Source organism: Octopus sinensis, linkage group LG10 (assembly GCF_006345805.1).
Source record: "Octopus sinensis linkage group LG10, ASM634580v1, whole genome shotgun sequence".
NCBI lineage: Eukaryota > Metazoa > Mollusca > Cephalopoda > Octopoda > Octopodidae > Octopus > Octopus sinensis.
This window is the reverse complement of record NC_043006.1, coordinates 31040087-31110086: the sequence shown is the minus strand read 5'-3', so window position 1 is coordinate 31110086 and position 70000 is coordinate 31040087. Positions and strand designations below refer to the sequence as shown.

Below are 70000 nucleotides of genomic sequence, written 5' to 3'. Positions count from 1 at the left end.
AGAGGCAAATTTGAGTTCTTTGAAATTATTATTTTATTTCTTTTGGATTACCCAACTCAGTGCCTCGTCACTTCTTTCTATATTATTTAAACTAAAGCTAAGGCGGCGAGCTGGCAGAATCGTTCGGACGCCGGGCGAAATGCTTTGCGGTATTTCGTCTGCCATTACGTTCTGAGTTCAAATTCCACCGAGGTCGACTTTGCCTTTCATCCTTTCGGGGTCGATTAAATAAGTACCAGTTACACACTGGATCGATATAATCGACTTAATCCGTTTGTCTGTCCTTGCTTGTCCCCTCTGTGTTTAGCCCCTTGTGGGTAGTAAAGAAATAGGTATTTCGTCTGCCGCTACGTTCTGAGTTCAAATTCCGCCGAGGTCGACTTTGCCTTTCATCCATTCGGTGTCGATAAATTAAGTACCAGTTACGCACTGGGGTCGATATAATCGACTTAATCCGTTTGTCTGTCCTTGCTTGTCCCCTCTGTGTTTAGCCCCTTGTGGACAGTAAAGAAAAAGAAATAGGTATTTCGTCTGCCGTTACGTTCTGAGTTCAAATTCCGCCAAGGTCGACTTTGCCTTTCATCCTTTCGGGGTCGATTAAATAGTACCAGTTACGCACTGGGATCAACGTAATCAACTTAATCCCCCTCCCCCAAGCTGCCCTTGTGGAAAAAATTTGAAATCCCTATCATGGCTGTGTGGTTAAGAAGCCCGCTTTGGGACCACGTAGTTTCGGGTTCAGTCCCACTGCGCGGCACCTTGGGCAAATGTCTTTTACTATAGCCCCGGGCTGACCAATGGCGTTTTGAATGAAATTGGTAGATGGAAACTGTCTGAAAACCTGTCCGTGTGTGTGTGCTTGTGTGGTGGGTTGCATGTGTGTGGGTGCATGTGTAGGTGCGTATGTGTTTGTTCGGACACACTTTTACCTTTGTGTTTGTTCATCCACCACTTGACAACTAGTGTTGGTTTGCTTACGTCCTCGTAACTAATCGGTTCGGCAAAAGAGACTGACCCAGTAAGTACCCAGCTTAAAAGCAGCGGGAAAGTTCGTTTGTTCGACTAAACCTTTCAATGCTGTGCCCCAGCGTGGCCGCAGTTCGATGACTGAAGCAAATCAAAAATATAGATAACCCTTAGAAAGACAGAGAAAGAAACTCTTGTGGTCGCAGAATTTCCGTTCAGTTTATCTTGAATCCTTTTGGAAAATAAAGAATAAAACATTTGAATCGATAAAGAAAAATATGTCTGGCCAGGTTAGTTTTATCCCACAAATATATCGCGCGTCCGCGACGCCCCGAGTCGTCGAAGGTTCGGTGCAGCGGTAGCGCACTCGTGCGTCGTCCGTCACGGCCACCGACTCTTCTGCCGAACTTAGGTGGGCGCCGGCAACGTCAACTCAGCTATGACCATCCCGTCCAGTACGAGAGGAACCGCGGGATCAGAGCAACGGTTTGCGCGCTCGCTCGATAGAGCGGTGGTGCCAGGCTGCCTCTGAGCAATAACGGTTGAACGCCTCTAAGCCGGAACCATAGCCGGATCCGAGATTTTTTCACAAAAGCGTCTTAACCTCGAGATACATGCATTAGTTCGGCGCGCGCCATCCGTCCGTCGCGCCCGTGCGGCAAACGGCGACGTCACCGGCAGAATTTCCACTCTGGCTTCGGCACCGTCCCGCTTAAATATGTTTGAAGATGTCGAGACGAAAAGGATCGCTTGCATACGACTCGACTTGACGTTGGGAGTGACGTATATATTGTGGAAGTAGCTTAACGTCATCAACAATGTTTTCGAAATACCATCGTCCCAAAGAGAGGACAATAAGCGACTTCCGTTGTGTGCATTCATATACACAGACACACACAAGGGAGAGAGAGAAAAGGAGAGAGGGAGAGAATGAGTGAGAGAAAACTTAAAACATATTGAAATATTTGTTTATATCGGAATGAGACGATCGGACGTAGCTGGTTGGCTGCTGACGATTTGGCACGGTTAGACTGGACAGTCTGAATTGGCGATACGCACGCGCGTGCGCTCAGAAATATAGACAAAGAGATAGAGAGAATACGAAAGAGATGGGGAGAGAGACAGACATTACATCTATAAACAACATAACTTGATGCTCAAACATATAATTAGAGAGAGAGGGGGAGAAGGAAAGAGCTAGAGAATCATTGTAATGAGAGAAACGTTAAAACGACTAATGTCAAACAAGTCAGCGTCGAATCAATATGACACCAGATAAGCAACGCCTAAATGGTTGTGTCAAAACGCTTCATACCCATGTGTATAATAACAGTAGAACTCTGCTAATTTATTACGATTCTAAGACAAATATGTAAAGTGAACACTACATTTCTTTGTCCTTTCCTCTTCGATTTACTAACATGTGATGTCAACAACTATTATATGTTATATTATATACTAGCAGTATCGCCCGGCGTTGCTCAGGTTTGTAAGGGAAATAACTATAAAGCATTTTTAGAGAGTTATAGCCAAAAAAATAGCAAAAAATGGAAAAAAAAATGATGGTAAATTTTTTTGAGAGTTAAAAAAGGTGGAGTTGCGTCCCCTAGACGGTCTGTGGTTTGGGTTTCTGATTCTCGACCCCATGTCGAATTTATCGTTTTTTTCAGAACTGGGGGAACTTTTCAAAATTTTCGCTTGCGTTAGTTTGGAATTATGACATTGGGGTATGTGTGTGTCAAGTTTCATCAGAATCGGTTGAAAGCCGTGGTCAGAGTGAGGGTACGAGAAAACAGACACACAGAAAACGCACAGACAAACTGCCGTTTATATAGAGAGAGATATATGAGTAACTGTCTTAAATCTAACGGCGGCTGACGAGGTGAATAGTCAGTGAAACATCTACATGCCCCACCAAGTAAATCTCTCTATATATAAACGGCAGTTTGTCTGTCTGTGTGTCTGTGAGTCTATCAGGTTGTACCCTCACCCTGACCACGGCTTTCAACCGATTCTGATGAAACTTGACACACACATAGCCCAATGTCATAATTCAAAACTAACGCAGCGAAAATTTTGAAAAGTTCCCCCAGTTCTGAAAAAAATCGATAAATTCGACATGGGGTCGAGAATCTAAGCTTTTTATATTCAACACATTTTCTGTCGGGAGACAGCTAGGAACATCGTATACATAGAAGTATTCAAGTGAAGAGAAGACATTGCAACCTACACATGCGCCTTCGTTACCTGGAGGGAAAGAACTAGATTGGGATTAGTCGTTGCCTACTAGGGGCTCTTACATACCCGGGCAACGCCAGGCTATGCTGCTAGTTGTGACATATATTCCATATTTTCTTTACGGATTGTGGTTCATATCCATTTGATGTCACGCTTGTTTAATTCACTTAGACCTTGCTACCTGTAAGTTGTTGTGCACTTTCGGTAATCAAATATTTCGCTTGAATTAACTATGACTCTACTATTTGTATTCATGTTTGTCTATCTGCTGTGTATTTCAACTTTTTATATTCCCCTACAGAGTATTCTCAAAGCATTCCTCAATATTTTCTTCAGTTAAGCAAAATGACTGATCCGTTCCTTTTTTTTCTTTCCTAATCGATTGATACTCAGCCATTTATAACATCAATAGCTGCTATGTATTGTATAGTTAAGCTGCAGTTGTCTTTTGTTCAACGGCAGCTGGTAAAGTGAATAATCATCGAAACATCGAAATGCCTGCGAAGAAACCTGTAGCAAATATTCCATATTTTTTTATGTGGTGAATAGAAGTGTCATTCTTCACGTTTGTGACATAAAATCAATGCACCGACTTCCGATTGAGTCGTTGAACACTTTCGCTGATTATCATGCTTACACGAACTAAATTCATCTGCGTTTATCTACTAAAGTATATATGTGTGTATATGTGTATGTACATATGACTTAATGCGTCATACGTACATCCATACATACATACATGCATACATACATACATACATACATACATACATACATACATACATACATACATACATATAGACATACATTTCTCAAGATTGGTATTTAGGCAGTGTGTTACATATCCCAGGGCCCCAATAATTACAGGTATAAACCTGAACTTGTAACCTGGATAGAGTAACTGCAGATTTCTCAACAGTTCAGCGCAAGTATTTTCTTTTCCACTGATCTTCAGCTTTATGTTAACATCCGCCGAGCAACTAATTTCCACAACTATCCCAAATCATTATGTCAGGTCTGTTGTTCTTACATTTTATTGACGTCTTCACTGGGATATTCCACCAGTATTCCTTTTTATTATGAGTGGCTATGGCTTCTACCATATCGTGGGTTCTTACTTCTTTGTCCATACATAAAGCAAAGCATACAAATCTGCACATATGCATACATACATACATGCATACATTCATACATACATACATACATACATACATACATACATACATACATACATACATACATACATACAAAAATACCCTGTTGTTGATGTTGAAATTCCGATAAAGGAGCCTTGGATCTAGGTTAGAAACCGGCTCTTTCTCTATTGGCAAGAAATCTTGAAATAAAACTGAATAATGACATACATACATATGTATGTATCTATGTATATGTTTGCATATATGTATGTATATATGTATACATGTTTGTGTATGCATGCATGTATATATATGTATATATATATATATATATATATACATATATATATATATACATATATATATATACATACATATATATATATATATATATATACATGTATGTGTGTGTATAGATATATATGTATGTATATATGTATGCATATATGAATATATGTATGTAAAAATGTGTGTGTGCATGTACATGTGTGTGTGTATGCGCGTGTGTATAAGTGCGCGTGTGTGTGAGTGTGTGTATGTGTGTGTGTGTGTTGTGTGTGTGTGTGTGTGTGTGTGTGTGTGTGTGTGTGTGTGTGTGTGTGTGTATCTTACAGTATGCTGTAAGTAGTACTATTTACAAGATGGCTCTTGTCTTCAGTTCATTGTCCGTCCCATCATTAACAAACTGACTTTCCATGGGACTCGCTCTTTCTTTCTTTCTCTTTTTCGTTCTCTCTTTCTGTCTTTCTTCTATGCTGTCCGATAAGAAGCGGGAATGTTAGCATATGTTAATGTATCATCATAGATATTATACTCGTAGATGTAGGGGTGGTGGTAGAGAGGTGACAATGAGTGGAGAAAAGGAGGTGTAAATAGGGGTGAGTGCAGGGTAGGTGAATGTGGGTGAGGCGGTAGTTGATGACTTGATAAACTGTTGTTGTTTTTCTTGTTGTTGTTTAGCCCCAGGTAAATCTTTATCGCGGAGACTTATGCTCAGAGACAGTCCAGCTATCATTATTACCGCTAATTTCACAGGCCTGAGATCCAATACATTCCGGGCACAGGAACCCTAAACCCCATTCCACAATATGACTTTCTTGTGGAACATTTATGGTTTGATTTAAGTGAGATTGAGCAAATGTTTCTAGCAGATCGGACGATCGCAGAGTGACCCCTTTGTTGGCTCGTTACAAAAACCCACCTATTGCATTATAAATATTTTTTTAGAGATATCTACAACTATATTACAGAATGTGTCCTTGTTTTTTTTCTTTAATCATAATGGTGTGATTGGAGGGAGATTTGGCTGCTATTTCTTGAAAGTGTGACAATCACATAAAGACTCTCTCATATCTGATAAGTGTTAAGAAGAATGGATACGTGAAAGTGGCTCCTTAAAGAGCGTGTTTACCTGTTGTTGGGGTGGAAAAAACACTAAAAAGAAAACATTCTTTATGATTGCGTTGTCATTTGGGAGTGCTTGTCAGATAGTGTGATAGTGTGATAGTGTGTGTGTGTGCGTGTGTGTGGTGTGTGTGTGTGTGTGTGTGTGAGTTATTTGTGTTGAAAGATAATGAAACGATTACATAGGCGCACTGATACACATATATACACATCGATTAAAAGGAGATAACCACACACACACACACACACACACACATACGATTCTACTTAAATGTATTTCTGTTTGTGTGTGTGCGCGCGCGCGTGTGTATGTGAAGAGGGGGTGGGTGGGTTGTATAGTGAAGTGTTCACAGCAGGAGAGGTGAAGATGTGTATTGCATTCAGCTACGTCTGTAACACTATGATCCGAGTTCGAATTCTAGTTAAGTCGATTTTCCCCTTCCAACTTTCTGGAATCAATGAATTCATGTCTTGATATCGCTTAATCTGACTATTTCTCTAGCTTCACACAACAGACACACGCCGTATATACGTATATATATATATATATTATGTGTGTGTGTGCGTGTGTATGTATATATATATATATATATATATATATATATATTATATATATATATATATATATGTGTGTGTGTGTGGTGTGTATATATATATGTGTGTGTGTATGTATATATATAGTGTGTGCATATATATATATATATATAACATTATTGGTGAGTTGAAGAAATGGAGCTGAACGCAGATTGAACAAATCGTTTTATTTCATTCTACAACGTGTTTCGAAAGGCACAAATTACCAAAATCCGATTGAATAATGGGACCATATTGTGTCTTTCTCTTCAGGAAGAAAAAAGGAAATCCGTTGGAAACACAAAACAGAACGAGGCGGAGCAAAAAACAATCGAACTGTGCTCCTAATAGCCCATGGCGAAACTGTTTCGCCATGGGCTCTTAGGAGCACAGTTCGATTTGTTTTTTGCTCGCCTCTGTTCTGTTTTTGTGTTTCCACGGATTTCCCTTTTTCTTCCTGAAGAGAAAGACACAATATGGTCCCATTATTCAATCGGATTTTGGTAATTTGTGCCTTTCGAAACACGTGTAGAATGAATAAAACGATTTCTGTTCAATCTGCGTTCAGCTCCATTTCTTCAACTCACCAATATGTTTTAATTTCAATTATCCGCACCAACGCACGGTTGCAACGCCAGATGGTTGTACCTCCCCCGTGCTGTTTACTGCTGTGATTTTGCTACTAAGTATCGGTTAAACTTTTGATTAATCTACTACAAGATTATTCATCTTCTATTTCACATTATATATATATATATATATATCTATATATATATATATATATATATATATATATATATATATATATATATATATACACAAAACATACATATATACATATATATATATGTATGTATCTAAATGGCAATTAAGATTCAGTTGAATTAGGTACTTCAATTGAGGCACCTTGTTAGGTGGGAATAACATGCATATTCAACGATATTAGGTGAATATCAAACTTGGTGCATAAGTACTGGCTATATGATATTCTTTCAGATAATATGACCCACATGAGTGGAGAAATCCGCTCTTGAGCTATTCAGACAGGCCGCTGGTATTTATAGAGTGTTAAACACTTTCTATATGCAAATTAGGGACTCCTTCACAGAGCAACTGCTGCATTTGTTGAGTATATAAACAGTTTGGCTGCTCATTTCTCTGGACACTGTCAGAATGATGTGGACGCCTCTGATGAGGACCCAACAAGGTTCGAAAATCGATTAAGGTTGTTTGTCATTCTTTTCAGCCTGTGGAGAAATGGCTAAAAGTTGCCCTGTTTATAATTATACCATACTGTCTGTAATATTTACAAAGCACAGATTACAGGACAGGTGAACGAGTAACAAAGAAGTATAGGTGTTAATCCATTACAGCCGTTTCCAACGACACCTTTAATTGCAAAAAAACGTCTTCGTCAGATGAATTCATGAACTTCTCTACACAGAAGACAATTTTATTGATTTAACATAGTTACGAATTCAGGGAGCAAAAATATTTACATTGATTCTGCTACTATTCAGTTGACAGAATGAATTTATCAAAATAGTGTATACTGTCAGAACAAAGGAAATTTAGGGGTTATTAGAATTTATAGTAGGGGAAAGAAGTAATTGACTCAAGTAGCCCAGTTATCTATACGTCTAACAATAGAGGAAGGATCGGCTCCAATCGGCTAGAACCTCGCAGTACGAATACACCATTGTACGAGTAATTTGCTGTACGAGACGTGACTCGTGTGAATTTTTGTCTTGAAATACGAGCGGAAATCCGCAGTACGAGCGAGTTTCATACAAGCGACCGCTAGTCGGCGCTGAGCTCGCACACGCTTTCCCAACAAGTGCTGTCTTCGCTCGCTCAGTCCACGTGTTTATCTCGTTGTGGTAGCATCCCTGTTATGTTTTTCCCAGAGCATCCCTGTTGTGTTTTTCCCAGTGTTTTATTCAGATTTGTACGTTTTTCGCTATTATTGTATAGTAATTAGTTGTTAGCCATGGGTCCTAAGAATGTTGGTGCAAAGGATAGTGTTGAGAAGAAGAAAAAGCTGATTAGGATAAAATTGAAGAAAGAAATCATTGATAAACATGAGAGAGGTGTGCGTGTAGTGGACATAGCAGGTCAATACGACCGAAGCACGTCGATGATGTGCACCGTCCTGAAGCAAAAGGAAGAGATCAAGGCTGTTACAACAGCAAAGGGTGTCTCCAGGTTGTCTAAACAACGCACATCTGTCCACAAAAGGATGGAAAAACTGCTTCTGAGAATCAATGAGAAGTAATTCGCAGGGGATACGATTACGAAGACCATCATCTGCGAGAAAGCACGAGCGCTGAATGAAGATCTCTTGAAGCAGAACCCTGGAACATCGATGGAGCAGACATCAGCAGACGCATTTCAGGCCAGTTGCGGCTGGTTTGATAATTTCAAGAAGAGGACTGGTGTTCATAGTGCCGTCAAGTATGGAGAAGCAGCGACTTCTGACACGAAGGCAGCTGAAGATTTTGTGCGTGAATTCCGTCAGCTTATCGCAGCCGAGAGGCACATCGCACAACAGGTATTCAACTGTGATGAACCTGGCTTTTTTTGAAAAACAAAATGCCCAGATAAACCTACATAACTACAGAGGAAAAGAAAATTCCAGGCCACAAGCTTATGAAAGACAGGCTAACTCTTAGTGCCAATGCGAGTGGAAACTTGAAAATTAAGCTGCTTCTTGTCTACCATTCCGAAAACCCACGAGCGTTCAAGTCGCACAAAATCCTGAAGGAGAAGCTGCAGATCATATGGAGGGTCAGCAGGTAATTCTTCTCCGAGTAGGTCAACTTTGTCTTCTGACCAGCAATGAAAAATTATCTCATGAAGAACAATTTCCTCTCAAGGCTTTCCTCATCTTCAACTATGCTCCCTGCTTAACCTCGAAGATGATAGCCAGGACGAATTTAAATTTATAAAACTTCTGAGCCTTTCACGCAGCACTACTCCTATCTTGCAGCCCATGGATCAACTGATGATTTCTAATTTTAAGAAATTGTACACCAAACACCTGTTTCGTCGGTGCTTTGAAGTCACCGAAAATACAAATCTAACCCTTCATGAGTTTTGAAAGGAGTATTACAACATTGTAAACTGCCTGAAAATCCTCAATATGGCATTTACGAAGTGTACAATAATACTATGAATTGAGAAATAGGGTGATGGTCATGGAACAGATACAAACAAGAGGGTGAGAAGGAAAGTATTGTAGATTACATAGACTCCAGTATGTGAGTTAAACATATTCTATCCACCCCGCTCTTCTCGGAAGGATTAAATGTAAGGTCGACACCGGCAGGATTTGAACTCAGAACATAAAGAAACGTAACAAAACATTACAAGATACTCAATCCAGTGTTCCGAAAACATGACTGATATTACAAAATCATTTCAAGTGTATTGATGACCAAACTTCAATAATATACACAAGAGATGGCGGACAGATGGGAGACAGATGGCGGTCAGGTTAAGTAATCGAATATGGTAGCAATAATAAAAGAGAGCGATATAGTTCCCCCCCTATCTACAAATGCCCCCTATACTTACAAATGTCCCTTCTTCCTCACTAAGCGTTATTCCACGTCTCCGAAGTAAGAACGATACGACAGAAACCTATAGACTTTTGTCGGTCCTGATTATTTATATATATATATATATATATATATATATATATATATATATATATATCTATATATATATGTATGTATGTATGTTTGTATGTATGTATTATGTATGTATGAATGAATGAATGAATGTATGTATGTATGTATGTATGTATGTATGTATGTATGTATGTATGTATGTATGTATGTATGTATGAGTGTAGACCGAACGAAACAAAAGTCAGATACGTAAGAAGTGAAAGCGGGGCCCATCAAGTAAAAATAAATAAATGGGGTTTAAAAAAAGACGAAAAAAAAAAGAAATTTTAAAAGAATCAATAAATGTCACTTTTTCGTCGATGTAATCAATCATCTCTAATCTGGTGAAACGGTATCGGTTTCAATCGAATTGTTGATGATGATGTTTATGCTGCTGATGTTGATTCTGTTTAACTCCAGATCAGCCGTGTGTGTGTGTGTGTGTGTGTGTGTGTGTGTGTGTGTGTGTGTGTGTGGTGTGTGTGTGTGTGTGTGTGTGTGCGTGTTGTCCAATGAATCTTCATTTTTCTTAAAGACGGCAGGGCGCTGTTTGAGAGAGTAGTATTACTGCCACTTATCGCAAATATAAACGAACACTTACAGGTGACCTCTGGCTTTTCTCCCATGTTCAATCTTTCCTTGTTCCTCGTTACTGGCATTATATTCGGAGTTCCTTCCTAACAGTGATTAAAGACTTAAGTTGAAATAAAATAAATATATTTACAGTACTCCATTTTTGTAAGTTATTGTCGATCACAATGTGTGTGTCTATGTATGTATGTATGTATGTATGTATGTATGTATGTATGTATGTATGTATGTATGTATGTGTTTATGTGTATGTGTATGTATATTTTCTCGTTGAGTTTTATTTAAGTTCTTTTTAAGGGAGTTCAAGCCGGTCGCTAACAAAGCGACAAGACTTTTTGAGTCAAGAGAGTTCCCGGCGTTTGTAAAGATGTGGTTGGGTTTGTATGTTGGCTGAACTGTCGATGCACACAGCCAAGTGTGTATGAAGAAAGGTTTTCTTGTGTTAAAAGAAATTATTATTTGTAAAACATATTAAGAAACAGAATGATACAAACCTTTTGGAATGAAGGGGAGCCGATGTCCCTATCCTTGTCAAATCGACAACACGCACACACACACACACACACACAACACACACATAAACATACACATACACATATACACATACACACACACATACATCTATATATATATATATATAATATACACACATGTGTGTGTGTGTGTTGTGTGTGTGTGTGTGTGTGTGTGTGTGTGTGTGTGTGTGTGTACGTTTAAGAATATGCCGTACATGTGATAGATGGACGTCAAAAAACTAGAGCGTTTTCACCAACAGAAGTTCCGCTCTGTTATGAACGGAATGACTTTGTGACCGATGCCTCCGTTTTAGATATATCGAAAAGCAGCAGCATTGAGGCCACCATCCTGAAACATCGTCTGAGATGGGGGAGGGGCACATAGCAAGAATGGAAGAGACTTGGCTGCCTCGTCAAATTTTATATGGTGAACTTTCCACCCGAAGAAGACTCCGTGGTTGTCCCCTCCGTTGATACTAGGACCTGCTGAAGCAAAGCCTAAAACTGACTGGAATCGATCCCAAAGCCTGCGACATTGAAGCTCAGGTCAGGCCCGGCTGACATCATTCCATCTCCACTGTGGCAGATCATTTTGAAACTGAACGACAGAGGAAAGAAGAGAAACGACAAGAAAGAAAATGGAGGCTGCAACAACCAAAGCCACCACCACGGATCCCTTGTGAATTTTGAAATAGACTCTTCTATACAAGAATCTGCCTCATTAATCATCAGAGGCATAAACAGGGACAGTTGGGAAGAGGCGGTCACGAAGAAGCCAAGTAAATTATCAGACACATGATAAAACGCCGCCGACGACGACGATTTCTATAAAAGGAACGAGTATAAAGCGGGTACATAAAAGTGTAACTAATTCTTGGCTCTCATTAGTTAACATTAGTCAGGTGATGATCTTCAGTGGCTTTTATTGGTAGAATTGGAAATCATGGGAAGATTGTTAATATGTACTGAATTGTTAAAATTTTCTAGCAGTCAAGAGGAAGTCATTTCGTGGGAACTCAGTAAAATGTTGCCCTCTGTAATGGCTGAAAATTTCACCCCTTCTGTTTAGTGACTGAGTGCTTGCGTTAAGATATATGAAATTTCTCCGATAGACATAAAGTACAACATTTCTTGCCAAAAGATACAGGTGTACAGTGTCTGCTATGCCCCCAAACTATAAGCAAATTTTCGTTCGGTTACCAGAGTAACTTGACAATCATGTATGTTGATTCAATCTATAGATATGAAAGAATTGTGTTGGTCAAATCTGTTCTTAAGCGTGTGCTTTCTGAATCTAATATAGCTTCTGGAGATACTGTCATCTTTAGTGTCAGATACACATAACAAATATCAACATTCCCCCTTAACTTGAACTTTCACCAACATATATTTCTTTACTGCCCACAAGGGGCTAAACATAGAGGGGACAAACTTGGGACTAAGTCGATTACATAGACCCCAGTGCGAAACTGGTACTTTATTTATCGACCCCGAAAGGATGAAAGGCAAAGTCGACCTCGGCGGAATTTGAACTCACAACGTAACGACAGACGAAATATCGCTTAGCATTTCGCCCGGCGCGCTAACGTTTCTGCCAGCTCGCCAACATAGGTCACTAATTCCTATCAGCTGACACCTATTAACCAATGAGGGCCAGGAACTAGTAACAATTCTGACTATTATTTTGTTTTTATTATTCACTCCCAGCGTGAAACTCCGATTAGCTAAGAAATAAATAAGTGATTTTTGGTACACAGACACACACACACACACACACACACACACACACACACCACACACACATACATACATACATACATACATACATACATACAGACAGACAGACAGACAGACAGACAGACAGACAGACAGACAGACATGCATACATACTGATAGTAAGTAAGGTTTGAAAAATCTCGGCGAATGCTATATTTAACATTCCATGCGAAACCTGACTAACAAAGAGCCAAATGAGGAAGTTGGGAATCCGTCAAGATTAAAATCCAGAGGAAGTAAACGTGAGGAGAAACTCCATTCAAGTGACCGATGCATTCGCCGCCGCAAAGTATAATAGCAATCAGACAAAAATAAATGAAGACGACCTTCTTACATAGCTTTTTCAAGGTTCGAGCATTTCGAATGATTCCAGGAAGCATTTTATATTGATATACTGGTCTGTATGTTCTATTGGTTGAGGACTGATTATTTCATCAATTAATTCATTCATTCGTTATGCACAAAGAATGATGTATAGCGATGATATGGTTCGTCTAGCCATTCGAATCGAGCGTAAAACCGAATAAAGTTGTGTGACAACGTCTTCATTTTTTTTTGTCTGATACACACACATGTGCGTGTGTGTGTGTGTGTGTGTGTGCATGTGTGTGTGTGTGTGTGTGCGTGTATGTGTGTGTGTGTGTGTGCGTATTGAAAAAGTTGGAGTCAATAAGAAGGAGTACGGTTGGACATTTATTTGCAATCACTACAGCTGTTTCTAGGTAACGTAGTTCTCCGTAGAATATAACATAACTATATAGAGAGAGAACGAGAGAGAAAGAGAGAGAGAGACATGCATACATGCATAACATTTTGCCACGTGATCATACTTCAATTTAGTTTTTATTGGTCGAACATTTCAACAGAATGTCTACTCTGGTCATGCGCGTCTCTACCTCTTTTTCACGTTGTAGTTTGTGTCGGTGGTCTGCAAATGTAATCACTGACAGCTTCTCCGCAACTATTTGCAACTTCAGATTAAAATCCAGCAATAACATTTAATGTGTGTGTGTGTGTGTGTGGTGTGTGTGTGTGTTGTGTGTGTGTGTGTGTGTGTGTGTGTGTGTGTGTGTGTGTGAAGGCGAGTATTGTCTACGTAGTGATATCCTGTCGTTAATCTTTCTCGTGTTATCAATAAGTGTCCCGCTTAGAAGACATATCGTACTTTGAAATCTTCACTATTGAAAATTCAATTAAATCTCTGCCGATAATTACGTTTCCATTCTAATCACTGGTTTCCTACATGCTTTAATAAGTAATTGTTTGCTACATGTTTTTCTAATGAGTGATTTGGGGGTAGGGTGGTTATCGGACTAATGAGTGATTTTCATTGAATTATGACATTTTACAAACGACTGATTTACGAAATGCCTTACTCATGACTGATATACTACACGTCTTACAAACGATCGATTTATCACATGACTTACCAATTGATTGATCAACTTATTGCTTATCTAACCGAATATTGATCTCTTGTCTGTCGGACTCCAATTTTCTCCAGGGATTTGCATAAATTTTTATGTGGATTAGAAAGAGAAAAGCCGCAGCAAAAGGCTATTTTATCATCACTTACCCAGAGCTGTCTACTCTCTCTCTCTCTCTCTCTCTCTCTCTCTCTCTCTCTCTCTCTCTCTCTCTCTCTCCTCTCTCTCTCTCTCTTTCTCTTTCTCTCTCTCTCGCTTAATTTCTCAGAACACATTGTTCCTGAATATCTGATATCCTCCATATTGGTTTTATACTTGTTGGCTCTCCCTTGTAATATGTTCAATATCTTTTCATCTGCTGAATGTTGTTTAATTGTTGTTCCCTGTAAGGCGACGAGCTGGCAGAAATGTTAGCACGCCGGGCGAAATGCTTAGCGGTATTTCGTCCGTCTGTACATTCTGAGTTCAAATTCCACCGAGGTTGATTTTGCTTTTCATCCTTTCGGGGTCGATAAATTAAGTACCAGTTGCGTACTGTCGTAGATCTAATCGACTGCCTCCACTTTTGGGCCGTGTGCCTTGAGTAGAAAAGAATTATTAGAACGCCGAGCACAGTGCTTAGCGGCACATTTCGTCCGTCTTTACGTTCGGAGTTCAAACGCCGCCCAGGTTGACTTTACCTTTCATCTTTTACCCCAAAATTGCTTGCTTTGTATTAAAATTTGAAACCAATATTTGTCTTATGCTGAATGTTGTTCAATCTCAAACTTGCCATCTTATCTGTTCAATACGTATTCAAAATTATTGAATATTGTCAAATATCTATCCAATATGTGAGGAATATTATTGAATAACTGATTTGTTGTCTCATTTGTGCTCTGTTTGTTAAACATCTTTTAAATATTGAATATGTTTTCATACTGTGCGATGGATTTAGTTTCGTACTTTATGTTCTGAATTGAAATTCCCGCCAAGTTCGACTTTGTATTTCATCAATATGACTTCGATAAAATGAATATCAGTGAAATATTGGGATGGTCGTAATTCTCTAAATTGGAGGCTCTTTACAAAATCATTTATTCAATGGAGATCTGATCGTTCTTTCTAGTCTAGGTACAAGGCTTGAAATTTCGAGGAGAGCTCTCAACTGATACTTATTTTAGCGGTCTCTAAAGAATGAAAGGCAAAGTCGACGTCGGAGGAATTTAAACTCTGAACGTGGACGAAGCGTTTTGGCAGGGGTGCAAACGATTCTGCCAGCTCACCGCCTTCATTGGAGATATGATAATTCATCGAATATCTCTTGTTAAATACCTATTCAGTATTTGATATGCTCTCTGATTTATGAAATATATTTGAATTCAATATTTAATTTGCTGTTGAATAAATATAGTGGTTGTATACTGTCAACTCAACGTGACAGTCCCGTAAGGGAATTACACCACCGCCATTTAGCCCTATGAAACATCGACGTTTCCTGTCGGCTTTGACACATTTTCTGTGTCCTTATATTTGCAAAGGGGAGGCAATCACCCTGTCCCAGGTGGCGGGGGTGATTGCCTCCCCTTTGCAAATATAAGGACACAGAAAATGTGTCAAAGCCGACAGGAAACGTCGATGCTTCCTAGGGCTAAATGGCGGTGGTGTAATTCCCTTACGGGACTATCACGTTGAGTTGACAGTACACAACCACTCTATCGCTCCACCACCGCTCATGTCTCTCTGAGACATTTAGAAATTCAATATTTCTAATTTTGTTGAATAAATATTATCGGTTAAATGTCTGTTGGATATTTCTTAAACATCTGTTATATTGTAACAGGCGTTCCATATCAGTTTGGTTTTTGTTTGGCCTTTTTTGCTTGAATATGATTTAATACACATTTGCTAAGTAATATTTACAGCCACTTTAACATGGCTGTCAGTTTTAACATGGCTCTCACTACAACTACGGCGTTGATCTCTTAAGGAGATTTTAGAATTGGCATTTTTTGCTTGTTACACATTTGTTAAATATCTATTAATTATATGTAGGCGTAGGAGTGGCTGTGTGGTAAGTAGCTTGCTTACGAACCACATGGTTCCGGGTTCAGTCTCACTGCGTGACACCTCTTCTACTATAGTCTCGGGCCGACCAAAGCCTTGTGAGTGGATTTGGTAGACGGAAACTGAAAGAAGCCTGTCATATATATGTGTGTATGTTTGTGTGTCTGTGTTTGTCCCCCCAACATCGCTTGACAACCGATGCTGGTGTGTTTACGTCCCCGTAACTTAGCGGTTCGGCAAAAGAGACCGATAGAATAAGTACTAGGCTTACAAAGAATAAGTCCTGGGGGTCGATTTGCTCGACTAAAAAGGTGGTGCTCCAGCATGGCCACAGTCAAATGACTGAAACAAGTAAAAGAGTAAAGAGTAAGAGTATGTACAGGTGGCGCTCGAAGCAGTGGTGCAAAATAAGCAAACTTTATACCAGTGTAAATACGTTTGGAACATCTTTGACCCGTTAAGAGGCATTTTCATTGAGTTTTCCATGGAGGAAATGCCTCGAATTAAGCGAAAGGTGTTAAAAACACCAAGGTCAGTTCAAAGCGCCCCCTATGGGCTGGTAGATGCATTTCTTGCAGCTGGCGTACGCCATCAGTCTTCCAGTTAGTTCGGAGGTAACCCGCTTTAGTATCTAATACAGAAAACAGCTTAAAACTCGAAATGCATCTACTAGTTCATAGGGGCCGTTCTAAACTGACTTTGGCGTTTTTAACACATTTCGCCTAATGCGAGAATTTTTCTCTGTGGCAAACCACAATTAAAATCCTTCTTAACAGTTCAAATATGACCCAAACATATTTGAATCAATCTAAAAGTTTGTTTATTGATTATTCGTTAATAATTAAATATGTTAAATGCGTTGGCAATTTGATTTGTTGGGTTGATTTGCAAGATATTTTTTTGTTAATATATTCCAAGAGTTAAAGCGGCGAGCAGGCAGAATCGTTTTCGCTAAGCATTTTATTTTTCAGTTTTTACGTTCTGAGTTCAAATTCCGCCGGGGTCGACTTTGAAGTTTGAGAATTACACTGATCAATCCTGATCTAACAAACCTATAATCAAAGGCATTCCAGCCATGACCAACCCATTTTTTAAAGATATTGTGTACTCCAGACAATATTATCCAGTGTGTATTTTTCCTCCCTAAAATAGTCGTATGTGATTTGGCCGAGATTTGACTGCTATCTCTAGCAGGCCGAGTCACTACTTTAGCTCATATTCCTGGTGTTGTATTGCATTGAAGCAATTATCGCCAAACACTTCAAATAAGTTTCGAAACTATTTTCAATTATCTCAAACATTGATCGTTATGTGAGAAGATCTCTCGGCCCCTCATACTCACAGAAAATACAACAGGGCCGCGACTAAGCCTTGCTTTCTTGTCTCTAATCAAATCATTTCGCATTATATGCGTCCTAAAACTTGTGGTTTCTCTGCTCGATTTAGACACAAGCTAAACCAGCTCCAGCTCAAGGCTTCACAACGAACCACCAAGTTTTCTGTAGTTTAGACACTCATCAAGTCTAAATGCCGCATTGATGATAGACGTTACAAGATCACAAGGGTGGGGCTTCTGTGTGATTGCTTGATTCGGAGAGCCCCTTCGGTCACGACACAGACCATGGGATTGCACCTAGAAAGTTACCCTCCTAGACACAAGTCCGGCGAGGTTGTTTATGGAAGACCAGCAGTCGCCCATGCATACCAGCCTCCCCTCTCCACGTCACCGATGTTATCCAAGGGAAAGACAAAGGTCGATACAGCTTGGCACCAGTGACGTCGCAACTCATTTCTACAGCTGAGTGAACTGGAGCAACGTGAAATAAAGTGCCTTGCTCAAGAACACAACACGCAGCCCGGTCTGGGATTCGAGCTCACAACCTCACGATCGTAAGCTCGACTCTCTAACCACTGAGCCATGCTTGATTACATATGGAATATCAGCTAAATATCCCTCAAAATACGCCTTACAGTCTTTTAAAAAAAAAAAGATTATCGGAAAAGGAGAGATTTGTTAACGGAAATATTGGGACATTTCTGGAAAACAAAATGGATGGGATGGTCACGGCTTGATTGCCTTTGGTCGTCGATATGCTGGTATTAGAGCTAGGTTTAAATAATAATTGATCAGAAATTCGAGAAGGAAGAGGAAAATACTCTCAAATCGCATTCTTCTGATTTAAAAAAAAAAAGGGAGAGAGATGGACACGGGATAATCTAGTCCGAGATTCTGGTCAAAAGGACGGGACGGTCATTGTTGGCATGTGTTTGAGCATATATCCACTCGATTAGGACTGACCTGGGATTAAACAACAAGAACAACGACAGAGATAGAAAAAAAGCAACAACAACAACAACAACAACAACGGCATTAACAACATAAATATGAATGTTACAAGTGACATCGAGTTATTTTGGTATTGAACAGCAACAACAACAACAACAACAATAACAATAACAACGACGACGACGTCGACAACAACAACAACAACGATAATAGTAAGAATAGTTTCAGCAATGGAAGTCACAACAACAATAACGTCATCACCATCAACAACATCAATAACAATGACAGTATCATCGTCGTCATTATCATCATCATCATCATCATCATCATCGTCGTCGTCGTCGTCGTCGTCGTCAACAACAACAGCAACAAACATAGCAGCAGTAGCAGTAGCAGCAGTAGCAATCGTTTAGTGTTATGGTGAAAGGAAGAGAAACCTTCTGCTTGGTTCCCATATATCAACTGATAAGTAAGTATGTAAGAGGAAGGGCGGACATTCATTGAAGTTACCGCTACTGTGTTAAATAGTTAAGTTATTGGAGGTGTTGAGTACCATTATGAAGGAGTACCAAGTGGTGAGTACCAACACAGTGAAAAGAATAACAAGGAGATATGAGAAGGTGCTCGTCATCTGGAGTGGTATGGCGTGCGGTGTGCCATAGCGGAGGACTTGAAGTGACGCGTGCCATCAGCAGATAGATGATAAAATAGGCACTAAATATACTTGAGGTAGAAAGCCAAGAAAATTTAATTTGTTAATTAATCAAAATAAAGCCTTGTGTTGGCCAAATATAGAAGAGTAGAATGGCGTGTTTGATTGAATGAGGAAGCAGTTTGTGTGTGTCGTTCCGAAAGAAGAATGTTTTTTTACACGAAAAGTATAAGACATAGTGTGAAGAAGAGAAGGAGAAACGGTTTAATCTGTTCGTATAGGTAGATTTACTATGAGGTAAAATCTGTTGACCTCAAAATCTGCTGACCGTGTACCAAAATTTGAAAGGTGCCGAAAAGAAATTAGCCTTGAGCAGAGGTGAAGAATGCTTATACATCACCTGTTTAATAACTTATCGCCTGGCACTTGTACCTTGCCCTAGTCCACGTTTGGCTAGGCTGGAGCAATTACTTTTCCACTTACCGTAGAAAGGACGAGTTCTACTGGTTAGATATGGTCCGTCTGTTTTCCAGCGCCCTCTGGATGGCGGGTTTGGCATGCCATGATTGCTAATGCGTAGACATGTGCTGGAGCTACACCACTTTTAGATTTTCCTAGACGGTGAGCCGGCGTGGTCAATTCATCTCTTCGACGGAGCTGCAATCCTGGGGCAAGAAAAGACCAAGATTAGCTGACAGACACCTGGAATATCGTCAGGCACTCACTGCACTCTGCCGGTCGATGGAAGTTCTATGGTAACAATATATAGAAATCTAATGGTGGGTAAGAGCGGTGATGACTCTTAGCGTTGATGAGGATGAACAATCTGGTATTTCGGAAGACTTCCGAGCCTGGTGCTGCCATGAAAAACTTCCAGAAATTCCTGGTTTCGCAATGCTACCGAGAAGCACTGCCAGTTCGAGATAATCTCTCTGCATGCACCTTGTGCAAGTGTTCGACTATTGCACTTTGGGTAAAGTGTCTGCTACTAAAGCTTTGTGAGTGGATTTGGTAGATGGAAACTGTAAGAAGCCCGTCTGATATATATATTGAAATAGTAACGTAAACGAATGTTGGTATTATTTGGGAATAGTCGATAAACAACAAAGTGAGAAAAAGTCTTGCAAACCCGCTCAGAAAGTTCCCAGTTGTGTGATTTCCTGAGGGTGCCAACGTGGATTGTATATACATACAGTTTTTGTAAGACCAGCGGAGATGGGTAGCATAAGGTGTCCTCAGTTTCGAGTAGTAAACATATCACAAAGTTTGAGATTTTGATGGTCAACTAAGATAAGACATATTGACAGGGACGCCGGAGACAAAATCGTTATTCTCAGAATTAGTGAGTTAATGAGATGGTAACTAATAGGGGACGACCCCCAAAAACTTGTAAAGAATTATCAAAGGTGAGTTTTCAGAATACGGATAAGCGATACAATTTAGTAAAAAGATAGCGATAGCAATGGAGTTGGAAGCTAATTAACAAATTAAGAACGGTGGCTACAAAAGACAAGGCGACCAACTTGTTGGCTAGAAAATGGTGTTAGACCATTTCTCTGACGAGGAATATGATGATTACGTTATCCAAGGTAAAACACGAGGGTCTCGTTGCGTTCATTGGACCCGGGTGAAAGCGGAACCATATGGCACCAAAAGCCACAATGGCAGAGTTGTTTTCGTGGTTTTTTCAACGGTTTCATTCTTTGGAAGAAGCGATAAATGAAAGACAATGAACATCAACGCCGATGGTTTTACAAAGACTCTCATCGGAATTGCAGGAAGAATCCAATCGTGACAGCTGTGATAAGAATTTTACATACCTGTTTGTACACACGCACAGGTGTGTGTGTGTGTGTGTGTGTCTGTAATTTGATGACCGTTTGATTGGACCCATGGCCTCTTAAAACGAATCCATCTCTTCAGGCTTTGGTTACCTAAGCCTGATAGTGGACTGGAAACTTTCCCAAGTGTATGAATCGGAGAGAAGGTGCAGAGGAAGAATGCAAAAAGGACATCATGGATAATTCCAAGTATAGAACAACTCTACAGAATGCTCAGTTAAAGAACTTTCACTAAGACACTCGCAAATAAGTTAGTGTTCATCGTTAATACTGCTGAGGTATATTTTCCCCGTCATATTTAAACAGGACACCCTTTCGTTGTTGTTGTTGTTGTTGTTGTTGTTGTTGTTGTTATTTAACCCCAGGGTAGCACTGACCCCAATGATAGATGATCAAGCTTACTTCAGTTATGACTACTCCTTCTGCTTTATATACTTACTACTAGAGTCATTTGAAGGACACTGACTGCTATTTCTAGCCAACTGAATGACCATTTACACTGTCACTACCGTCCTTCCCCGCCCGCCTCCGTTGATATCTAAAAACAACTGATTCGGTCATCGTATCTTGTGTGGAAAAATAGTCATCGCTGAACAAACAATGGTAACAAAATAAAATGGATTTTAATTTCTTTTTTTCTTTTCACACATACACACATATTCATACATACATACATACATACATACATACATACATACATACATACACACACACACACACACATACATACATACATACATACATACATACATACATACATACATACATACATACATACATACATACATACATACATTCGTACATACATACACATACATACACACATACATAATGCAACTATATGCATGAGAATACATACATGAAGCAAAACATACAAATCTGCGAACATACATATATACATACACATACATACATGCATGCATGCATACATACATACATACATACATACATACATACATACATACATACATACATACATACATTCATACGTACATACATACATGCATACATTCATACATACATACATACATACATACATACATACACACATACATACATACATACATACATACATACATACATACATACATACATACATACATACAAAAATACCCTGTTGTTGATGTTGAAATTCCAATGAAGGAGCCTTGGATATAGGTTAGAAACCGGCTCTTTCTCTATTGGCAAGAAATCTTGAAAAAACAAACTGAACAATGACATACATATACGCACACATACACAAGCACACACATACATATGGGCATGCATGCATGCATACATACATAAATACATACATACATACATACATACATACATACATACATACATACATACATACATACATACATGCACACATACATGCATACATACATACACATACACACACATACATACATACATACATACATACATACATACACTTATATACATACATACATACATACAGACATACATGCGTACATACATACATACATACATACACTTATATACATACATACATACATACATACATGCACACATACATGCATACATACATACACATACACACACATACATACATACATACATACATACATACATACATACATACACTTATATACATACATACATACAGACATACATACATACATACATACATACATACACTTATATACAGACATACATACATACATACATACATACATACATACATACATACATACATACATACATACATACACACACATCTCATATACTATCTCTTCCCTTCTCTCTCTTTCTATCTATCTATCTATCTATCTATGTCTGTATCTTTTCTCCATTACACGTTCTCGCTTTTTCTATACCTTCCCTGTTCATTGCCCCCTTTATGCAAATTAGCGACTCTTAAAGCTACCAAATTGCCTCCAGGGACAGTACTAGGTTCCAGCAATAATTTTCCGAAAACAGTTTTTTACATCCGAACGGCCGAAGTTAGGAAGCATCAACGACAAACATGAAGAGTATATAGAAACCATTAACAAACAGGAATAAAACTATGGAGGTGTATATTTGTAAATATGAAAATATACGGTTTTTAAACATCAGCATGAAGTCATTTTTTGTTATTTTTATCAAACCACTTGGTCATGTCAGCAATTTGACTTGTATTCGTGCCGCACTCAGCAGAGCCAAATAGAAGGGAAGCTACTCTTCATCGCTACGGAAGTTTTTCGTTTTTTCATGTTTAATTGAAATCTAATCCAACAAGAGTTGTCTCCTTTTAGACTTATCCCTTTCCCAACATGCAAAGAGCAGTGCGCGCGCGTTTGCGTGCGTGCGTGTGTGCGTGCGTGCGTGCGTGTGTGCGTGCGTGTGTGTGTGTGTGTCTGTGTGTGTGTGTGTGTGTGTGTGTGTGTCTGTGTTTGAATGTGTCCCGAGGTTGTCTACAGACTATGGAGGGGTCATAACTAGAAACACTAACGAATAAGCTAATTGCCCTTTAAGCACGAAAAGGGAGCGGTAAATCAACAATTTCGTTAGTAATAAATAAGCAAATGAATAAATAAACAAATAAATAAAAGTTCGACTAAAATGGAAATCCCTGAATCGTAAGTCTGCAATCAGCTCAGAAGCGGACCAATGTTGCGAAATGCCTCCTGTGGATGGGCAGGAAGGGGAATCTGGAATGACGGAAACAAAGCAACACACGTGATGAGAAATGGTTTAATGGAGGATGGAATTGGTATTGTGCAAGAGAGAGAGAGAGAGAGAGAGAGAGAGAGAGAGAGAGAGAGAGAGAGAGAGAGAGAGAGCTGATGGTCGGTTATTGGTATATAGGAAACTCACAGCCTACGACGTGAACTTCTTCAAACTCCCCAAAGATGCTGAGATTGGCGTATCGGATTGGTTTGTTGTCACATGTTACAACATTAGAAGCTAAAAGCTAAGAGAATCATAAGACCAAAAATTACAGCCCCGTAGTGTGCTATAAATTATACGCAGGTTGCTTGAATGCGTTCCTCCAGGATCACAAAAAGACATACAATGCGGTGATTGAAGAAAAGGCAGGAGGAAAGAAAGAAGTCTGGGTCTGTGCCGAAGAATTCTTCAACAGCTAAACCGTCCTTAAGGAAGACATTATACCTGTAATTTAAAAGGCAGCGCTTTGTCACACTGATTCTACCTGATATTTCTATTAAGCAATATACGTGTCTGTGAAATGGTTAGGCACTGACTGGTTCAGGAAGAGGCACTTCTTATAATTTGATAACGGTGATCTTAAAAGCTATTCAGTTACAAAGGATTTTAAATTCTTAAGCCTATTGTAAAAGCAACAATGAAGACCAAAGATGAAAAACGCTTAGGTTACTCGAAGACGAGGCAGATTCAAAGTAGTTTCATTCTTAAAGTTTGAGTTCTTCCAAATTATTTTTTCCTTTTTATTTTCTTTTTTTTTTTTTTGGTGGGGGGATAAAAATACGAGGAGTGTAATTGTTGCCGATAATTAGTTGGTATTGGAGGTGTAACAATGAAGATTAATTTTATAACGGTTGAGGTTGATTTGTAAACAATGCGACGGATGTAATCCGTTTCTAAAGATTGATTCTTCGTTGATTGCCGTTATGTAAAGATGAAAGAACAGTGATTGAAGTTGTGAAGAAAATATCTATTTTTACCGTTACATTATACAATACCTTGCCTCGACGGGCAGGTGATGAAATCGTAGAGTATGCAAAGTAAAAAAGTTAATTTCGGCCTGTGTGTTTTTGTAGTAGTAAACCATAGAGAGAGATATGGTAATGTGCAGGGAAGAGAAGTGAGAGAGTGTGGGAAGTTAGGTCTCGTATAGTCGCTTTTTTCCCTCTGGCCGTTTCTCTGCCTGTTTGTGGCCATGATTCTAGTGGTCGGTTCACTAACTGATGTCAGCTCTGTTTCAAATCACGAGTTGTCACCAACTGACTAACTGAGTTGTAACCAAGTGACTAACTGATTTTTGCTTGGGGGTTCTTGTTTTTATAACTATCCAGAAGGATAGACATATCATTGAGAACAATAGATGTAGTTGGTGGTTTTGTTATCTTAATTCTAGCTTTTAGTGAAATAAAAGAGGTTAGAAAGGTCAAGTGGTGAAGACATTATTTCGGCCTAGCTAAGTCAATCTGGCAAATGTAAAACTGCTGTCACAGAAAAACTATTGCTCCACCGTGAGAAAAGTTCTGTTGAACTGTGACTTGAAATTTGGCTATGGTGGATCGAATCCACTTCATGCCTGCAAGATCCACTACAGATGGTTAAATCTAGCCATGCCTAAACATTACCGCTTCTGAATAACAAATTTTCCACTCTAAGACGAATGAATAGTTTCTTCTGTGGATAACAAAACCAGGAGAGATTAAATAGATTCACCTTATTCTCAGTTGAAGAAAAATGTATATGCAATTGAAACAAAGAAATTCATCCCATATTGACATCGTAAAATAATTTATTTCTCAAAGACACAAACTAGATCTGACGTCCAAATAAATAAACTATATAAAGTTATATGTTGTTAGTATTTTTACATTTATATTTGTATGCGTTTGTGCGCGTACAATGTGTGTGTGCGTGCGTGTGTGTGTGTGTGTGTGCGTGTGTGTTTGTGTGTGTGTGTGTGTGTGTGTGTGTGTGTGTGTGTGTGTGTGTGTGTGTGTGTGTGTGTGTGTGTTGTATGTGTGTGTGTGTTTATATCTATGTATATCTATGTACCATTTTACCTTACGGTTAATAGTTTATTAGAAATTCTGTGTATTTTTTTTTAATTTACATCAGTTTAAATATGCTTGGGACATATTCGACTTGTACAAAAATCGTTTTCATTGATAATTTGCGTAGAGAACACTTCTCGCTTTAAACAATAATTGTTGAAAAACACCAACAGTCATTTCAAGGTAGTCATTTCACCGTTCTCTTGGCAGAACGGTGAATGCATTTCTGGTTCATTGACAATCATCAGCACCGTGTAATACAAGAAAGACAACCCGGAAGTGATTTCAGAAACATTTGTTTCTTCATGGTAAATTAGCATCAAATCATGAACTACTCATGCGTGACGCCGTCCCGATTAAACTGGTTTTAATTGATCTAAATGTTTGTTTGTTTACAACACTGCTTTCGGGCGCTCATCACAATGTTGCGTTTAGCCGGGGCCGACATTGCGTGTGACCACCTCACGTTGGACATCCCAGCTTTTATTCAGACGCTGTACATTTAAGACTACATTATCTATCGTCCTTTCTTTTTTTAAGACGGCAGGATGTGATATCAGGGCAATTTAGTTTCAAGTAGGTCTAGAGATTTTGTTAATTCGATGTTTCCTTGGTTTCATTTACAGGTTAATGAATAAATTTTATTTCCATACAAATCACGGGTTATTAACGGATTATTACAATCAGGCCTATTACAGTCTACCACGTTTAAGGTGATTAAGAGAGAATAATTACTTCTCAACTGATATTGTAAGCGTATGGAGAAAACAAAATATGATAAGCCTTAATGAATCTCAAACTAAACTAAGTTGAAAATTGCAAATTTTAATCGCTTGAAAATGGCGATATGCAGGAGTTGAGATGGGAGTCTGGTCTTGATAGCTATAGACATATTTCTGCCTCGTTAGACCTCTTCGGTGACAAATATTTGGCTGCTCTACCAAGACCTTAAAATAGCAAATAGGTATAGCAGTTTGCGTAAAAATAATTTATTTTTAGGCTCTGGAAAATGTAAACTGTTTCACTGAAAATGATTAATAAATCCGGAATTTTGTCTTAAATTGTCACCATAGCTACCAAACATACCCCAGCATCTCACAATTAAATTTTTAGTCGACTGAAATTTCAAGAGTTCTCTCCCTTGCTCATTTTGTAGTAAATTTCCATTTACACTAATGATTTTTTTTTCTCATTACGATTTAACAATGATAAGCTGAACTAAACAATGTGTTCTCCGTGCAGAAAGCACCTTGATAAGTTTTCCAGTGTCTTCATTTTAATATACTGAATATTTTCACACAGAACACAATGTCCGTTCGTGGTTGTGAGACCTTAGCAACATTGCAGTGACTTTGCTTCTAGGAAGAAATCTAATAAGACCAAAACATGTACGAAATTATAAAAGATCAAATTCTCTTCCTTCACATTGCATATCTCCAGAGTTTCTTCCCCTGACACACCTGGAATTAACTGTCATTAACAGTAATAACATTTTTTCTTATTACAATTATAATTTCGAGTGAAAACGTTTGGTTCACTCCTTTAAAAAATGGTAACTTTCTCTTTAAAATGCTGTGTATATCTGCCATGATACATCTAATGTGGTTCTTTACTATTCGCTGTGGAACAGGGAGGGGAAATGCACTTTATCTTCGGCATCTCATGTGAAAGCGATAAATGGCCAATAGAGATATAGATTTTTTAAGTCTTGAATTATTGATTAGTAAGCGAAGAACTTTGCAACTGGTTCCGGTGTGTTTAATGGGATTCGAGCAAAGCAGATAAAGGGGCTTGGTGGAGGGGGGTACGATGTAATTTAATAAGTGGTTTCACAGACGTAGAAGATTAAAGAGAGGAGAAGGGAGAGAGGGAGAGAAAAGATAGGAAGGAGAGGGGGAGAAAGAAAGAGAATGAGCAAGAAGAAGAATGAGAATTAATACACGTGAAGTACGAGGTGTTATTTAATGTATGGCAGAGACGTGGAGATTGTTTTCATGGTTACGAGTCTTTACTTTTATGTGAGACGCAAATGTGAGTATATGTTGAGTGACAGAGACTAACTATATTCGAGGTTATTAATCAACTACACGCATATAAATGCAATATATATATATTGCGTGTCTGTGTGGTAAGAAGCTTGCTTCCCAACCACATGGTATCGGGTTCAGTCCTACTGCGTTGCACCTTGGGCAAGTGTCTTCTATAACCTTTAAGTTCCCATCTACCAAATCCACTTACAAGGCTTTGGTCGGCCCGAAGCTATAGCAGCAGACACTTACCCAAGGTGCCACGCAATAGGACTGAATCCGCATCCATATGGTTGGGAAGCAATCTTCTCATCACACTGCCACGCAAGAAGATGGAATAAACATAATTTAATTACAAAACACAACAATTGTTTCTGTGCAATGGTAACAGCAGCTAGGCGCTGGTTTCCTATCTTATACGTACCGTTATATAGATATGACATAAATATGATTCCGTAGTAGCTCTGTACTCGCACGTCATCAGGTGAGTGACTTCGAAATCACAAACGAAACAATTGTAGGTGAATATATTAATTAATTAATTAATTTGTATCCATTAGATCTCTGTTCTCTAACTCAATAATAATGTTTAACATTTTACGATACATATATGCATATATATATATATATATATATATATATTATATATATATATATATATATATATATATATATATAATAAAACAATACTGGGAGGATAAGAAACGGAACGAAGCGAAGAATCGAACGAACCCGACGCGAAGCGCTGTCAGACAATAGTGTAATAAATAAAATATATGCATACATACAAACATATATGTACGTACCTACATCTACATGTATATATACATGCATATATAAATATATATACGTAAGTACAGGACACCTCAAAAAGACGTAGAACTCGACAGAAACGAAAACGGAAAAGCCATTTTTTTACAACAGAAAGACAGAGACGTGGAACAGGACGAGAACGAAAACGGGAAAAACATTATTTACAACAGAAAAACAAGGTATAGGACAAGCTACACAAGGAAAATCTCCAATCATCAGTTGTCGCTAGTAGACTTAGCGTGTTTCGAAGGCAAGACAGGACACGACTCGTCAATACTAGGCCTTCCTGCGAGAGAATTAAAATAAAATAACCTCGCAGAGGGGTAAAACAAGCACGAAAAAAATGTAACACAAACAGGACGTAACAATAAAACTGCACAATAAAATACAAGATAAAAATACATGTACAAGAAAATACAAAACGAGAAATAAAATACAATACGAGAAATCAAAATAAACAAGAAAACAAACGAGAAAAACAAACGAAAGGCCTTTGTTCTGGCTGGGACGGAAGAGGTTCTGGCAAGCGCATGGAAACACGACTTTCGTGCTTGTTTTACCCCTCTGCGAGGTTATTTTATTTTAGTTCTCTCGCATGAAGGCCTAGTATTGACGAGTCGTGTCCTGTCTTGCCTTCGAAACACGCTAAGTCTACTAGCGACAGCTGATGATTGGGGATTTTCCTTGTGTAGCTTGTCCTGTACCTTGTTTTTCTGCTGTAAATAATGTTTTTCCCGTTTTCGTTCTCGTCCTGTTCCACGTCTCTGTCTTTCTGTTGTAAAAAAATGGCTTTTCCGTTTTCGTTTCTGTCGAGTTCTACGTCTTTTTGTGGTGTCCTGTACTTATGTATATATATTTATATATGCATGTATATATACATGTAGATGTAGGTACGTACATATATGTTTGTATGTATGCATATATTTTATTTATTACACACTATATATATACATACGGATATACGGGGTACGGTAATATACATGGAGTTTAACAATTTATTAAAATTTCTAGACATAATTTGATCAAATATTGTGGCGCAGGCCTGTGCTGTGTGGTTAAGAAGTTCACTTTGCAGCCACCTGGTTTTGGGTTCAGTCCCACTGCGCAGCACCTTGGTTAAGTAACCTTCACAAAAGCACCGGGCCGACCAACGCTTTGCCGTTAAGTTTGGTGGGCGGAAACTGTGCGGAAGATCGTGTGTATTGTGTTGTGTGATGCGGGCGTGTGTGTGTGTGTGTGTGCGTGTGTGTGTGTGTGTGTGTTGATATTGGTTTCGATTTTTTCCAATCATAAAATGGCCAAACCGCTAATTCTCACACCACAACCACCGTCTCTTGTCTTCGGCTTGCTGGAAATAGCAGCCGAAATTATCACAAATCACGCCTTGTTGCTTTAAAGAAAATATATATTAAACAGAGTGTTGCTGTAAAGAAAGACAGAATGGTCATGGCTGGAAAGCCTTTCATCAGTCCTCTACTCGATCGGAGCTCATCACTCGGGGTTAAACCACTACAACGACGATGACGGTAAGTCAACAAGGGTATTTATTTGTGGATGATCAACTTGCTAGAAATAACAGCCAAATCACTCCCTCAAATTTCGCCCAGCAGCTTTAAAAGAAGGATGTGTCATGTTGCATAATAGAGTCTAAGATAAAATATCTGGGATAATGGAATGGTCGTGGTTAGACTGTCTTTGATCACGGGATATGTTCAGTCAGGGTCGTCATAAGTCTAAACAACAAAAATAATGGCGACGACGGACGGCAGACGACGACGACGGACGGCGGACGGCACACGACGACGACGACACCTATTCTTAACGACCAGTTATAAGAACAGAAGATATTTGCTTCTTGCAGCAACAAACTGTAACTCAGTGGTCGCTGCTAGTGTCAGCTTTATCTGTCGCAACCCACACAATATCCAATAACCAATCTATATTATATGCGGCACCTCATCACATCACACCCACAATTATACGGCATTACATCAGCGCGCGCAGTCACACACACACACACACACACACACATCTGTTAACCCACAGTCGCATCGGTTTTATGTATACACACACATACACACACACACACACACACACACACACACACACACACACACACACACACACACACACACACACTCACACAAACACAACACTGGTTTCAAATTTCGGGGGAGGGATAAAGTCGATTGCATCGACGCCCCTATCCTCCCTCTCCACTGGTACTTATTATTTTTAAAAAAGATCTCTGAAAGGATAACAGGTAAAGTTGACGTCAGCGGAATTTGAACTCAGAACGGAAAGACGAACGAAATGCTGCTGAGCGTTTTATCCGGCGTGCTCACGATTCTGCCAGCTCGCCCTTGAGAGACACACAGTCAATACTGACATACAGACACACTGACCTACTACACACAATAGAACGGTAGGTACGCGCGGATGCATACACACACACACACACACAAACACACACACACGCACAAACACACACACAAACACACATACAAACACACACACGCACAAATACACACACGCACACGCACACATACAAACACACACACGCACCCACACACATACAAACATACACACGTACAAACACACACGCACGCACACACATGCACGCACACACACACATACAAGCACACACACGCACAAACACACAGACAAACACACACACATACACACACACACACACACAAATACACACAAACGCACACACACAAACACGTACACATACATGTTAACGAACCGTGGAGAGAGAATCGCCACGCGATATCTCGAAAAGCTAGAAATAGCAACCAAATCTCCCTCAAAGCACGTTTCACACTTATGATCCTCAGTTATAATGACTTTCACCACAAGTCTGATTCTCCGTGACCTTCCACTAAACAACAACAACAACATCAATAATCCATTGAAAATATTAAACAATTAAAATGAAATTAAGCTCAAACAACATTATCACTTTCCGCCACTCTACAACCCACCCTACCCCCAGCCTCCCTCTCCCAGCTTCCCTCCCCACTCCTACCCCCAGCAAGGGCACATTCTCTCATCCGCAGACCTACATAAAACATTTCACTTTAAATTAATCAATAAAAATAATCTCCCTCTTTCAGTTTTTTTAAGTACTTTTTTTTTGTAATCGGTTGAGCTTGCAGTTTTGTGTACAATCGTATGTAAAACTACAGATATATGTGTGAATGTATGTCTGTACTATGTATGCATGTCTGCGTGTGTTTCCTAGGTATATAATAGCCTAATGCAGCTGTGATAGGTAAAAACGTAGGGTGTGTGTGTTCATGTTTGCAGTGAAGGCGCGTAGCTTAGTGGTTTAGGATATTCGGCTCTCGACCGTTAACTGGTGAGTCCGATACTCGGCGGCGTGTTATGTCCTTGAGCAAGACACTTTACATTGCCCCATCCACTCATCTGGCAAAAGCGCGTAGTACCTGTATTTCAAAGGGCCAGCCTCGCCAAATTCTGACACACGCATACCCTTAACGTAGTTCTAAGTGTACGCGTGTCTGTGGAGTGCTCAGCCACGTTAATTTCACGTGCAGACAGTTCCGTTGATCGAATCAGCTGCAAGTATAATCTCTTACATTAAGGGCTATTATCTTCATCTTCAAACAATTTTATTGTGAAAAACCACCATATTGTGAAGGCAATGAATAATATCAGAACAGCCCGCTAAGATGTTACTGAGAATTGCATGGACTCAATTTGGTAGAAACATGTAATGACTTTCTGGAATTTGACGAAAAATTAGTGTCTATTGTCAGTCATCTGTGATCAATGGAGAGAGAAGTGTAAAATGGAAACGCAGGAGATTTGGCAGAGAATTTATCTGTTGAAGAGCAGCTGACGTTGTCATAGAAACGCGCTCAGATGAGACCTGAAGAGTTTACTACAGAACCAGTAACAGTGGAAAGAATTCTTACCACTAAGTCCCTCATAAATATCACCACCAAGATTAAAGAAGCAATAGAGCAGTTTATTGAGAATGACCCTGACTCGAAGCGCGTGAGAAAAGAGTTAAGAAAACGCAGACGACATTAGATGTATTCTTTGAAAAGCAGCCGATTTTCCTGGAAAAGCCCAAGCCTGAACCTCGCTCCAAACAAATTCTGTTCTATTCCTACTCTATTGTATTTTAACTGATTAAATGATGGCCAGGCCTGTGTACTCGTGATTAAAGTCGATTAATTTAACCTATTTAATAATTTCATTAGAACATTAGGTCTTAATTATGTTTTTATTTGATTTCCTCATAACCAGTTCACATTGTTAACATCCCGATGTGTTATATTAATTAAACTCATTAACTGTCTGCAGGGAGACACAACAAGTTTCTAGATATTTTTTCCAGTTATTTGCCAATTACCTTCAGTTGTGTTCGTATCACAATTTAAAAAACAACTCATCAAACTCATAACTCTAATATAATGACATTGTCTAGACTCCAAAGCTATTTCGTTCATAGCTGCCGACTTATGAAATGATCGAGATTGCTAACAGAGGCGTGCATGTATGTATGTATGTATGTATGTATGTATGTATGTATGTATGTATGTATGTATGTATGTAGGTATGTATTGGGTTGTCCGGAAAGTTCGTGCCGATTTTTAAAGGAAAGAAAAAAAGGTCAATAAATACTTTTTAATCAACCAAATATGAACCATTTTGTTGCACAATGCGTCTCCATCTTTCCTTAAACTTGAAAATACCCTCTTCCCAGAATTGAGGTGGTTTCATGGCAAAGAATTCATCAAGGTATCTTTTTACATCATCCAAGGAATTGAAATTTTTACCATTAAGACTATTCTGCAGAGACCTGAATAAGTGGAAACCCGAAGGAGCAATATCTGGTGAATATGGAGGGTGGGGTAACACATCCCAGCTGGGCTGGGATTTTTGTCTGGTTCCCAAAGCATCAAGTACCAAAAATGAACTTTCTTATCTTCCATTTTAAAGGGTTACAGAATTAATACAGGTTATAGGAACTTAAACCTTCTTCCACGAAAAGATAGCTTAAGTTGTGCTCTAAATGGAGGTGTAGTCAAATCCTATTTTATGGACTCAACCATGTTCTAAAATAAGTCGAAAGGTAAGCTACTATAAATCGGCACGAACTTTCCGGACAACCCAATATGTATGCTTGTGTGTATGTGAAGGCGCGGGGCTTACTGGTTACGGTATTCGGCTCATGATGGTAAGGTGATGAGTTTGATACCTGACAGTGGATTGTGTTCTTAAGCAAGACTCTTTATTTCACGTTTCTCCGATCCGCTCAGCTGACAAAATCAAGTTGTACCTTTATTTCAAAAGGGGCCAGCCTTGTCACACTCTGTATCCTCACTGAATCTCTCCATGAGAACTACGTTGAGTGCAAGTGTGTCTGTAAAGCGCTCAGCCGCTTGCACATTCATTTCACGAGCAAGCTGTTCCGTTGAGCCGATCAACTGGGAGAGAGGGAAGGAGGGAAGGAGGCAGGCAGGCAGGCAGGCAGACTGACAGACAAATAGATAGATAGATAGATAGATAGATAGATAGATAGATAGATAGATAGATAGATAGACAGACAGACAGACAGACAGACAGACAGACAGACAGACAGACAGACAGACAGACAAACAGACAGACAGACAGACAGATAGATAGATAGATAGATAGATAGATAGATAGATAGATAGATAGATAGATAGATAGATAGATAGATAGACAGACAGATAGACAGACAGACAGACAGCAGACAGACAGACAGATAGGTAGGTAGGTAAGTAGATAGATAGATAGATAGATAGATAGATAGATAGATAGATAGATAGATAGAAAAACAAGTGATTGATTTTAATTATTTCATTCTTAATATACATTCCGATGATGCAACCCGCATAATTCATTCTCGCTTTTTTTTAAATTTATTTCATTTCATTTTTTTTTTTTTTTTTGGTTTATTTACTCCGATTGACGCAGCAGCCTGTGCGACGGCATTATAGCATTACGAGTAGATTTTTCTAGGGTTATATATAAGAGTGTCATAAGCCCTATGGACTTCTAAATAAAGGGTTCTAGCAATCATGCTGGGGCACGATCTTCACGTTCATGCGTGCACATTCATACATACAGCATACATACATACATACAGCATACGTACATACATACATACAGACAGACAGACATATGCATGCACGCACTCGTGCACACACATACATACACACATACACACACATACATACATACATACATACACACATGCACACACATACATACATACATACACACATACATACATACATACACACATACATACATACATACATACATACATACATACATACATACATACATACATACATCTCATTTGTACCTATCATCATAGGTACATTAGGCTATAAACCGACAAATTTACACAAAATCTTAGAAATACTAGCGTCTTCAAAAAAAGATCAAAGAAACCGACGTGGATTCTCCAAATCCAATCCGTTGGTGTCACAGTGAAGATCTGCAAGACATTCTAAAAATTCTCCATGTGAGGTTCTTATGTGAATAGATGCACACATTTGGGTGTATGCATGGACATTTCAACCAAAACACCAACTCAATCACATATTTACAAACAGCGAGAACTCTCTTAACACAAAAAGTTTTGTTTTGTTAGCGACTGACTTGAACCCTCTGGAGAAGAACTTAAATAAAACTCAAAGAAAAAAATCTCACACACACACACACACACACACACACACACACACACACACACACACACACATACACACACACTCACTCACACACACACAAATACCTTCTGTGCTTTACAAATATTGTGTAATTGTGTGATGTTTTAAGTGTTTTCGTTTCGTAAATGCAATGATAGTCCTAGGTCTGACGTTAATAAATTGTTGAGAATCTGAGAAAATCTGCAAAACTGCCAGAAACATCACCAAAATCCAAACAGAAATTAATTTTGAATGTGGTTAATTGAAACTTCACGAAAACCGAAATTAAATTTTCCGCTCATTTATTTCCCCGTTTCGTGTTATTATTTTTGTGATGTAGACATGACCAGACATATCTTATAAGGTACAATGACAATGGGTGTTATGTATTGTGAATAAAGTTAACATAAAAATTTATATAAAATAAGTTTCGTTGGGGGCAGCCCCATATATGTCGAACTATTTTCATTTCCCTTAATACCAACTCAGCCATACCCATTCCTTTCGTTTTCTTTCCGATGACCGTTTGTTTACTTCTCCTACTCCTACTCCTCTTGCACTAAAAGCTTCTCCTACTCCTACTCCGATAATTGCTGCTCCTTCTCCTACTCTCACTCCTACCTCTATTTTAATATTTTAAAAAATTGTTCTCTATCTCCCTCCCTCTCTCACTTATCTCGCTCTCTCCCCCTCTCTTCCTCTTCCCCCAACCACTTCTATCCCAGTCTCACCATCATATCCACGCCGTATCAACGTTGTCAGGTGGTTGTTCCGTGTACCGTGCAAATATCCCATTCATTCATTCAAGTCAACCACTTCATTGCCGACTATTTGTCCGACCGTCTTACTCTTCTTCTTAAGGTAAATCAATCACATTCGTCATGTTTCTAAATATAATTATCAATATTATTAATCCTAGATAAACAAATCTAAAATGAATACCATTATAAGCACTGTTCGTCCACCAAACATTTTTTTTTATTTCATCTCTATCTCTCTACCCATCCATCCATCTATCTATCTATCTATCTATCTATCTATCCATATATTTATTTCTCTTTTCTATCATCCTCCTTTCTATCTATATTTTCTGTCTATATCTTGTACTTACCACTTTCTTTTTATCCATCTCTCTTACCTTTTGACATATTAATCCAACCAGCTTTTTTACTGTCTTCTAACGGGTATACAAACTAACAAGGGAAACTCTAGGCTAAACCATATTTCCCTCAAAATAACACCCTACCATCTTAAAAATAAAGGTAGTGGGGGACACATTGGACATTGTAGTCCTGAATATACAAAAAGACAAGTTAGTCATGGTTGGAACGTATATGGTGATCGGCCTCCCGCTCTATCAGCGCTGACCTGCTCTTAAAAACCTACTGCGAACATATCTATCTATTTAACTTATCTATCTCTCTGTCTATCATTCATCCACATTCATTAAAGTATCCGACCATTATAAGACAACTATTCCAGAACATCCTACCTATCGGCTTCTTGCATTTCCGTGTGCATGTCTCTCTCTATATATATATGCATACATATATATATATATACAAACACGCCGCACGCACAAATATCTAGGTATGCATGTTATATATGTATATGTTGATGCAAATATACTTTTGGAATGAATTTTTGTATATGATTCTGTTTGGGTGTTGATGTGTATTTCATGAATGTGTTTGTATATAAAACATCGCTCTGTAGGTGGGTGTGTACAAGGTATATTTACACACACTCCAATGGACATGTTGTGCGTATAAGATTGTATATTTATGATAACACACTTATAATTATTCGTCGCTGTATTAATTGTATTAATTTAATCCTCGTCATTGAAATATACATTGTACACACACACATAAATGTACACTAACCAACATAATAATTTGTTATGTATATATATCCACATCAAACTATCGCAGAAATACATACATTGGATGCGCGCGTGTGTGCGTGTATATGTATTCTTCCTTCATCTCAGAATATATACGCACAGAGAAAGAGAGAGACAAGTCGAAAGTTCGCAAATCGACCGTGCCCCGATTTCTGATCGGTACCTTTGCTAGTGAGTGCTAATATCTCACAAACACAATGAAATATTATGTACAAATGTAACGTAGATGACATAATTGGAGACGGGACCGGTAGAGAGTAATTGACCTGAGTAGGTTTACGACTGTTGTTAATATTGTTGAAGTCTAGATCAACCCCGATCAGCCCCAATTCAGCTAATCTATCATCAAACATAATGCGTTTGAGACTACAATAACCAATGTATCCTTTTTTAAAAGAGATAAATGAAAACTGAGGGAGATTTGGGTATTATTTTAGCAGATCGAACAACCACGCAGATGCTTCCTCCTTTGTTCGCATTGTTGTTTAACCCTTGGTCAGACACTGTTCGCACAGTTTTTTGTTGTTTATTTTTTAATCCAGGACGACATTGCATTAATGCGTCCTTCATTTTTTTAAGGCGGAAAAGTGAGATTTGAGGGAGACCTAATAGTTATTTCAACTGGTTACGGAGGTGCCCCCTACTTAGCTCGCCTTCTGGCGGTATGTAGACAAACCGTGTATATACATTTAAATCCTATATATACTCGCACGAGCGTACCAACAAGGAAGCTTCTAAGGAGTTGATTTGCTAAAAAATAACAGCCAAATTTCCCTCAAACAGTACCTTAATCCTACCACCTTAAAGAAAACAAGGCAGAGATGAATTCTAGTTGCTACACTATGTCTTAAAGAAAACAACGGTTAGTTTTGACTGGTAATTACTTCGATAACGGGTTTGATCGATCGACTTGGGGTCGATGTCCCCTAAAGGTATTTAAAGAACGTTCCTAACACACATTTGTATACATACACTCCTGACATCTATCTTACTGGGGAAAATAATTATTCTATACTTCAAAATATTTTATTTTTTATTTTTTCATTTTATAAGGATTTACAATAAGGTTTATGGGCTTATCTACTTGTCGGATTAATGTATGTAAGTATATTTGCGTGTATGTTCCGCGTGCATTTTAGAGCACGTTAAGCATACAAACACAAGCAGTCATGGAGTGATATATTCTAAGAGTCTTGCTTTTCAACTTGGACTGCAAGTGATGATACGTAAAAGGTGACACACACACACACACATATGCACATATTTATATATATTTACATCCAACTATATACACATCATTATGTCATATACAGACACAGCTGTGACTGTGTGTATGTCATCGTTTTAACGTCCACCTTTTCATGTTCGTATGGATCAATTGGAATTTGTTGTGGAAGATTCTCTATGTACGGATTCTCTATGTACCCTTCCTGTCGCCTAGCTTCTGTTTCCAAATACGGTTATAGTTTCCCATGACCAGACATGCTTTCACGAAAGTTTGGAAATGAAGAACACCGCCTGCATCATGATGACACTCCTTTACAACTATCAAGTGATGACAAGGCAAGGAGACAGTAACACACACACACACAGAACAGGCTTATTTCTTTTCCGTCTGCCAAATCACCTCACAAGGCATTCGTCAGCTTGGGGTTGTAAAAGAAAACGCTTGCCCAAGGTACCACACCAAGGGGCTGAACCCAAAAGTTTGTGGGTAGGAAACAAACCTCTTAAACACCCACCCCTCCACCCGTGTGGGTAAACACACGCCTGTGTATATATCATCATTTTACGTCCGTTTTTCCATGCTGGCATGGGTTGTATGTGTTGACCAATCCTGATGCATCCAAGGACCACATCACACTCCAGTGTCTGCTTTGGTATCGTTTCTAAAGCTGGACGATGCTCTTCCTAATGCCAGTCACCTTGCAGCATGGAATGGGTGCTTTCTTAGTGTCACTGGCACTAATGAATTTGCCATGCAGCCTGTAAGAAAGTAAAACTTTGGAGGGGGTTGGGCAGCATTTATGGGAGGAAATGAGGGTATGGAGTATGGGAGGAGGGCAGAAGGGAAGGGCAAGCAGGTTCTTGTAAAGAGGAGCCGTATGGTTATTCACCTTGAGGAAAGAAGAAGGCAAGAATGAGTTGCAAGTCTCTTCAATGTATGAGGTGAATGTGCTGGGACAGTGGAACTAGGAGTGTGGGTGGGTAGGCAGCAGCTTTAAAGGTTAGATAGGAATGAAGGGTGTATATAGGGATTGATGGAAGACCAATGATGAGTTGAGGAATGGTGCTGAAGAGAGAGAAGACAGTGACAGGATAATAATAGTAAATAATAATACAGGAGATCTATATTTACACCCAGGACCAGGTATATAGGAGTGAAATTTTGGATTTCTCGGTTTTCTATGGATTGATTTTGATAAAACTTTTCCCAACTGTTTTGGACACAATGGCAACACCATTGTTATGTTTTCATTATTCTGTGTAACGTCCTTTTTTATTTCAAATTCTTCAGTTTTGGGGTGAACCACTCTAATAGCCTCTCTCCTCTCTAAGAACAATAGGATGCAGAAATAGCCTTAATGATGAAGAAAAGTTTGTCATCATCAAAGAAAGTGCTAAAGGCACTTCTCTTCATGTCATTGCAGAGAAGTTAGGTCATCATATGGACATGGTTAGATGATTTCTGAAGGGCCCTTTGCCAAGGAAGAAATGATCTGATTGTGGGACCTCCAAGACTGTGACGACTAGTGATTTAAGAAATATTGGTTGCAAGTTATGTGGGAAACCTAGACAAACAAGCAAAGCCATTTTCACCACCTCCAGACTTCCTCATGTACCGAAAACCCCAAGAAATCGCATCCTTTGAGGCTTCAATAGCCCCAAAAGTAGATGACGTTAGACTATGAGTTGTGTTCTATTCACTGATTAAACCAGGGCAACCCTTGATGGACCTGATGGTTGGGCATATGGTTGGGTCTGTTTTAGAGATAAGCATCAGCAACATTTACGAGATCAACAACAGAGTGGAGGGGTCATGTTGTGGGCTGGTATCATTGGGGATAGACTTGTTGACCCAGTCAGAGTGCCTAAAGAGAGTAAAGTGACTGCAGCCACCTACTACTTTCTCCCAAAAGCGGTCTTGGATCCCTGGCTACAAGACACACCGCTGTCACTTCTAAGGAATCTCGTATTCATGCATGACAATGCTCCCTCCCACTCTGCTAGGACCACCCAAACATTCCTAGGGTCTTACAGCATACAAGGTGAAAGGTTGATGGTGTGGCCACCAGTATCTCAGCCCTATCGAAAATCTTCATTCCATCATTAAACAAGATGTTTATGTCGATGGACACCAATTTATGTCAAAAGATGTCTTATGGGCGACCATCAAAGCTGCAGCAGAAGCAGTCAAACCTGCTACTATTAAGAAATTGACAGATTCCATGACTAATAGGGTTTTTGAAGTTATCCATCAAAATGGCGCTCATGTGGCTAAATTATGTCAATAAATGTTGTAATATTATTATGGCTTTCTGTTAAATATATACTCAATGTATGCTTAATATGTATCATTATTCTTCATTTTCTGAAAAAAATGTCTTGATGGGATATTTTCATTCAAAAGCTATTCGTGTGATCCACCCCAAAAATCTGAAGAATCTGAAATGAAAAAGAAAGGATGTTACACAGAATAATGGAAAGATAACAATGGTTTTGCTGTAGAATGCAAACCGGCTGGGAAAAGTTTTACCAAAATTGATTCACAGAAAACCAAGAAATCCTAAATTTCACTCCTAAGCCATTAGTGTGGTTCTGTATGTATATTATAAAGTTGTGGCCAGTGCTAGTGCCACAGTACAGCATCTGTGCCAGTGGCATGTGAAAGCAGTCTAGCTAGTGACATGTAAAAGGCACCCACTACACTCTTGGATTGGTTGGCACCAGGAAGAGCATCCAGCTGTAGAAACCAAATCCAAATGGAACCTGGTGCAGCTCTCCGACTTACTAGTTCCAGTCTAACCCATACCAGCATGGAAAGGCATATGCTAAATGATGATGGTGATGATATGTGTGTGTGTGTTAAGTGTTGTGTGAAGGTGTGTAGCCTAGTGGTCAGGGTGATGCACTCATGATCACTAGATTATGGGTTCAGTTCCTGGACCAGGTGGTACTTTGTTTTCTTGGCCAAAAACACTTCATTTCACATCGCTCCTGTCCATTCAGCTGTACGTGGGTGACCCCTGCAATGGATTGGGCTTCTGGTCAGTGTGGAATGCTGGCCTGCTTGCCTTCTGATTGGAGGGATGCTGGCCTTTCTGCCTTCCAATCAAGGGGGAATGTTGGCCTGCCTCCCTCCGATCAAGGGGGAATGCTGGCATTCTTGCCTTCCAATCGGGGAGAATGCTGGCCTGCTTGCCTTCTGATCAGGGGGAAATGCTGGCCTTTTTGCCTTCCAGTCAGGGAGAATGTTGGCCTGCCTGCCTTCCAATCAGCGGGGAATGCTGGAGGTCATATTGAAGAGGAAAACGAGTATGGAAAGGGAATTCCAAAGTTCAGAGGTGCGAGGAAAGAAACTGGTTCTGTAAAGTACTTTATGACACTTAGGAGGCTGGACAGTATACTGATGAGAACTGGTTGCAAGTCTAGTTGATTGCTGATAAGTTCTTAAAGGAGGAACTGGAGAAAAGAGCTCAGCTGAACAATGTCCATGGAAATACTTACAGAAAAGAGACAAGGAAGCCACATGACAATGATGAGAGAGTGAATCCAATTTAGAAGATAGATCAGGACCCAAAACATTACAAATATGGCATTGAATGTTGTCCAACAGAGTTAAACAATCTGCAGAAGCACCTGCCCATATGTGACAACAGTACTCAATGCAGGGGCGAATGCTGCACTTATAAAGATAAAGAATAATCTCAGGAGTGAGATAACTCCTTGAACGAAGGAGTGAGCCTACCTTCATTGCAGCTGATTTGGCAATAGGTTCAATGTAAGTCCTCAAAGGAAAATCATTACAGAAAGTCACTCCTAGGGGACAAAGGAACGTCTCACAGGTAAGTCAATACCATCCATCGAAACCGATGGCAAGAAAGGATGTCTGAAGTGATTAATTGAGAGAATTTTAGTTTCCGATGGATCGAACATTACAAGCCATTTCCTACCCCACTCAACATTAGATCGAAGATCATTATCAAGATTAGCAGCGATCTCAACCTTATCAGACAAGTCATCAGATTTGTCCAAACAAGAGTACAAAGTAGAGTCATCAGCAGAGATTACTAGCTGACAGGTGATATGATCAGGCAGATCATTGATAAAAAGAAGAAAGGGAGTTGGGCCAAGGACAGTGTTAATAGAAAAACTAGATGAAGATTGACCATCAAGAACAACCTTGATCCTACGGTCATAAAGGAAAGTGGAGATGATGTTCAGCATGAAACCTGACACACCAAAGGATTGGAGCTTCCATAGAATTCCAGCATACCAAACCCTATCAAATGCCTTAGAGATATCAAGAACAACTGCCCTAGCTTGACTTTCTCTTCTGGTGGATCATTTAATTATGATTTTATTCAACATTTTCCCCTCACAGATTCACACACTTATTGCAGCAGTCCTTCAATTTTTCTAAGCCTTGTAAAGGAACTCAAAAGGTTGGGCTTCCAACCAGGCCTTTCATGATACCCTTAAAGCCAGGAACTCTTCGGCACCCCCTCATAGATTAGTGAGGACTTAGTAATTATGAGGGGTACAATGTAATGCCATTACTGTTGGTGCCATAATCAAATCTACCCATGTGGATTTGATCATGGCACCAACAGTATGTATGTTGATCAAGTGATGTTAACATGGGCCTGGAACAGTGGTTCTCAACTATTCTTTGTCTGTGGACCCCTTTCATTCCTGTTATACTGGACCTCCATAGCCATTTGATGCATATAAAAAAAATCCTGTTGTACTTTTATAATTAAATATTATTACGGAGATGTACTTGCATAGCAAGTGACCTGATCTGAGATTGTGTGCTGGAACGAAAATATTATTATTATTAGGAATTGTAAAAAAAAATATTTGAAATATTTTGTGAAGTCTAGGAATATTAACAAAACCTTTTTAACAATAAAATCTTATATATACCCTGGTTGAGAACCACTGATCTGGAGAGTTGTCTCAGACATAACAACCTCTCTTGTCTATAAAAGGATGTACCCAGTTTATGCTGCAAAGGTGTTGGTGAGTGGGAAAGCATCCAACCAAAAACATGCCAAAACACAAAAAGTGAGATGCTTCTTTGAGAGGAAGACAAGAACTCCAAATGGTGGCAGCAGCAGCACATCTGTTTGCTTATATTCCTTAGCGAGAGAGAAGAGGGAGAGAGATATACGTAGAGAGAGAGGGAGGGGGAGAGATAGATAGATGGACAGACAGACAGATAGACAGACAGATAGACAGACAGATAGATAGACAGATAGATAGATAGACAGACAGATAGGTAGACAAATAGATAGATAGATATTGGAGGATTTCCACTTCATAATTCATGTTCCTATTATCAATAATCTGGAACTAAATTCCAACCATTGCATTCCAATTCTTTTGGAGACGACATTACACTTCAGCAGCACCAGAGATTATATTATAGCATTAGTTTCTGTTTCAATGAGAAGATTTCTCTTATTCACAGTCCAAAGACCATTTTGACATTCAACCTGACGGCTAGAGGAATCCAGGCTAAAGTTGACTACAAATTGACATTTTACTTGAAGAAAGACAAGAAAATATAATGGTTACTTAGAATTACAAATCCGTAAACATGCACAATCACACATGTACAAGTGTGTGTGTGTGTGTATGTGTATACAATGTATGTTTACATGTTTATATATAATATATATATATGTGTGTGTGTATATACAAATTTATATATGTGAATATATACATACTGAATGTGTGTGTGTTGTGCATATGCATTTCTAAATATATAAATATTTCTTCATGTGTGTGTATGAGTAAATGATACAAATGTATATGCATAAGTGTGTTATGCATATATTTTGTGTTAAGCTTAGAAGCAGTGCACATTAGCAGAATTTCCAATTCAAGTTGAATGGAATGAACCACTCTGAATTCTTGTCATAGCATCCATGTAGATGGAATTAGGAATGGTGAGCTTGCACTAGCAAGGAGTTGTATAATGTTATAATAAAGAATTGAAACCAAGTAGTGATATTTTGAATGCATTTAATACGTGTGTTTCAGGTCATTGCTCAATAGATAAAAAGGGAATTTCATCTCTTACGCAAGATCTTTCTCAGTTAAAATATATCAAAATATGAGCAAATTTGTGGAATTCACACTCTGTATATGGTTGGGACTGTTTAAATTGCTTACTAGATAGGGAGAGGACATGGCTAGGAGGGGGAGAATATTTATAGGGAGGAAATAGAAGAGAGGAGAGTGAGGAGGAGGAAAAGAAGGGAAAAGGGCGGCTAAATAAAAGAATAAATAAACTGTAGGAAAGAACTCATTGCTGAAAAGAATGAAAACAATAATAATAATAATAATAATAACCCTTTCTACTGTTGACACAAGGCCTGAAATTTGGGGGAGGGGGAGAGTCAATTATATTGACACCAGTACTCAACTGGTACTTGATTTTTTGACCCCCAAAAGGATGAAAGCAAAGTCGACCACAGCAAAATTTGAACTCAGAATGTAAAGACAGATGAAATACTGCTAAGCATTTTGACCAGCATGCTAACAATTCTGCCAGCCTTAATAATAATAATAATCCTTTCTACTAAAGGCGCAAGGCCTCAAATTCGTGAGGAGGGGACTAGTCAATTACATAACCTCCAGTGTGCCACTGGTACTTAATCTATCGACCCCAAAAGGATGGAAGGCAAAGTCGACCTCGGCAGAAATTGAACTCAGAACCTAGCAACAGGCGAAATACTGTTAAGCATTTCATCCAGCACGCTAACAATTCTACCAGCTCACTGCCTTAATATTAGTAGTAATAATAATAATAACAATAAATTTATATGTAAATAAACAAATGTATCAGAATAGTGTGAGCAAGAATGGTGGCAGGATATTGGTGAAGGTAGAGAATTATAGTGGCATATAAGAATGGGAAAGGTGGATAGGAGGATGGGGCAGAATGGAAACCCATGACAGGGTGTGAGCCTCCAAGGTCATCGTGCTATTTGACCTTGAATTCATAAATGGTGTCCTGGCACCATAAATTATAATAAGAATATAAAAGAGAATAAGATGGAATAAAGCATAGAAGAATTATGAGTTTACTGATTTATTTATTGAGCTCTACATATCAAACTGTTTAGGTATGGGACCTGAGTGTCACTACTTAGAAACACATTCTTATATAGGGGACAGGGCAGTGTTTGTGACACAGGCAGGTATTGCTCAGAATTTCGTTGCTATGTCATCACACATCCAACCAATCAGATGTCCAGGATGAGTGAAGTCTTGGTTGCATTTCGCTTGAGAGGCAGTTCCCTATTCGCTGCAGATGAGCTCACTTCTCATTGGATGTGTCAGATCATGTGAAGAAAGTCATTGATGGAGGGCATTAGTTTGTCAAGTGGATAGTATTTTGCAAGGGAAGCAACTTATTGAAGAGTTAATTTTAATTTTACCTATCTGTCTGTTTGTTTGCCTATATAAGTGTTTTATGGATGCAAAACTATTGGTCAGTCTATAACCAGGCATGTGTGTATGTATATATATATATATATATATATATATATACATACATACAGTAAAATCTGCAGATGAAGAATTCTTTAGTTCTGTGAATCAATCCCAGGACTTAATTTTTTTTAAACCTTGCTCCTTGCTCTTATTCTATTTTACTGAACTGTTAAGTTACAGGGATGTAAACACACCAATACCAGTTGTCAAACAACGGTGGGGTACACACACACACACACACATGCACATATATGTGAGGCTATAGTAGAAGACACTTGACTAAGGTACCACACAGTGGGACTGAACCCAGAATCATGTGGTTGGGAAACAAACTTCTTACCACAGACACAATATATTTTTCAATCCAAGTTCTCCATTAGTAGAAAAAGTACAATTAGTAGAATTATTTGCACTAATCATATTCCACCAGTATCTCTGTTCTGTAAGTTCTCAACTCCATTTCCAGGTATCATTCCGTTCCCCTCAAAGATGACCGAGTGTGCTAGTTATGTATTTGTTGCACAACCCCCAGTTACTGAAACGGGCAAAATTATTTTTGGAAAAAACTCTAATCGTCCTGAACATGAAGTACAAGAAGTCGTCTATGTTCCAGCCAAAGAACATAAGACAGGAGAGAAACTGAGGGTAAGTCAAAGAAAAATGGTTTCTGTCTCTGGGTTTTACTCTGTGTGTGTGTGTGTGTGTGTGCGTGCATATAGGTTTGTGTGTTTGTATGTATGTATTGGTGAGAGCTGTATGAGTCATGTACAAGGATGCTGTCAGCAGGGTGAAAGTTGGCAACAAGTATAGTAGTGAATTCAGGGTAGGAGTTCACCAAGGATCGGTTCTCAGCCCCATCTTGTTCATCATAGTTCTCCAGGCTATAGCAGAGGAATTTAAGATGGGCTGCCCTTGGGAACTCCTCTGTGCTGATGACCTTGTTCTTATAGCTGAATCACTACCAGAACTAGAGAAGAAATTTCAGGTGTGGAAGCAAGGTCTGGAATGAAAGGGATTTAGGGTTAATTTAGCAAAGACCAAAGTCTTAGTAAATAAGAAAACAGACAAATCCCAAATCCCTTCAGATGGATGGCCTTGCTTGACATGTAAAAAAGGTGTAGGTAGGAAACTCGATAAGGTGTACCTGGTACAAACTTTAGACACCTAAGCGGTACAGCAATATCAGAGGAAGGTTAACAAAGTAGTCTTTGTGTGTGGCAGGTAAATAGGTACAATAAACACTAAAAATGTACAGAAAATAGATTTTGTCAAATACCCAGAGGGATACTAAGAAGTAGTAAATAGCTTCAGTTACTTAAGTGGTCAAGTCAGCAGTGGAGGGGGATGCTCTGAGAGTGTAGCTATGAGAATAAGAATAGGCTGGGCAAAGTTCAGAGAGCTTTTGGTCCTACCTTTGTTGGTAAAAAGGATGTCTCCCTCAGAGTGAAAGCCAGATTGTATGATGAGTGTGGACAGCCATACTACATGGCAGTGAAATATGGGCTGTGACTGCAGAGGACATGCAAAGGCTTGAAAGAAATGAAGGTAGCATGCACTGCTGGATGTGCAATGTCAGTGTGCATGTCTGACAGCGTCTTTAGAGAAAAATTGTGAATAAGAAGCATCAGATGTGGTGTGCAAGAGAGATGACTGTGCTAGTATGGTCATGGGATGCATATGGCCGAGGACACTGTAGGCATCAGGAACATTTGTTGGGTTTTTTTTTTCAGAGTTTGTCATGTTTAACTAAGTGAGTCATTCTAGTCTGTTGGGGTCCATATTTACAATTATGAGGCACAGAAAGTGCATTGATCATACACAAAACACAGTACTTGACACAGAAATCAAATTGCTGACTTAGGTGGTCTTACTGATTCAATGTGTCTAAGCCTCTCTGTATTATAATAATCTGCTATTTCAATATATTATCTCCCTACTTGACTGGATCACTTCAACTCGTGTGGAGTGTTCACTGGGTCATATCACAGAATAAATAGGGAGTCTTTTAAAATAGTTTGCTTCTTTTCCTTGAGACTGTTGAAGGGAAGAAAATAATACAATCCAAATTTTTTATTTGTCAAATGAATACTTTCAAAATGTAAAGGTAAAAAGTTATCTAAAAAAACCATTGATGAGGTCTAGCTGTCAGTATATCCATCCATCCATCCATTTTCTCTGCCAACTATTCCTGGGAGAGTTGTGGAGTTTTCGGGCACCTCCTCCATAGGATTCTATCAGAAGCAACGGTCACTACATTTCCTGGCTGGACTCCCAAATGTGACCAACTAACACAAATGGATGCTGTCCAGCCATCTCATTTTTGGTCCAACCTTAGGATCCCTGCCAGTTGGCTCAGCATGAAGAATCTCTCTTACAGTCCTCTCCTGTGGCACTCTTACCACCATTAAAGCATCCACACTACAAAGGCTCTCCTCCTTTCATTCGATATACAAACAATGAGACACAAACAAGTGTGGAATGTTGATGTTGAAGAGAATCTTCCTCTGCTGTTTGAAACCTGCTCCTAACCTGCAAAATATCAACTAATGAGAGGTTTCCTATGTCACCAATTCTCAAACTTATTTTTTGCAATTGAAATAAATATCAATGGAAATAGTAGTTGTGATACCTGTGCCGGTGGCACATAAAAAGCACCATCCGAACATGGCTGATGCCAGCGCTGCTTCGACTGGCTTCTGTGCCGGTGGCACGTAAAAAGCACCATCCGAACGTGGCCAATGCCAGCGCCACCTTGACTGGCTTCCATGCCAGTGGCACATGAAAGCACCCACTACACTCACAGAGTGGTTGGCGTTAGGAAGGGCATCCAGCTGTAGAAACACTGCCAGATCAGACTGGAGCCTGGCACAGCCTCCTGGCTTCCCAGACCCTGGTCGAACCGTCCAACCCGTGCTAGCGCGGAAAATGGATGTTAAACGATAATGATGATGATTGCTTCCTTTTTTTTTTTTACTAAGACTTTTCAACCTCTCGTAAGATTCATATCCCTTTCATCCATTGATGGATGAGAAATCAAATAATTGAATTTTGTTTATCAGACTGGTATGAAGTATTTTTATTTCATCTTGAAAACACTCAAGGATATTCTTTATTAGAGAGAAGTCAATAGAAACAACCCAAGTGTATCACTGGTATTTGTTTTATGAATCCTGAAAGAGTGAGAGGAAAAATGTTTTGCATTATTTATATTCTGAGTTGAAATCTTTACCAAAGTAGAGTTTGTCTTCCATTTTCTCAAGACTTGATAAAATAAACTCCTATCAAATACTGGGGTTTGTTTATTCAACCGTAGCCCTTCAGGGTCTGTGTTAGAAAGCATAAATCTAAAGGATTGAATTATATCGACTGTAACATTGTTTGGATTCCAAATTTAGAACAACAGACCAAGACATTGTCAGACTTTCAGTGAGGCCAGGCATCTAACAGCTCTCTCTCTCTCTCAGATACAGAAAGTATTATGTATGACTATGGTATATGTGTGTGTGTATCTTTGTGTGTGTGTGAAGGTGCAGCCACAGCTAAGCAGTGAAGAAGCTTGCCCGATTCCTCTCTCTCACATCCAAAGCTTATTTATTGGTATTCTTTCCTAGTCTTCAAGATTTCAATGACATGATTGCTTAGTTTTAGAATGACATTGTAGGATAGGTGGAAGAGGTCTGATATGGCCAGTTTGAACATAAAACAGAATCTTTGGGCCAGATACAGCTAGTTTAAATGATAAAGGGTTAAAATCCTAAGACCTTGGGTTTGATCCTGCTTGTGCCTCAGAAAAACATCTTTCATAGCCTCAGGTCAATCAGAAAGTTTGTGAGTAAAATTGGGTCTAAATGGAAACTGTGTGGAAGCCTGTTGGATGGAGTGTATCTGTATGTGAAGAAACCAGCCTTCTCAAATACAGACACAGTGGGTCATGCTGAGACTGACCGAGGGCTACATGAAGAGTACCAGTATTAGTTGAATATTCTGGCACACAAGAATTCAGTAAGGCAGTCGTTTAAAGTAAGATAAAAACTGGAATCTCTGTTTTTGAAACCGATGGCATAACCATTTACTTTGTGTGTGTGTTACCATTTATTTGTGAGTGGCAGAGAATTGTTTTTATGTATCTGTTAAATCCCCATCACACATCCCACAGAATCTTGTAATTTTGCTCTCAACTTTACTTTTAGTGCAGCCTTATAGAGATTGACCAGTCCTCCCACACAAATGGTGTGGTACTGAGCAAAGCAGCATGGATGTGGGGGGCTGAGATGGGAGCTAATGAATATGGAGTATGTATTGGCAGTTCCATAGTCTACAGCAGACTGGAAGAGAAACTGGGGGAAGAGGAAAAGTTGCTGGCAGCTGATTTACTCAGGTCAGTTTTATCATTGTTGTATTCCTCTGTGTTATCAGCAGTGTCAGCAATTCTTGCTGTCTATGTCAGCAGTTGTTGCTGTCAGTATCAGTAATTATGCTGTTTGTGTCAGCAGTTGTTGCTGTCAGTGTCAGCAATTATTGCTGTCAGTGTCAGCAATTATTGCTGTCAGTGTCAGCAGTTGTTGCTGTGAGTGTCAGCAGTTGTTGCTGTGAGTGTCAGCAATTATTGCTGTTAGTGTCATGCCAACACTGACAGTATCCACTATCAACAGTTGTTGCTATCAATCTTGACATTGTTACCATTGCTTCTACCTCATTATCATTTTTATCCTCATCATTATTTAATATTTTCTATCCTCTCTAATCCCATTATCATGATCATATCCATCACATAATTAATAATCTTGGGAAAAGCACCTCAGTTTCATCCTGTTTAAGAAAATATAAAAAATCCTTCTCCAAACAATCACCTTCAAATTAATTTTCATCTTTTTCTTCTTCTTTTTTGATGTTTAATGATTGATTTTGTCTCCCTTAGGTTGACATTAGAACGCAGCAAATGTTCTCGTGAAGCTGTCGATGTCCTTACATCTCTGCTGACCACACATGGTCAAAGTGGCCCCTACAGTGAAATACCTACCTTCACACATTCCTGTAAACACTGCTATAGTTTCCTCATAACAGATGGTTCTGAAGTCTGGGTGGTTGAAACGGTCGGAAATGGTTCTTTCTGGGCAGCTGCGAAAGTCACAGGTAAGATGATGTTCCAATTACCCAAACGCTGTCAATATATTCCAAAACAGCATTATTAGAAATTTCATATTAAGCTTTAAATAAAAAGAAAATAGTTATTAGTGTTGTGATCATAGCAACTCCAGCCAAAGTTAGTGGTAACCCTGGCAGTGGTGGTGCCATGTAAAATGCATCCAGTCCACTCTGTAAAGTGGTTGGCATTTGGAAGGGCATCCAGCTGTAAAAACCATGCCAAAACTGACCTCACCTGTGCTGGTGCCACATAAAAAGCATTCAGTCCACTCTGCTGGGTGGTTGCTGTTAGGAAGGGCATCCAGTCATAAAAAGACCATGCCAAAACAACTTTATATCATTCCCATATTATCATAAATCAAACATATATGTATATTAAAACAACAGGGCACCCAATGATAAAACCCAACAGTATAAAATATACTCATATATACAAATAAAGGTGATAAAACCTAAAAGAGTAATATGAGTGAAGTCGAATGAAGAAAAATAAACGGATTAAATTAATGCATTTTAAAAGCAACTAAAAATTGAAGGCAATGGCACGTAAAAATAACCATTGGAGCATGGTCATTGCCAAAGCCGACTGACTGGCCCTCATGCTGGTAGCACATAAAAATAAACATTAGGGCATTGTCGTTGCCAGTGCTGCCTGACTGGCCCTCGTGCCAGTGGCACATAAAAAGCACCCACTACACTCTTGGAGTGGTTGGCATTAGGAAGGGCATCCAGCTGTGGAAACCTTGCCAGATCAGATTGGAGCCTGGTGCAACCTTCTGGCTCACCAGTCCTCAGTCAAATCGTCTAACCCATGCCAGCATGGAAAGCAGGCATTAAACGATGATGATGATGAAAGGACAAAGCAATGACCAGAAAAAGAGTCCATTCCAAATCCATCTCCATCCAGAATACTGCCAAAATAATATATTTCAGCAATATTCTGAATAGAAATGGATTTCCCTTATTTATATATTTTAGTTTTAAATTTTTAGTTGCTTTTATTATGCATTAATTTATTCCATATATTTTCCTTCATTCAACTTCATTCTTATTAACCTTTTAAGTTTATCACCTTTTATTATTCGTATATATGTGTATATTTTATACTGTTGGGTTGGATGCCCTGATGTTTTTAATATATACTTATGTTCGATTTATGATAATATGGGAATAAAGTTATTTTGACAAATTACAGCGTTTATTCATTATACCTTTCAATTTATTTTTCCTTCCCTCTCAATGTTACCTGAGCACTTCCATCTACAGTCCTATTTTTATTTTTCGGTTTAGCGAAATTGTAAAATTATCTTCATATATATATACAGGAAATTAATTATATGGTCAGTCATAGAGTGACTAATTGTTTTGCATCCACAAAGTGCTTAGCCTTATAGACAACTCCTTTTGTTGAATAACCAAGGTTGTAAAGTTCCATATTATCCAAGAGATGGTGGCTTTTGTGATCATGTAGATGCACATAGTGGCAGTGCAGCTATCAGACACAAACCATGTGTCCAAGTCACATGGTGGATTGTCAGTGGATTATGTATCCAACAAAGATATATGGTCCACTGACAATATATATATATATATATATATATATACACCTCTCATATATAACTGAAATATTTACATAGTTTGGTAGATGGTAACTGTACTGAACCTCATCTGATGTGTGGGTGTTTGAGTCTGTTTACACCAAATTATTTGTCTATTGAATAAAGTTAATCCATAGATATTAAATAATATCAACAGAAAAAAAAATAAAGACAATCAGCAAAATATCAATTTAATTTTATATCAAATTCTGTTGGTAATATAATGAGTTTTTCTAGAAACGTCCAACATTTTATTTTTTTCTCTTTTTACCATTTCAGCTGGATTGTATAGTATACACGGCCACCTCACCATCTCTGATAACTTCTCTCTCTCATCAGAGAATCTAATTGCTAAAGTCAGTGAAGCAGGACTTTATCAAGAATCTGATGGACCATTTAATTTTGCAAAAGTATTTACACCTGATAATGCACCTGCAATTGATGCAGAAATTTCTAAAGCAGAGGAGCTGATCGTTGCAGGTAAGAAACTAATATTTATTTATTTATTAAATGGATGGTATTCTTCGCAATTTCTACCTATTTCACATTTCCTACAAGATTCTATAAGTATTAGGGGTACCGGAAAGTAATGTCATATTTTCAATTTAACAGTCTGACATCATAACACAAATAGTTTACAAGCCAATCAAAGGTGCCCTAGTAATCAACCAATCAGCATAGAGTTTATAACCAAATGTCAATGTAGACACATGCTGTGTGTGTGTGTGTGTGTATGTTTTATATGAAACGAGCCATGGAAGACAAAAACTGGTTCATTGCATATTTGGTATTGCATGCTTTCAGGATTTCCTAAGGATAACAATGCAACGCATGCCAGAAAAAACATATGTTCCATATATAACCTGACGGTGTGAGTTTTCAGAAATGCCAAAGGTGATTTAATATATTTAAAAGAGAAAAAAAAACAGCGATTTTGATCTTTTGGATGAATATCAATCAAGGAGATCAACTGTTCTCAATAATGACACATGGAAAGCAGCAATTGAAGAGGATCCAGGTCAAAGCATCGGGGAATTATTCCAGAGGTTTAATAGGCCTTGGTCCACTGTGCAAGATCATCTCAAGCAGATTTGAAAAAGTTTTTAGAGAACAGAAGTGGGTACCTCAGGGGCTGTCCCCTGAGAATGTAGCAGTGTGTTCAACAAGATAACCCAAGCTCTACCTCACCCCTCTCCAAACTTAGCACCATTAGGTTTTTACTTATTTCTGTCATTTAAATACTTTACCAGTAAAAAAAAAAAAGATATTCAGAAGCCAGGATGATATCGAAATGGCACTTCACATATTTGTCTCCTCTAAAGAATTTCTTCACTGTGAGAAATTCAATCACTGATAACTTGTCTGTGATGTGTGAAAATGCTATCACTAACAAATAATAGCAACAGAGGCAGTATTAAGACCAAAAGGTGGAATTTATCTCCCACTTAACACGGCCTCTACTTCAGGGGACTGCACCAAACTCTGCTGTCTGGTTTAGCATTGGTTCCTACACCTGGATGCCCTTCCGAAATTCCAAGCACTTTACAGAGTGAGTGCATTGGGTGCATTTTTACATGGCACCAGCAGCAGTGAAGTCACAAGACCCCTCAACTGAGTGGGAGGAGGTGGCTTTGTTCCAGGTGATGGGATGTTAGCATATGAATAGGGAGGAGGGAAATGGGTGTCTTGTAATAAGAGAGATACATGGCTCCCTCAGTGGGAGAGAAGTGATTGAAAGAGGATCATGAAGATGGGAGAAAATGTGATGGGGTTTCTACAGTAAAGTTACAAGGAGCCAAGTGGAACAAAGGATTGGTTAGGGTGAATGATAGGTGAAGGGAAGGGGTTGTAAGGAGTGGACAGAAATAGAGGGGGTGGGGAAGGGCTGGTTGGAAGATATGTTGTAGGTAAGAAATACCACTTGCTTGAGATGCACTTTGTTCTTAGCTTCCTAAGCAAATTTTATTTACAAACAAAACTTTTTCTGATTTCACTGATGTGCATGTTTCTTTGTGGATTAATGTATATAAATGGTTTTTCAATAACCTCCACCACTTGGCCATTTCCTGCCTGCATTTATTTGTTTTTCTCTTTGCTCCATTTTTACAAATAATGGAGCAAATATTTGTTTGCCTGCAAATATTTTTACAATGAACATTAATTTCCCTCAAGAAATTTAACTGAAACAGTGAGAATTTACCAAATCTAATCCTTCCTGAATCTCAAGGACTCACAGAGCTGCTCTTTATTTCTAGTTTATCACAATTTTGATTGTAGTTCTTCAACAGTCTTTCCTGGTCATCATTTTTGCAGTGTTGCCAATGTTTGGTAATGATAAGTACCACTGTGAGGAGAAATTCAATCACTGAGAATTATGTCTTGTAACACAACATAATGCTGGTCAATGTCAGACTTTAATTGCATTTAATGAATTTGTGTAAATCATGATTTTATGTTCAAACAAGGACTTCAACTTCTGCTTTTTATATTTCCACAATTGAGAGTCATTAAATATCAGTAATATACTATGTTTGCTTAATTACATTAATTCTGAATCTATATAAGACATCAAATAGTTTTAATTTTACATTATTTACATTTGACAGATATTTGTCCTCATCTTGTTTGTTGTTAACACAACGTTTCAGCTCATATACCTTCCAGCCTTCATCAGGTGTCTTGGGGTAATTTCGAACCTGGGTTCTCATTCCTAAGGTATTTTTTGATATTATGAATCTTGGGGTTAGTAACCTGTGCTCTTAACCACTACGCCATATGCCCATGGGCAATTATGGAGTGAATTTTTTAGGGCTTATAAATGTAATATTCTCCTATCCTTCTGCCTTGGTCTGCTTAGGAGGTTGTTGTGTCCTAGCATATGTGCTGCTTCTTTTAGTTTTCGTATTTTCCAGTGGTGGTCTCTGTCTATTATTTTAACTTCATCCCACAGTGGGAGGTGGTCTCCATTTTTCCATACATGATCAGCTATACCCGATTTATTAATATCTCCTCGTGTCACAGCTTTGCGATGTTCCTCTACCCTTATTTTGAGGGGGCGGCATTTTCACTTTTGTAGGCAAAGGCGAAACATGCTGCCCCCTCAAAATAAAGGTAGAGGAACATTTCAAAGCTGTGATAAATCAGGTATAGCTGATTATGTGTGGAAAAATGAAGACCTCCTCCTCCTGTGGGATGAAGTTAAAATAATAGACAGAGAACACCACTGGAAAATACGAAAACTAAAAGAAGCAGCACATATGCTAGGATACGACAACCTCCTAAGCAGACCGAGTGCAGATAAGAGCAGCATATAGGAACCAGTATTAAGGAAGGATAGGAAAAGAGTTCAATTCCAGGCAGTGACCTGAATAATAATAATAATAATATCAAAAAATACCTTAGGAATGAGAACCCAGGTTCTAAATTACCCCCAAAACACCTGATGAAGGCTGGAGGCAATATAAGCCGAAACATTGTGTTAACAACAAACAAGATGAGGACAAATATCCGTCAAATGTAAATAATGTACATAATTCCTCATTTCTTAAATATAGAACTGTAGCTTTAATTAAGCTTTTTTTTTTCTTTTTTTTTTTTTTTGTAATAAAAAAATCTTTCAATTTATTTTCTCCTTTCAGAACCCTTAAATCCTCGAAATTCTTTCAAACATCTTCGAAAAGATGCCATAGGCATCAATATATCAAGAGACCAATTTGTCACGGCCAGCAGCCAGATATCTCTGCTTTGTCCACAAGAAGGGGCCAGTAGTTTCAGTGGCTCTTGCCACTGGTTTACTGCCACACCAAATCCAAAGACAAGTATTTTCAAACCATTTATATTTTCTTCTGAAAGCCAGGAAGTGGATCTCCCCAGTATATCTCCGTCTTATGGGGACGATGATCCTGCCCATCAGAAACCCCGTTTCCAGAAAGAAGTTGATCGTAAACACAAACTTTATAAAAGTCACATGAAATTGAAATCTTTGCTTGCAAGTGGGGGGCCACTGGCACAGCAAAAGACTGACATGCTTCAAATGTTAGAAGAAACATGCCTTCAAGACATGGAGGACACATTGAACCAATTCCATGCTTTAAACCCCAAAAAACTTGCAAGTGCTTTCTCTCATGTTGCACAGCTTGAAATGAATTTCCTTTAGAAAAAAAAAATGGTAATGCTGTCTGTCGATGTAATTGCTGATAATGGACCAAATAATAGAATTAAAATGTTAACTTGTTAAAAATCATGTGACAGTCTTTGATGATGGAGCTATGGAATGCTTTCCTAAAATATTTTAGCATCTCTACCTGTTTTTAGTGGCTGTGAATTAAACTAGGAAAGATATTTGAAACAGTTTGGCTTTTTTGAAAAAACAAAATGTATTTGAACATATGAAAGTGATAGTAATAATCAGTGGCTATGTGTGTGTGTGTGTTTAGATCTGGATGTGTGTGTTTATGTATAAACGCACACATGTGCCGACGATCTCGAGGCCTGTCCCAAGCTTTAGTGTCTACTTTGGTAATGGAGGCTCTTCTTTAGAGAAGCATTTCAGAGGATTGGACAGGATGAATGGGTAGGAAAGTTCAGAGAGGTTGAGGGGAATATGGTGAAGATGGGTGACCAATGGTGAATATCAGTTGGTGGGGGGTGGGAGCAAGAAGGTAGAGGCAATATTCAGTTATGATAAATAAAGATAAATCACCAATGCAAACTTATCAACAATATTGCCTGAGAATATTTTGTGTTTTTTAATATAACTTTTAGACATGTAAATTATTTTTTCATCTTCAGCAATATCCACCACTTTACTCCTGCAGATGAACTGTCCCTCAACACCTCCCTCCCACTTCTGTGACCAGCATTTCAAGAACTGTTTCATTCACTGACAACATTTCCTGCTTCAGAACACCAATGGTCTGCAACTCTTCTAAGAAAGCTTTATTGAAAAATAAAATATTTAGTAATATACAAGTTGTCAGCTTAAACGGTCAATGCCCAGCCGTAAGAATGCTTTCTTCAGAATTATCCTCATGTCCAAATTTGTAAGTAGCACCCAAGCGTTGCCAGAGATGAAATAACTACCAAAAATGGTGAAAGAACAACAAAATATTCTGCCAGCATCCACTGAAGATTGCTGTGTCCAAATCCATGAACAACATGAATCCTTGGATGAAGGTAACATGATGCAACCAATACATGATGCTGTATTTAGCCCTGTTTAATGTACGTTAGAATTCGATTTTTAAGCCTAAAAATTAGGGGTGCACATTATACATGAGAAATAAATGTTACCCCATTTTGCTGCGGCCATATTTGAGACAGTGTAGGTTATATCAATTGTTTAACCTTTTAGCATTTAAATTGGCCATAGCCAGCCAAAATATTCTGTTTTATGTTCATACTGATCAGGTCTGATTTCTCAGACCAACCTTACAATATCATCTGAAAATAATTAAGTTTCCTCATCAAAATTTCACAGCTATGAGATGATGAATGATAATTGAAAACAATGTGAATGAGTAAGGATTTCATAATGTGAATGCTAAAAGGTTGAGCTAAATGACTCATAATGAAGAGTTTTAAATCTTCATCATTGTTTAATGTCCTCCTTCCATACTGGCATGGGTTGGACAGTTTGACAGGAGCCTGCACCAGACTACTGTCTGTTTTGGCAGGATTTTTACATCTGGATGCCCTTCCTAACACCAACACCCAACAGCAGACTTAGTGCTTTTTACATGACACAAGTATAGGTGAGGTCAGTTTTGGCAAGGTTTTTACAGCTGGATGCCAACCACTTTACAGTGTGGACTGGATGCTTTATACGTGGCACCAGCAATGACAGGGTCACCAAGTGACTTGAGAGACAAAAATCTTTTGAGAGGGGAGGTGGACATTGGAGGAGGTGATCTTGTATCACATGATGAAAGGTTATAATGAGACAGAAACAGGTGTCTTGCTGTAGAAGAGGTACATGGTTACCCAGCCGGAGAAAGGGGGAGGGATAAGAGAGAGAGAGATTAGGAATGAAGATGGAAACAGGTGTGCTGCCACAAAGGAAATACATGGTTACCCACTCTGAGGGAAGTGCAGGAGAAGGAGAGAGTGGGAGACAGCAGGAGAGAAAGTTTTGCACTTTTCTATGATAGCAATAATTTGTAAGTTTGTTGCTAAGCTTGTATCAATCAAAATTTGTTTACTATTTTAACTGATTCAAAACAATGTTAAGGGAAAGGTACACAACTTCTATTAGTTCCCTTCTTTGAAACCAATTCCCAAGGCATTGGTCAAAATGGGCTACAATAGAAGACACCCAAGTGTGGCATGCAATGGAGTTCAGAGAGGTTGAGGGGAATATGGTGAAGATGGGTGACCAATGGTGAATATCAGTTGGTGGGGGTGGGAGCAAGAAGGTAGAGGTAATATTCAGTATTCATGTGGTTGTGAAGCAAACTTCTTAACCACCAACCCACGAGATAGACAGAAGGTGATTTGGCTTAGGCGTAGGGATATTAATAACCAGTTGTTAGAACTCAACATGCCACAGAATAAATCATTAAGTGACTACAGAGCATAATATGACATTAGTTAAATGAGAATTGCATTATCAAATTCATTAGCTTACAGTTGTTTCTGCTTTGAGATGCATTGTGCTCAGAGCCGAATGCTTGTGCAACATCTTATAGTATCATTGGAACCATTAAAACAAAGTCTGTTTTTCAGTTTTCTTGTGGGGGAGTTCAAAAGAAAAAAATTGCAAAAACGTTTCACAAGGGATAACCTGGAAGTCAAGAAGAATACAAGTTTTGCATTATGGAGGGTTTTTTTTTCATTACAACAAAGCTTTCAGAGATGCAATCCTTCCATAATTGAGAGGATGATTATATGTATATGCATATAAAAATGTTAAAACAAATAACATACATCACATACAGGTATGCAGAGTTGTAAAACAAAACAAAGAAAAACAAGATGAAGTCATTTGTTTAGGCATTTTTAATACATTTTAATGGGAAAAAAAAAGGTATCAAACAAAAAGAAAAAAAAATGACATACCCCTCCATGAATAAAAGAAAATATATTTCAATGAAAAAAAAAAAAAAATGTCTATTTCTTTCTCAAACAAAATTACAGTTTATCAAAAACAAGTAAAAATCAAGAAAACTTTATATATTATTATTATTAAAAATATTAATAATGATAATATTTTAGCTGTATCCCCCTTCACCCAAATTTTAACAATTTTGCTCTGTTAGATACATATTCAAGGATATAAATTGCTACTGTATAGAAGTGTGTGTGTGCACAAGAGAGTGAGAGAGAGAGGTGTGATATTACGGTGAGGTGGCACGGTGGTCCCCCTTCAATATTAAATGAAGCGTTTCATTACCTTAAGTCAAACTTCAGAGTAAAATCCTCACCATTTTTTACTGCCGTCTTCAGGATTAGATGTTCGGAAATGAAAAGGGCTGAATTAAAGCTTACCATACATTATATATATATAATGTATGTATTATATATATAGAGAGAGAGTGAGAGAGAATGAAATGAAAATCAGAGTTAAAATTTCAAAGCTCAGTACTGAGGGTATCCAATAACAATGATAATGATACTAATAATGACTTGTACCAAAGGTAGAAGGCATAACAATGACACTAATAACAACTTCTTTTCACAAGGCCAATACTTGTAGAGAAGATGGGTGAGGTGCCTGAATGAATGCCATTGAGTTACAAGACATGATGTTACATTGTTGCAGTCTAGAAACATGGTCACTCTTCGCTTCCCAGAGGAACACCAAATTCATATTGACGGATTTGAACTTGGAATGTAAAGCTGATAAAACAAAATTTCTAAAGTAAGGTACCATACACCTGCAAAAGGTGTGACAGACAATTCTTCAAACTGCCTATCATTTTGAGATTGATGTTTAATTCTCTTGAAAATGTCACATTCCGACCACTCTCACAAAATACTGGGACTCTCAAAATCACTTCAATAAAAGCGAAAACAGCTAGTGTTGGAAGTAATTCTGAATGTTTTAGGATCAGATCTTGGGGGTGGGAGTTCCCAGAATGATTTTGAGATCTCTAAGAATTGTAAGCCTCAAGGAAAGACTGATAACCATTAAAGTACTTAGTCTACAATTCTCAAGAGTTTATCCAGACCCTGCATTAATAATAATAACCCTTTCTACTATCGGCAGGGGGGAGGGACTAGTCGATTACATCAATCCCAATACTCGATTGTTACTTAGTTTATCAACCCCAAGAGGATGAAAGACAAAGTCAACCTCGGCGGAAGTTGCACTCAGAACATGAAGACAGACGAAATACTGCTAAGCATTTCGTCCAGCATGCTAATGTGTCTGCCAGTTCACCACTTTAATAATAATGGTTTCTATTTAAGCAAAAAGGCCAGCAATTTTGAGAGAGTTAGTTGATTCCATGAACCCCAGTACATGACTGCTACTTTATTTTATCACTCCTAAATGAAAGACAAAACTGATCCCACAAGGCATTTCTACATTAGTTAAAACTAATTGCTTCCTTCCACCTGCTCCTTTCCATTTATGACCAAACAACAGCAATTGCTGTTAGAAATACTTAAATTTGTAGATTTGTTCCTTCATCCTAAGAAGCATTGAGTTATCAGGTCAATGTTAGAAGACCATTAAGGTTGTTTTAGTGTGTTTGCCACACTAGCTAGACATAGCAGCTAAATCATACTCTACCATCTTAGAAAAGAACAAGTTAGAAAACAGTGTCCAGAGTGCTCTGCACGTAGAGGAAAAGGCATGATGGTTATGGCTGGAATGTCTTGGATAATAGGTCTGCTCAATCAGAACTAAACAATAACAGCTAGAGTTAAAAAAGGGGAAAAAACACATTTGGAAACACTGTATCGATGATGATGACAATGCTAATTACCTTACCTTACCTTACCTCACCACACACACACACACACACAAGGGACTGAAATCCTCAACAAAGATAGGGAGAATAGAGTCAATTCAACATAGCTGAATACATATCTGATATTTATTTTATAAATCTCAAGTATGGAAGCAAAAATCCAGACAATATTTTAAACAAGACAGAACTTGGATCTCCAGTCTTCATTTGCTCCAACACCTGCAGCAGAGTATTTTCTGTAGATCTAGATTTGGCCTGCCAAAAGCTGACACTCTACATCAGACCCTTGCAGGACCATATCAGACATATTTGGCAATGGAGGACAGTTGTTAGATGGAGACGGATCGAATGTGGCAATTTTGACAAGGTAGTCTTCTCAATCTATTAAATAATAGCAGTGTGCCTGTTTTCTTCAGAACAAAACTAAACAATTTTTCAAGGAGTTAATAGACACAGCTCACAATCATGAGGTAGAGAGTTCAATTCCCAGACCAGACTGTGTGTTGTGTTCTTGAGCAAGACACTCTATTTCACATTGTTCCAGTTCACTCAGCTGTAAAAATGAGTTGCAACATCACTGGTGCCAAGCTGTATCTGTCTTTCTCTTAGACAAAATCAGTGGCATGGAGAGGAGGAGGAGGCTGGTAAGCATGGACAACTGTTGGTCTTCCATAAACAACCTTGCCCAGACTTGTGCCTCGGAGGAGAACCTTCTAGGTGCAAACCCATGGCCATTCATGACCAAAGGGAATCTTTACTTTTTACTCTTAAAAGATTGAGTGTGATATAACACACACACACACTCCTTACTCAGCTGATGTTCTTATTGATAAACTATTAGATCAACAGACGAAATAATTTTCAGTCTCAGCTGGTTTCCTTAATCCAGAGGGAAATATCAGCTAAAAGAGTTAATACAGCCGGGATTGTTTCACCAGTCATATGCTGGGAGCCAAGATTAAATCTTTAGACTGTCATTGGTTATATTCACTTTGTTTGTAAATAGGATAAGTCATGAGAACAACATTTAATTAATCAATTAACTAATTAAAATGAATACTTAATGAATAGTGTCTTTTTCTTAGCTTGCAAAGATGAATTGAATTCATCTTAAGAGAAATCAATCCAGAGTGCCATCTATGAGAGATCCTGAAATTAATAACTTGATGGTTACGTAACATGTTGCATGGTAGAGAGGAATAGAAAAGGACACGTAACCTGCATCCCCATATTAGGGGAGAACAACACAATCACCGCCATGGCATAATGTTATAATAACTGATGAGACTCTTGAATAAACCAACATATCTACATGGAATTATATAACACTACGGAAACAGAAAGTTACCGCAATTTAACTAAGGAGGTTGGTGGGGGTCAGTTTATTTATTCCAATGTCAATATGCTGCAGTTGGTTCGCATCAGGGATACACTTGAAATCTATCCATTGAAAAGCTGGAGATCTGTGAGCATGGAATGGCACAGTCACGTCAGTAAAAAGTGTCAGTTGGTTCATTAAACTGTGGTGGTGAGCTTCAATCCACTGATAGACTGGCATTCTATCCATGGGAGCAAGACACCACCACTTGTCTCAGAACACCAAACAGTACACTGTAAAACTTGATATGGAGAATGAATGGAAAGAAAATCAGACAAAACAAAAAAACATGTATTTGTTATCATAGCCATCATCATCATCATCATTGTCAGTTTGTGATATCCCAGTAGCACCTTCACTGCATCCTCATCAAATCAGTTGATGGAGACAAACAGTAGACTGATGGATTAAATAACTTTTGGTATTCAGTTCCATCTCTCACCATTCTAAATTCAAATCTAATCAGGTTCAACTAGATTTTCATACTTGCAAGGTCATCAGATATACAGGTTCCTTTCATCAATCATATCCTTTCCTCTAAATTAGTGACCAGGTGCCTGTAGCAGACATTATTATTATTATTACTATTATTATCGTTATTACTATTATTATTACTATTGTTTTTATTATTATTATTACTATTATCATTATTATTATTATTACTATTATTATTATTATTATTATTATTATTATTATGCTGCTATGTTTTGGTTTTGCTTTAATTTATAGGAGTTGCACCCAGATCTCAACCACAGACGTCAAGGGACAACAAGGTTTTGCATCCAAAGATGATAACAGGTGAGGGGCCATGCAATTGAAAACACTGATGTCTGTGGGAGAAAAATCACAGAATGAGTAAGGTCGCATTTAGATGAAGAAGAATTTACATATTATTATTATCATTATTATTATTATTGGAGGAAGGATGTGAATGAACAGAATTACTAGAAAGTTGGAAAAAACTGCTTTGCAGAACTTCTTTACATTCTTTATATCCTGAGCTCAAGTCCTACCAAGGTCGGCTTTACTTTTCATCTTTTCAGAGTCAATAAGATAAAGTACCAATCTAACACTGGAGTCAATGATAGTGACTAAACCCCTCTCCTCAAATTTGCTGCTGACCTTGTGCTTAAATTAGAAACCATTATAATAATCATCATCATCATTATTATTATTATTATATCCAAACTCTGTGTTGTAGTGTGTGCACCCTGTAACAATCCACATTGAATACTAAACTGTTATTGATCTAATTACAGAGAGCTTATGGCGTGCATGCGTGTCTGTGTGGAGAGACAACAACCCTGACATTTCAAACAAAGGCCTTCATCAAAGAGAAAAATTATGATTTTTTAGAGCTATGATAAAATGTAAATACATGTATGTATTAAACACAGCATATACATAGTGGACAGTTTACAAACACACACAAATTGGTGCCTTCATAGAAATGTGTCTTGAAGTCTATAAGTTAATGTGTTTATATATAAAAATACTTGCATGACCACATTCTAGTTAATGACAGAAATAATGTGTGCTTAGAGGTTTTAACAATGGGTTTTCTTTTCCCTATAACTTTCAGTGTCAGGAGGATTACGAAGGAGTTAGGTATACATTAAGGACTGGCATTATTACATGTACTCTCTCTCTCTCTCTCTTATATATGAGTGTGTGTGTTAGCTAATATCAAACAGTGAGAATGAGTGCTCAACATCACATTGGTAGATAAATATTCTTTATTTGTCGGTTAACAAGGCAACCGATGGTTTCATGTAAAGGGAAATATCTCTTAACAATTTTCAAGCCTGCCACATGGAGATGTTGGTACTCATCTCCATTTTGGATCCTTCTCTACACAAAACCGTTGGTAGCCATGTTAACCCACAAAGTGTATGAATGTGTGTGTGTGTGTGTGTGGTTGTAAAGTTACTTCTGAGTTGCTTGAGTTCCAAGCAACCATCTGAAGACTTCGCTGGTGGTTATTCTGTCATAAATATTGTCAATATTGAAGACAACACACTAAACTTTCAATGTGTCAGTTCTCTTCTAGAAATAACTAACCACAACATGACAAAAGCATGTCTTTGTGCACAATAAAGGGCCATTGTTAGTTTGAAGTGTTGAGTTCAATCCTTGTAGTAAATAGAAGTTGGAGGATTTTTAGTGATGTTCCAACAACCAAATGAGGATTATCACTATCGCTAATATAAAAATAAAAGATTATTCAAGAGATGTATGCATGTGTGTGTAAGCCCCATCAAGTTCTACTTTTACTGATATGAACCTATGATCCAGTTTTGATATCCGACTAAATCTATTTATGGTGTTAATACATTGAAGAAAGGCAGGGTTTCTTACTATTTCACTTTCCTCTTTCTGCTAACATTTTTCAATCTTGATGCCTGTCTAAAGATGGAGAGAAGGAATCAGATTAATCTATCAGTGTTCAGTCAATATTCAAAGCCAGAAAAAACACAATTCAAACCATTCTGTCTCCCCTGCTACAACCATCACCACCCACTTCCAGACTCTTGTGCTAACATCACACAACCATCATTGGCTTTCATTTCAACCTTAAATATTTACTCAGCCATATGTAAGTCACACATAGAATGGCACAAGTGTACTTATCACATACTTCAGACAACACACCATGATCTCTCCAGTCCTCTCCTGCTAAGGCAAAATCCTTCACTCACCAACATCCTAAACACAAGTTGGCCATTGCTGAAATCAGTCCTGACTTTTTTCTGTTGTATCTACAACAAAAGTCTCTCTTTTACTGACCTTGCTCTAAACTAAATAGATTTCTATAAAACACTAGATCACTGGTTCTCAACCAGGCTCCACATTAAGATTTTTAGGGGTCCACACAAGCAAAATATTAAATTGGGGGTCCACAGTAATATTGTAAGGGTTCCGTGAGTACATCTTGCTTTTGATATATTTATTGCAAGAAACGGGTTTCTTTTCCTAGTTTCTTTTACATAGTTAGACATATTTTTGTCTGTTCTCAAATGGTGCTATTACAAACTTCTACAAGTGAATGGGTGAAAAACAAAAAAGGAACTTTAAAAGAAGCATCTATAAAACTGGTTTTTAAACACCAAATGGCTACAGGAGTCCACTAGAGTAAAAATAGTAACAAAAGGGGTCCACAGGTTAAAAAAAAAGGGTTGAGAGCCTCTGCCCTTGATAAATATTGCTGATTTCCCAAAGCATAAATATTTATGCTTAAAGAAAGCATTCTTCAGATGAAATTTTAAGTCAAGGTTAAGTAAAAATTCATCTACTATGCATATGTGTGTATTTTTTATCTTCTACTTGTTTCAGTCATTAGACTGTGGCCATACTGGGGCTCTGCCTTGTAGGTTAATTGTTTTTCAGATTACTTAAAGTTATGTGCTTTCACAAGAAGTGATATGGGGTGGAAACTGCACCAGAGGTGGGACCTCTATTCATGTAGTTTTAGTATCGAGACTAAACTATTGCTGTGTGTATACACTTATATATATGTGTATGTATGCATATGTGTGCACATGTATGTGTGTGTACTTTTAAGTAGATCAAATGAAATGTGTGGCTGCAAGAGCTTGTGAGGAGACTGATGAATGAGGAGATTAATGAATGAGGAGATTGATGAATGAGGAGATTGATGAATGAGGAGACTGATGAATGAGGAGATTGGCGAATGAGTGTTTGTCTGTTTAAAGATGGATGTGTATATATACGAATGAGCATGCAAATGTGAAGATATTTACATGAATGTATGTACCTCGGTAGATGTGTGTGTGCGTGTGTGGAGAGCGAGAAAGAGATTTATAGGTACATAAAGATATCGATAAAAACATACAATTCTCTCTCTTTCTCCATACAGGGATTATCAGTATGTGCATACAGACACACACACACACTGTGGTTAAACCATAGGATTCTCTCTCTGTGGCCAGGTGTAAAAAAAGACATCCACTTGTGTGGTTTCAGTGTTTTGGATCAACCACTTCATCAGAGACAGGTGAGACAGGTGACTGATTTCCCTGACCAGAGAGAGAAGGGCAACTGGTAGGATGCTGACTGGTATATTAATATTAATGCAAACTGGGACAGAACTAAATAGGGGTTTTTCTCGTTTACAAAACGGTGCAATCATTTGCAACAAAGAGACGGACCGAATTCATAGAAAAACAACATGGACTGTTGACCAAAAAACATTCACCATAAGTTTACTTCATCCCTTTAATTGTCCTAACACTATGTAATAACTCTATTAAATACATGTGTGTGTGTGTGTATGTGAGAGAGAGTAAATATATATATATACACACACACAGAGGGAAAAAGACGTAGAGACAAACATGAGGATATACTCACAAATTCTCGTGTGTGTGTGTTTGTGTGTTTTTATATATGTTCTTTTAGTTATGTTCTTTCTCAAACAATCCCTGGTATTTTATATGTAATTTATTTCTTTTTGTCATTTTTTAGTTTTGTAGAAATTCTTTCGTTACTCTTCAATACTGAAATCATTCAATTCTGAGAGAAGGATAAAAGACCAATGAAAAATTATCTAAAAATCTTAGAAAACAAAAATATATAACGACAATGAAATGAAAGCAAGGATGGGCATCAATGAATGTTTAACTATGCTGTTTTTTTTTTATCATTTTTTCATCTTTTTTTTTTTTGTCATTATCGTCATTATCATCATCGAGTTCACACGATCTCAATTGGAAAACCAAAATTCTGAAGAGCATTGGTTTCTTTCAATACTGACATGATGGGCGAGAGGGATGGAGAAAATGTGTTTCTATTATTTGTTGTTGCCATTTCAATTCTAAATGCTTAAGCACAAAGTTACATGTCTAATAGTAAAGGACGCTTTTACAGCTGCCATCTCTACTGCCAGAGCTGCCGCTTAAACTGAAGTTACTGCTTCCATGACCATGAGTACGATTACCATTGTTGCCATCACTGCTGTCGCTGTCGCTGTCCATTTGTTGCTGTTCCTGCTGCTGTGTGGTGTTCGGTTTCGGCCGCGGCCTTCGACAATCGTTTTTGTGTTCTTTCTGCCAGTGATCCTTTTGGCATGTTTTGCTGCAATAGGCCGTATTCCAGCAGCAATGGTACATAGCTTCCTCTCCACAGAAGAAACACTAAAATAAATAAAGGAAAGGTCGAGTTACAATGAGAAAGAAAGAAAATAGTGGGGGGGAGGGTGAAAGTTGAGCCCCATAAATACTGAAAACTGAGTCCTTTTACCAGGCCCTAAAAGCTGACCCCTATTAAACACTTTCATTTGTCTCTATTTTACACCCATCCTGTCATGCCTACATGGGCATGATTGTTTAGTGGCCATAATAAATCCTTTCAGTCATTAATCGTCAATCAACTATGAAAAGTGAAACTTGATGCTAAAAAATTAAACAAAAATGAAGTTACCAAAGTGATGTACTCGACAACTCAATGACTAACATTTATAGTCAGGAGTTTAGCCCTTTAACCCTTAGCACCATTACGTTGAGTTATAGACTAATTCACTTTAGCTCACACAAACATAAGTCAATTTGGGGTCATATTGTCAAAAATGTTGGAACTCACCTCTCCTCCATGGTTTACAAACCTATATTTTACAAGTTGCATTCGTGGGATGGAGACAGTTGTAAAACAAAAAAACAAAAAAAAAAACCCCAAAAAAACAGGGTAACTATATAGCTAACAAATATTTGACTAATTCTTAAGTGTTGAGTTCAAATCCTAGTCTGGTTGCAATATAAAGTGGAATGGGTAGCCCTGTTCTGCTAGTTTCATTCAGTTTGTATTCTACCGAAACATAACTGTTCCACATCATAACATCAATGTCTCTCTCTCATTTCTGATTCTATTTCCCAAATGACAGACGACTCTCCCATCTTATTCTATTTGTATCCCCCTCACATCCGTCTCATTCTTTACCCTACTCTAATCCATAACTATATCTCCATTACAGCTGATGTTACAGTTTGACATCCAGCTCAGTTATTTTCCACTTAGTTTGCCAATGTCCTTTTCAAAGACGACAACCATTTATGACATCCCGAATTCCCTCCGGCCAAAAATTTAAAATTATGAAACATCAACTGTGATAATCTGAGATGCGCCACAGGTTTTAGGAATAGTAAGTTACCTCCCTTGCAGCACATGTTACCGGCGCATGACAAGCACGGAAGGAAAATAGAAATGGTGGTCCCCCAGAAGTGAAATTCTTTTTCCCACGAGAGTTCTGGATCCCAGAAATGAACTCATTTGCATACAGCCAATCAGAGCTCACTTTGACCTTTTTGTCAAGTTAACAAACACACTCTCTCAAGACGAAGAACGGTGTTGTAAATCGACCGATCACCAAGTTATGCCTGATTTTAGAAGGAGCCAAGTAATTAGACAGATTTGCATCTGTACCTTTTATCGAATTTTGTTAGGGCTCCATATAATAAAAATGTGGGTAGAGGGTGATGTGCTAACAACTCTCTCCCTTTACTGTTTTACAAAGTAAACAACAACACAAATAACTGCACAGAGGCAGCCATGGTTGAAATAAGAAGCATTATTAAAAGTGAAAAGAAGGATGGTCATTCCTTACCCAAGTGACCTTATCTTATCGCCCATTGCTTGTTATGCACCCATAAATTAGTTTTGATAGTTGATCTCTGACAGGCTGTATGCAAATGAGTTCATAACTGGGGCCCAGAACTCTCGTTGGAAAAAAATTTTCGCCTCCCAGAATACAAAGGGAGTCTCTACTATGAAACTTACCCATTGTTTTTTCTTTACATAGGAAATATATTCCTTATGTTTTTTAGACAATTTTTTCATCTCTTCCATATACTGTTCTTTGATCTTCTCTGTTGTCTGGCGGCGAACTCGGTCAATTTCTCTCTGCATATTTGTCACAGCTCTAGCAACA

At 38.4% G+C, this 70000-nt stretch overlaps 2 protein-coding genes and 2 long non-coding RNA genes across 9 annotated transcripts in view; 2 read left to right on the top strand and 2 right to left on the bottom strand.

The window, feature by feature from the left end:
* The first annotated feature begins 33286 nt into the window (after nt 1-33286).
* On the top strand, nt 33287-57137 carry LOC118765079. The gene is made up of 2 exons (XR_005000928.1): nt 33287-33316; nt 56924-57137. It is a non-coding gene; the product is annotated as an uncharacterized LOC118765079 (long non-coding RNA).
* On the top strand, nt 36101-57117 carry LOC115216745 (secernin-1). 2 transcript variants are annotated; one of them, XM_029786296.2, is made up of 6 exons: nt 36101-36249; nt 46491-46669; nt 50215-50402; nt 50943-51157; nt 53047-53247; nt 56406-57117. In XM_029786296.2, the coding sequence occupies exons 2-6, from the start codon at nt 46514-46516 to the stop codon at nt 56921-56923; spliced, it is 1278 nt and encodes a 425-aa protein (XP_029642156.1). In that variant the 5' UTR covers nt 36101-36249; nt 46491-46513; the 3' UTR covers nt 56924-57117. The 2 variants fall into 2 exon arrangements, with proteins under 2 accessions (XP_029642156.1, XP_036362379.1); XM_036506486.1 differs by lacking the exon at nt 36101-36249 and adding an exon at nt 38199-38226 and having other exon boundaries at nt 56406-57115.
* LOC118765081 lies at nt 39915-48724 on the bottom strand. Its single transcript, XR_005000930.1, has 3 exons — nt 48715-48724; nt 42469-42472; nt 39915-40168 (listed from the first exon to the last, which is right to left on the bottom strand). It is a non-coding gene; the product is annotated as an uncharacterized LOC118765081 (long non-coding RNA).
* Nucleotides 57138-65847: 8710 nt separating the features above from the next.
* LOC115216157 (zinc finger MYND domain-containing protein 11-like) overlaps nt 65848-70000 on the bottom strand; it is a 178033-nt gene continuing 173880 nt past the window's right edge. For all 5 annotated transcript variants that reach the window (XM_029785353.2, XM_029785350.2, XM_029785351.2 and 2 more), the window contains 2 exons: nt 69850-70000; nt 65848-68213 (listed from right to left, as the gene is read on the bottom strand). The exon at nt 69850-70000 is cut by the window's right edge and continues 35 nt beyond it. In XM_029785353.2, the coding sequence (XP_029641213.1) occupies nt 67923-68213; nt 69850-70000 (442 nt within the window). In that variant the 3' untranslated portion in view covers nt 65848-67922. The remainder of the gene's footprint in view (nt 68214-69849) is intronic.

Coding starts and splice junctions, on each gene's coding strand:
- LOC115216745 (XM_036506486.1), top strand. Junction 46,670..50,214: donor AGACAGGAGAGAAACTGAGG/GTAAGTCAAAGA, acceptor CTTTACTTTTAG/TGCAGCCTTATAGAGATTGA. Junction 53,248..56,405: donor AGAGGAGCTGATCGTTGCAG/GTAAGAAACTAA, acceptor TTCTCCTTTCAG/AACCCTTAAATCCTCGAAAT.